The following is a 72,089-nucleotide window of genomic DNA, read 5'->3' on the forward strand; positions in this document are numbered from 1 at the left end:
GAGCCATAATTTCACCCACATTAACTTGCCCCGTATTGGTTGCCTCGGTAGCAGTTGTCGCTGCCGCTGCGTTAGTAGTTGTTCCTTCCCCTATGCCATTGGACTCAGCGCTTCTCAAATTATACCTTCCAGCCATCACCTTCAAGTTATACACACAAGAAGAATTCGTTCATGAAAACTTAGAATAAATTCAACCACCAACCTAAACCAGCTAACCCATGTTTCCACAATCCGAGGATCACCTAAACTCTCACAAGTCTTAGGGTAACCTAGAGCTCTGATACCGAACTGTCACGCCCAAAAATTCGGACAATTAAATATTAAATTAGGAATAAACCCCAATAATATTCCATCATCCAAATCTTAGGGGTGAAACAAAAACTAAACGCCAACCAAAACATCTACCATAATTTTATAACTATCAAATACCTCCAACATTAAAGTAGCAACAACTAGCCAAAACAACTTAAATAAAGTACGGTTACAAACCATGCCAAATTATTCTAATACTAAAGTCATAAAAAAAATAATAAATACATGAACTACTAACAACCCTAAGCTCAAGAAAACAAAAGAAATCCAAGAGATATGCCCAAAAACTATAGTTACTTCTCGTCACCATCGTAGCCTTAACTAATCCTGCAAAGGAAGCTCAGCTGCGCTCAAACAGAATGCACCTGAGTTGCCAAGAGACAAAACAGGTCAGTATACAGGTATACTGGTATGAGTATAATATTTAACATCCACGTGTCCACCAGATACAGACAAAAATACATTTAATTCTTATCACGGGACAAGACAAGTAGTTCATACCGCACTAAGACGAATGGGTAGTTTCCCGAGATACGATGGCATTTAGTTTTTTGTCCGTACACAACGAAATATGAATTGATTATAAAATAGACAAAATAGAAATAAAAATATGGTGGGTCAGCCCTGCATAAAAAAAGTTAGTAAGACCCACCATCCTGCAAAACAAATAAAGTTAGTATAATTTAATCATAAGTAACTTGTTAAAAAAAATATAAAATTACACCGTTTCATACTTAAATAATTCGAATTGATCAAAACTCAAAGAACAAAAGTTGTACAGAATCAAATTTCCTAAAAAACAGCGCGAATGAATTTAACAGAAACTGAACAGGTTAAAAGAAAAACTTGATATAAAAATCTAGATGGAATTCAATCGAAAAATCTGAAGCTGAAAATGAACAAAAACTGCCCTAAGATGATTTTTTTTCGAAAAATTTCAAAACACAAAAAAGTGTGCAGAATAATGTTTTACTTCAGTTTACACGAAACCAACAAAAATGAGCTCGTTTCGTGGGTTAAAACAGCCTCTAAAATCTGCCTTGCTAAAATGAATCAAACCGACAATAATCAAAATCATCCGATTATAAGTTCTAATCGATCTTTTTAATAAAAAGTTAAAACACAAAAGTTGTCTAGAATCACGTATACATGCTTCTGTTCAAATTTCATAATTTATCAAGATCGTTTACTATTTTTTTTACATGTTCATATCAGTACCATTCACACTATACTAATAAATTCATAGTTAAATTCTTTGTACCTTAACTCCACCACTTCGGCTCCCCCCTTTCGGTCTACACATATATCCCATGTGCCTCTCGTATACCTAACACCGCTCCGAAGCCAAACTTGCACGGGGATATCGTCCCGAGTTTGACTCATACTCCCCGGATGGTTAGCATATACGTACGTGCGCAAATCAAAGCACTTGTCTACTCATGAGAACGAGGTAACAATATATATATACACAACATCTCACACATGAGAATAAACATAACAATGCCGAGCCTAAGGCATTTAAATAAATCTCATAATTCTCACATTTTTTTTTATACATTCTTTCTCACCATCACTCAGATAAAACAACAATTCATGGAGTCATGGTGGAGTATAAAGAATTTATCTATGGGTTCCTAATTAATTTTAAATTTCATATAACCATGAGTTTGATTACAATAATAAAATAAATCCATATAAAAACCCTAAATTTGACATGCCCAACTAATCAAAATAATCAAAATCAATCAATCAACTAAGAACTCTAAACTTTACATACACAACTAAACAAAATAATTAAAATCAATCAATCATCTATAAACCCTAAATCTTACATTTACAACTAATCAAAATAATTAAAATTAATCTATCATCTTTATGTAAAAACAAAATCAAACTAACATCAAACAAATAAAAATAAATAAATAGATAAAAATAACGAATTAAACATAAATCAAGAGAAGTGGATTTTATACTCATAATATTATTTTGAAGATCAAAAAAATATTTAAAGAACTAAAAGAGCCACCAAAACAATGCCCTAATCCTTTTATTTTTCCTCTCCTGTATCTCTCCCCGTTGCTCTATCTTTGCTCTCAAAATTTCCCAAAGCATAAAGCCCTCTTTCTTGATTCTTGATTAATATACTCTCTCTCTCTCTCTCTCTCGCCTCTCAAACAGCTGCTGCCCTCTTACAAATTTACTATTCTTTTTTTTTTTTTTTTTGTTGAAAACCTAATCACTTATTATAGTATTATATAACCTAATCCTATTCTAACCCTAATAAATTGTTATAATATATATAAATATAAGATTAAATATATATATATATATATAACAATTTTTTTTATAACAAATATAAATATATAAATATATGGATTAATTAAATAACACATTTAATTAATTAGATATCACATTAAATTTTTATGTGATCACACAATTAATAAAGTAAAAAAATAAAATAAGATAATAATAATAATAAATAATGACTTAAGAAAATTAGGGTCGCTATGGCAAGCATACGAATCATGGTAATATGGCAATCACACTTATGCAAGTATGCTAAAACATAAAACTCACCGAGTACTCCAAGCCAAAACAAAAACTAGTTAGAAAAATACATAATCCTAACTATACAAGATGACTAATGCAACACATGCAATAATATAACTAAATAGGCTCGGCTACTTAATCATAGTATTTGCAACACTTTGATAGCATGCTTTGAAATACGTATTCAAAGAAGTATTGAATTTGACAATGCAATTTGAATGATGCACCGAGCATCGGTGCATGCAAGACAGATGAATGGATGCAAGCATGCAAACATAAGGTATGCTAATCGAAAATGTCCCTAATCTAACCATCGAAAGCGATTAAATAAAATGGAGAAAGATGTGGGATTGAAAGACATACACGCACGTACACTTATTACAACATTAAGCTCTCACGAAGGAGGGTCCGAATGAATAAGCTAACTAGTTACACTAATTAAGCTAACCAATTATTACAAAACTCAAAACTAATTAACTAATTATTACAAACCGAATAAAATGAATTAATTAACTGAATAGTTAAAACACTTATATGAATGAATTAGCTACAACTAACTAATTAAGCAAAACAAGTAAATGGCTTCAATGGGTGAGGGATGCATGCATGCATGCTCGGCTTCTCCACCCGAAAATGCCACCGCCTTGCCATTGCAGCCTCTGTTTGCACATTTTTTGTCACTGAAAATTACACCAATTTCCAAAACACCTCTGCTCCATCTCAGGAACACACTAAAGCAACTTTCTTCATTGATGGCCGGTCGGCTACCAAACCATCAACCAAGCATTTTTCATGCATGATGGTTAAGGAACCAAGCTTGTACAGGCTTAATGAGTGCAAAACAAGATTCAACAAGACCACTACCCTATCATGCATGATCAAGGGTGATGGTGACCTAGGAAAATGACACATTTCAACACTATTGAGTATGAAATGTCCCATTTGCCTTGTGTTCAAATTAACGTCCGATTCGAACACATGCAATGCAAAACAAAAGATGCTTATCTTGCACACTTTAACTTGTCCATTTTGTTTACTCATTTTAAATTACCAATCCATTCTTGAATTGATTAGTCCATTGGTGAGTGTCTTCTAAAGCGAAAGAAATGTCAACCAAGGGGTAGTTCAAGGCATGAGGGAAGCTTCATGTCGTTGGTAATGAACCCTCAAAAGAGGATTAAACCATTAAGCATGAGCCTCAACCTCAACCTCAAGCTTAAACAACCCTAAGGTTGAAACAACACTCAAACAAATGAAAAAGTGAAGCAAAGAGGGAGGTTGCAGAAATGTTAAGTGCTAGAATTAGGCATGAAAAAACATTAAAACATGCAAGCAAGACACACAAATGATGCTCAAAGCCTAGAAACACTAAGTTAGTGCATGGATTTACATTACAACTATGCAATACAAAGCTTAAATGACCCAAACAGCCTAAAACAGAGCTAAAGCAGGCCAAAACAGTGGCAAAAACATGTTGGACCAAAGCTAAGTTAAGCTAGAAAAACATACTAACTCACAAAGCTAACTAGGCATGCCAACAAGACACAAGGAAGGGAGGCTAACCCCTCCAATTATGGACTTCAAAAGTTGGTTTTTACCGTTGGAAAACCTCTGAATTTCAGAGGTTGAAATGCCCAAAAAAATTGTTTGAAAGTGATGAAAAGATGGCACAAAAGCTTAACAAGCAAAGAGACAAGAAGGGTGGATAACCCCCTAACTCAAATCGGGCTCAAACCACCACTGTTAGGTCTCAAAAACAGAGGTTTTTTCAGTTCAAAACCAACTCCAAAATAGTACAAAATGATGGCAAAACAAATATGAAAAAACAAGCTTAAAAGGTAAAGGTTATACCTCTTGAAGGGAAGAGTGATTCTAGGCCACAATTCAAGCCAAAACCCACTTAAGGAGTTTCAAGAGAGTTTCAAGCAACCTTAGCCCAAAGATGAACCACTTTGGTTAAGGGTTGATAGGTTAAAGTTTGAAGTATGCAAGCTTCTAAACACAAAAGCTCAAGAGAGAGAGAAGTCTAGAGAGAGAGAATTGTAGAAAGAGAGACTTGTAGAGAGAGAGGCTCCCAAATATTTCTCACCTTGAAAACAATAGAGAAGCCCTGTATATATAGAAATATGAGAGCTCAAGTCGAAAATATCAACAAAACAGATAGCTGGAGCTTGTGGGAGACAGTTGGAGGAAAATATCTACAAAATCTGCCTTCTGGACACCTGTGGTCGACTGGCTACCATTGGTCGCCGACGGACATCACTGGTGGATGTCGTCCATCACTGGTGGTCGACAAAATGCACTTCTGGCCGACACATGGCCAACAAGTTTCACTGGTAGCCGACAAGCAAAAACTAGTTCCTAGCCCCGACTTCAAACAGGCATATTTCCTTCATATGGACTCTTTTTCAGGTCATTCTTGGGTCTAAATTGTATCCCCAAAAGTCTTCTTTCCAATGGTGGCAGCCTCACATCAAAATTCCAAGTGTGTAAAAAGATATGCCTCTTTTAGTGAAGACTACTTAGTTTCAGTTCTAACAGGAAAGATGCCCAACTTCAACTAGCCATATCTCCCTCATTCGGACTCGACTTTAGGGAATTCTTCAGTGAAAAATGAAGCCCCGGAAGTCCATTTTCCAACGGTGGTGGCCTCATAGCTGAAATCCAAGTGTACACAAGGATAGACCTGATTTAGCGAGGGCTGCTTGATTCTCTCTCTCTACGGTTCATGCCCAACTTCTTCCCCAACTTGGTTTCCTCCCTCTCCTCCAATTTTCTTCAACTCCAAACCGCTAAATAAGGTGTTTTGAAAGATTTTTCAAAGAGTTCACCTCTCTTTCATGCATTTTCACTTTGTCCTTGCTCAATTTATTGAAAAGCGCAACATTTAACGAAATACGAGCCTCGGAACATCGTAGAAACTTTTTCAAAAATATTTTGAAAGAATGGGTTTTAAGGTCTAAAAATCATTTTGTCAAAATATTTTTGGTCCAAAATGGGGTATGAGGTTGGGATTTGAAGCTCCTCTTGCCGAAGAAATCGAACCTTTGCACAATATAGCCTTCATCCTCGAGCAATCAACCTATGGTGCCTAAGTCTTAAGGGCGGTCAAAAATGGGGTGTCTATAATTTCCCACATGCCAAGCAAAAAATAACATAAAACACATACAACACTGTGGAGGAAAATTTGTAATCACCCACAACAATGGCTTTAAGAGAAAGATTCCACGTCGGGTTGAAGGAGACGACATGATGCACCAAAAATTAAACAAAATAAAGGAAAAAAAATAGTACCTGAAGTTGGCCCTGTCGACGATCGGTGCTATCGCCGGAAAACCAGTTTATGCAGATCGGTCCTCTCCATGATCAATGTTGTCGCCGAAATACGAGTTCGTGCAGATCGGTGCTGTCGCCGTAGATGTGCACTCCGATGGTGTTGGGGTATGGCATGCTTCGCTATTCTTCTCCGCCGTTTAGCGTCGTCGAGTCGCCTCTTTAGCTTTGTCCTCTATTGGTTCCCTAAGTCAAAAGAGTGTGTTGTGGGTGGGTTGAAATGTTACTAGTTCATTCACAACTTTAGGCCTAAGGGTAGTTTGGTAAATTCACCCTGCTAGGAGTTGTTTGTAGCCTTGTAATTGTGTTTTGTCTAGTAGTGGCCATTTTAGCCAATTTTGGACGGATGTGGCTATTTTAGCCCATAACTTGATTACCAAACAGAGGCGTAATGAATTACTAGTTTGATCATGATTCTAATGGTCCACTAACGTGGCAGGAAATGAGGGGAAAAAAAAAATACATGCATCACATCCTCAGTGGGTGAGGCCCACTACTAGCTCATTAGAGCTGTGATTAGAGCTATTATAGAGCTCTAAAACATTTTCCTAATCAGTTATATATTTTAATATTCTTTTAAAAATAATTTATAATTTATATTTATTATTTTAATTTGAATAATTTAATTTTAATTTCCATCAAAATTTACGTTAAGTTTTTTGACATGTACACATTAAGAGGCTAATAAGTGTTTTAAAATTATAAATTTTAACCTATAACTTGAACGGAAAAATCAAATTAAAACTAGATATAAAGTGTATGACCAAATTATTTAATTTAAAACAATAAAGACTAAAATGAAATTTGAAATTAAATTATAAAAATTAGAAGTGTAATTTATTATTTTTTAGGACAAATTATAAATGCATCCCCTAAGGTTTCTTTATAATACAAATTGTCCCATGTGATTTGAAAAATTACAAATACTCTATTGTCATAATTTTTTTTTATTTAACATAGTTAATTAAAAAAATAAAATCTGTAACTGCTCTCCTATATAATAATAAAATTATCTGAATTATTAATTAAAATAAATTTTTAACATCATTAAAAATAATTAATTAACTTGATAATTTATTAATAAAAAAGTCCATTCGTTATGAAATTAGAAACAACCGGAGAAATAGTGTTTATATATGGTGAAATATTAAATCAACGAGAGTTTTAAAAAATAATTACAAATTAATGATAACTTTTATAAATATTAATAATTAAAATCATAAATTTTCCATAAATTTATGATTATCTTTTGAAAAGAGCACTGATTTATAATTTCCCCTTTAAAAAAAATCATTAATCAAAACAATTTTCATAAATTTAAATAGTAAACACAAATATTTGTGTAATAAATAAAAATCTATCAAAATAAAATACCACTTCATCAATCATCAATATTATATTTTTAGACCTCTTTTATTCTCTTAATCAAATGAAGACGGACTCTTTATTTATTCTTTATGACAAATTCTCTCTCTATATTTAAAACAAATATATTATAACTCAATTTCACTTTGTTATTTTCTTAAAATTTGGCCTTCCTCTATGTTCTATCAAAAGAAAATTGTTAATATATATCTCTCTTTATTTAAGTCTTTTTCGAATAAAATAAAAGGAACATCTACTTTTTTTCTGTCATTATAGATCAAAGACAAATTTGTATCCCTCTCTTTTCATGCAAATTAAAATAAAAGTAACTTATTTCATTGTATCCCTTTCCATCATCTCCTTTTGTTGTGAAAAATAATTATTCTTCTTCACTTGGTTATCAAAATTATGACATATTCATTTCAATATATATTGGGTTTTTATTTTCAAAAAAATAAAATAAAAATGAAATCTTATATGATTTTATTTATTAATTATCATAATTGTTTTGATTGCGAATGTTAAGAATATGGAGTTATTGTTAAGAAAACATTAGAATTAAAATAAATAAATAAAAATTTGACTGTGAATGCTATGAATTTTAAATAAAAAGTATAGTATAAAAATTGTCAGTGATGGTTGTGTGGTGGTAGTAGCAGCAGTGATCGTGGTAGTTGTGTGGTCATGGTAGTGAAATGATGGTGGTATTGTGGCTGACAATAATTGTTTGGGAAAGTAAGTTAAAAGTTAGTTTTTTGACATTTTTTAATTTTTTTTGAAAAAAACATATAAAAAAATAGAAAAGTGATGTGATCCAAAAGAGATTAAAAAAGTAAAAATTTGATTTTAACCTCTTCCCAAAAGAGGCTACTAGTAGTGCTAGTAATAGTGGTGGAGGTGGTGATCGTAGTGGCGGTGGTGGTAAGGTCATAGGGTGCACCGTGATATTGATGCATAAATAATTAGTTAGCATTACGTAAGTTTTTATTACTTAAAATTTTCTTTAATTTTTAGTTTACATTTTAAGAATTACTTAAATTTTTAAGTGATATTAATTATAATTAATTGATTATTACTTAATTCATTTAAATTTAAATGCTAAATTAAATTATCAAATACCACCTTAGTAATACTGGAGGTGTAAGTAAGATGATGGTGGTAATAAGGAGGAGGAGGTGGCTGCGAAAATGCGCCGGACCCCCAGTAAACCCCACCCCCACCGACCTCCACTGTCACGTGGCACTGCGAGATTGGAAGGAAAGAAAAAAAAAAAAAAAAAAAAACTGGCCAATAGGAGCGCGCCACGTCACTGGGGTCGACCCCAGTGTGAGTGTGTAGCAGCGTTGATAATTGTTTAGGTAAAGTAAAACTTTAATTTGAAAAATATGTTTTATCTTTCAAAACTAAAAAATTGATTGTCCAAATAAATTTATTTTCCATTGCGGTGGTGGTGAGATCATAGGGTGCGCATTGGTATTGATGCATAAACAATTAGTTAACATAAGTAAGTTTTTGTTACTTGATTTTTTTAAAAAATTTTAATCTACATTTAAGAATTATTTAAATTTTTTTGTGATATTGTAATTGTCAAATGAACTTAATTAATTATTACTTTATTTATTTAATTTTAAATGCTAAATTGGATTATCAAATACTACCTTAGTAATGGTGGAGGTGTTAGTAAAACGATGGTGGTAATAAGAAGGTGGAGGTAATTGTTTAGGTAAAATAAAACTTCAATTTGAAAAATATTTTTTATCTTTCGTAAGTAAAAAATTAATTGTCTAAATAAATTTATTTTTCATTGTTCATAAGAAATGTTTTTGGTTGATTTTCATTTTAGTTGTACCAAATACAAGTAGATAAAAATAAAAAATAAAGGATAAATAAAAAAAGAAATTAAAAAAAAAACCAGGGTTTGAACATTGTAACAAAATAAAACTAAACCTTTTAATTTTATTAATTTAAACTTTAAATTTTTTATTTGCTTCTAATATAAACTATTTGTTTATTTTCATTAAGTAAAATTAATATAAAAAAATATATATATTTTAGTCATTAAACTTAATAAAAAATATATTTTATACATTTTATATATACCTCCTTTGAGTTTAATGATTAAAATATATTTTTTTTGCCAATTTTACTTAATAAAAATAGGGGAATGGTTTAAATTGAAAAGAAATCAATATATTAGAGTTTACATTAATAAAATAAAAAATTTATGATTTATTTTATTACAAGACTCAAACATTGATTTTTTTTTTTAATTGTCCCAAAAATAAAAGAGGGAAAATCAAATTTGTCCACAAAAAGTTGGGTCATGGTAAAATCACTCACTTCCACTTGCCTTGGGATGCACTGAATCTAAACACATGCTTACAAAATCATTTGAGGCTAACATGACATGCCCGTTTAATATTAGAAAAATGCTTGGGAGCACTAATTAGTGCTCCCACTAATTAGGTGGTAGTGGGTCCCGTTATTAATGATGTGATATTTTGGTTTTGGAGTTATATTTTTTTTTTTTTTACTTTTTTAATGCATTAGTGTTATTAGTGATGGTGTTTTTAGTGGGATGAATCATTGTTGTTAATATTATTTTTGTGCACAAACTTGATAAATTTAACAATTGCGTAATGAATTTGCCATTAAAATGGACAGCTTAGTTTCAATTTACTTTAGGCTAATTAAGGCCAAGTTTGGCATGTTTAAGAAAAGTTAAAAAGTTACTTAAAAAGTCAAAAAGTTAATACTATTCACCAAAAATCAACAATTACGGCTGCACAACTCCCAATTCTAATTTTTTCCTACAAATCAATTTTTACAATTTTTTATTACATATTTTTCCATAAAAAGTTAAAATGTTAACCCAAACATCTATATTTTCTTCTCAATTTTTTAATCTAAAAAAAAAATTCACTCATTTAAAACACCCGAAACAACTCCTAACATGATATGCCCACTCAATTGTATTTTTGTGCACAAACTTGCTAAATTTAACACTTGCGTGATGAACTTGACATTAAAATGGACAGGCTTGTGTCAATAATAGTTTATCAACACTAGGCAATCTTATCCGTATCAAACACACCTGTCAAATTTGATTTGATATTTATGTATGAAGAATAAAATTTAACTTTGACATTCTTAGCTCTCGTTTAAGAATAAATTATTTTAATAATTTTTTAATTTTTTATAAAAAAATAAAAGTTACGTTTGATAGAATTTTATAAATATAATTTGAGAGTATTAGTTGTATTTTAAGTTTGCGAGTGGTGGAATTATGATTTGAGTGTAGAAAATTTGTTTGGTTATGATTTTTAAAGAGAGTGCTGAATTGAGTTTTGAATTGAGTGTGTAATTGAGTTTTGAAAGTTTGATTTGACATATGAAGTAAGAAAATTTGTTTGGTTATGAGTTTTGGAAAGAGTTTTCAAAACTTAATTCAAATTGTTATAACTCATAACAAACACACTACTTTGACACTATTAAAATTTCTAATCAATAATCATAACCAAACTCTTTTTAAAATTCAATTAAAAAAAATTATTATTAACAGAAAATAACATTAATCAATTTTTTAATTGAAAATACTATAAAGGAAATAATTTTTTTTTCAAAATAAATATTCAAAAAATTTAAATCATAAATATTTAAATAATTTAAATAATCTAAAAAATTTAATAAGTAAAAAATTAAAATAAATATTCAAAAAATTTAAATAATTTAAAATGTTAATATTTTAAATTTAAAAACAACTCTACACTCAAATCGTAACCAAACGCATAAAACAAAATTCAATTAAAAAATTATTTTTGAAAACTCATAACCAAACACATAATTCGAAATTTCATACTACTTTCACAACTCTACACTCAAATCGTAACCAAATATATAACAAAAAAATTAAAATATTTAAAAATATTTTTATAAAATAGAGTTTGAATTTATTTTTATAAAATATTTTAAAATTTAAAAAATTAAAATCGTAATATTTTGAAATTAAAATATTTAAAAATATTCAAAAAAATTAAAAAAAAATTAACATATTTAAATATTTAAAATATTTAAAAAATTAAAATATTGATTTGAATTGAGTTTTGAAAAAAATTTTAAATCATGTGTTTGGTTATGAGTTTTGAAAAGTAATGATTATGTTTTGAATTGAGTTTTGAAAAATTGGTGTATAATTATGATTTTAAAGTTCAAACCAAACAATACACTCAAATCAATTGGTGAAACTATAATTTGAAACCCTAATCAAATGGAGCCAAAGAGATTGATATGATAATTTATAGTGACTTTTTAACTTTTTAACTAAAACATATAATTGCAAAACGAGGCCAAGAGTCAATTTCATGTAAATCACACTTATATTAGGGAAGTTTGGTTTTAATAAAGATATTCTTCTATGATTGGTTTGATTAACATAATTAATAGTGAAATGATTAATAATCTCGCGAGTTAATATAAAATTAGTTATTCAATTAAATTGGTGAGATAATCATTTATTATGTATTTATTTTGTTTTTTTTCTTTCATACTTGAATTTATAATTCCAATCCCTCTCAATATTAAAAATTTGTCAATTTTATCAGATTAAATGTACGTTGTACATGTAATTCCGTTAATAAAATTTATAATTAAATATTAAATTGTGAGTCCATAAACTAACAATCTTAATCATATACTATAATTCTACTAATCAAACATGCCCTTAATCCTTTGAAAATTATGATACCCGTCTGTTAGAATTTATTGGTTCTCTCCCTTAACAGAAAAATTAAAATGACTTTAATGTCCTTATTTGTTATTATGTTTGACATGTGAGATTGTGAGTATTTTAGTTACAAAAAGATAAATTGGTTTGGGAAGTAAGTTGGTTCTTTAGTTTTTTTATTTTTTTAGCAATTTTAGCCTATGGCTAAAAAGCCTGATTTGGGAAGCACTTTTGTTTTTTTTTATTTTTTTGTGAGAGAAAGAATGCAATGATTATGGGTTGAATGTGATTTTTGTCTTATTGGGACTAAAAAGCCTATTTTATTTTTTTTTGTGACTATTTAAGCCCCAAACCCACTTCCCAAATAATTCCAAAATATGTTAAAAAATCAATAAAATAAGATGTCACATCCAACAACAAAAAAAAGGGAATATTTATGTGCCTAAGGTGCAGCAGTGCTGCGCCCTTTGTGGGAGGTTGTCCTGAGTGTTTTTCGATAATCTGAACCGTTTATATTATAGGGTTTGTCAAGAATATTATTCATGTAAAAAATTAAATTAATCGGATATTCATAACCCCATGATTAGGTCCTAATTGTTTTTTAAAATTTATGAAAGTTATGTTAACTGTTAATTTTTATAAAAACAAATGTGTTTTGGTTATAGGGCTATAAATATCCAATCAACTTGATTTTTTGTATGGATGATCTACTCGACGACCCTACAATATAACAGTTCAAATCATTAAAAAACACTCGGGACAACCTCCCACAAAGGGCTCAGTAGTAACTGTTGTGTTTAGCACAACAGTGCCCCCTTCTCCTCCAAATCATAATAATTTGATTTTTTCTCTCAAAAAAATCAAAAAGTTCATCTCAAACAAACCTTTTTAACCCAGACTAATAGCTAAAAAATTTAAAAACTAAAAAACTAATCCACTTCCCAAATGAAGACTTAGAAATAACGATTTTTCTCCGCTTGGGCCTGCTTTGAGAAGTTAAAAGTTAATTTTTTATTTTATTTTTTTGATTTTTTAAAAAAACATATACAAAAAATTAAAAAACAGGACACTCCATTCACAGTCCATCCCTCCTCCACCATCGACAACGTGATACTAAGCTTATCTAAATAGTCTAAATATTATGAAAAAAAAAATGAGAGAAGTTCGAGGTGGTTTGGGATAGGGATGGCAATTTGAAACCGGCCCGACGGGGATCCCCGACCCCGACTCCGATTTTAGCGGTTTTTCCCCGAAAAATACCCCCGACGGAGAGGGGACGGTATTTGAAAATCAATCCCCGATCTGTTCGGGGCCGGGGACGGTGATCAGTGTTCAAGCCCCGCCCCGGCCCGACCCCGGCCCCGATCCCCGATCCCGATCCCCGCCCCGGTTCCCCGATATGAAATTACTAATATACCCCCGTTTATATATATAATATATGTGTATTGTGTTAGGGCTTGGACACAAACTGTTTCTCTCATCTCTCTCTCTCTCTCTCTCTCTCATACACAGTGCCTCTCCTTCGCTTCTCTCTACTCTCTCTCACTCTCGCAGATACACAGTGCCTCCTCAGTGCCTCCATCACTGTCTGCGATGCCATGCCTCCACGATGCTTCTCTCTACTCTCGCACCTCTCCACCGTCACAGATCGTGGCCATCGTCGCAATCGCAGTCACCACTCTCTCTTTCTCAGATCTGTGTTGATCTCACAGATACACAGATCACAGATCTCAGATCTCATATCTGGGTTGATCTCCGTCATTGCCGCTGATCTTTGCCGAGCTCCTCCGTATCTGGGTTGGATCTAGGGTTTACATATATGTATATTATATATATATGACTATATAGATCTGTTTATACAAATATATCTGATTATATATATATATATATATATATATATATATATCTATGATGATAAATTTATTGGTTCTGTGTAGATGATATATATATGATTATATATATCTATATATATATCTGTTGATCTCCGTTATTGGTTCTGTGTAGATGATAAATTTATTTATGATGTTCATTGTTCATTATTTACAGATTTTTATAGATAAAAAAAAATCGGGGATTTTTCAGGGTCGGGGATCCCCGATCCCCGATCGGGGGCGGGGATGGGACCGGGCTATGAGTCCCCGTCGGGGATCGGGGCCGGGACCGGGGAAAATTCGAGCATCGGGGATCGGGGACGGGGAGTGTGATCCCCGGCCCCGCCCCGCCCCGTTGCCATTCCTAGTTTGGGATGATTTAAATAATTATATTTTTTGATTTTTTTATGAAATATGGGTCGGGTATGGATTGGTTTGAAGTGATGTGGTAGAGAGGTGATGTGATTTAAATAAGATAATGTGACTTAAATAGAATAGTGACTTTTTGACTTTTTTAGAATATCCCAAACAAGGCATTAAATACTTCCTTAAAAGGTAAATTTAAAAATTAAAAAAAAATTGATAAATAATTCATTTCTATAAGTATTAGTAGTAGGTTTAATGATTGATTTAGGCCTCGTTTGGAAATATATTTTTTTAGTAATTTTTTGATTTTTTGAATAAATATGATATAAAAAAAATTAGTATGCTTAGAATGAGTTTTTAACTTTTTACGAAAAGATGTACAAAAAATGAAAAATAAAAAATCTTTAATTTTTTGATAAAATTTGTTAATTTTGTAACTTTTTTAATAACTTTTTAATTTTTTAACTAAAAAAGTTAGGCCTAGTTTGGGAAGAGTAAATAAGTACACTTTTTGACTATTTATGAAACGGCCATGCTACAGACCCCCAGTGGGGTGACCCCCACTGACGACCCCCAGTGACGTGTCGCACTAGGGTTGGCCGAAAATCCAAAAAAAAAAAAAAAAAAAAAACAGTTTTTTTTGTCCAATAGGAGCTGACCCCAGCACCCCCAGCTGGGGGTCTCAGTCATTTTTCTTTATGAAATATGGGTTGAATTTAGGTTAGGTTTAAAGTAATGTGTTAAAAAAGTAATATAACTTAAATAAGATGATATGACTCAAATAAAATAGTAACTTTTTAATTTTTTACTTTCTTTCAATCATGCCAAACTTGACCATACTTTTCAAACGAAGGGCTTATTCCGTCTATAAAAACGTGTTAGTAAAAGTTTTGTTAAAAATGATAAATTATTAGTTTGTAGGTGGTTTCTTTTCATTTCCACTCTTGCATTGTTATACGCTCATATACCATCACACCATCACCACTGTCAGCTGACATTGACAGGAATAGTAGCAGTAATGATAATGATTTAGACAAACAAATAGATTTGAACAGATAAATTGACAGACGAATGACACCTAAATAGATGAAAATAAAATATAAATAAATAAATAATATTTGAACAAATAATAATTTATATACATCAATTAATATATCAATGAATGAAGTGATATAATTTTAAAAAATTTAAGTCTTTATAATTTTTATAATATATAAAATCATAATTTTAAAATAATAATAATTAATATACTAATTGGTGCTTGGTTGTGTTTTTTAAAAATACTTTTCAGAAAATTTTACTTTCTTGTTTTCTATATTTTTTTATTTTTACTGAATTTTTTTAATATTTTAAGTAATTTTTTTTTATTTTTTAGACATACCTAACATAAATATACTTAAAAAGTAAAAAATTTATGAAAAAAATCTTTTAAAAATTCACTAAATATCACAAATATAAAAAAAATACGAGAATTCAGTACATTTTTTTATATTTTTATGTATTTATTAAATTTTTAAAATATTTTTTCACAAATTTTTTACTTTTTAAATACATCTAAGTAAGGTGTATCTAAAAAAGTAAAAAAATATGTTTAAAATTTTAAAAATATTCACTAAAAATAAAAAAATAAAAAAATAAAAAAACTGAATTTTTAAAAAACTTAATTCAAAAAACTCAAAACAAATACACTGATTAATTTTCATATTATTGCTGTCTTTATGACATCAGAAATTAGACGAAGATATCAAGCACGTCAAAAGTCTAGGCATGTCGTTATCAAAAAAAGAAAAAAAAAAAAAGGTCTAGGCATGGATTTCAAATCCTAATTATATCAATTTTGTAAACTTTTTTTATATTAATTTTTTGTTTTTGTTTAGGGATTGTTTGAAAAGTATTAAATTAGCATGTATTTTAATTTTTAATAGTGATTAAGAACACTAATAGTGGCAACTTAAAAAAACCAAAACAAAGGTGAAAACATCCAATTATACAGTGGAGCCTACAAGTTAGAGCTTTTCTAAAGTTTATAATTTAGAGATGTGAAACATTTTTCTTTAATTTTTTATGAAAAAAATTGTAAAATACGAATAAATTGAAATGATTGATAGAAATATAATATGATTTAAATAAAAAATGATATGACTCAATTAAAATAATGATAACTTAAATAAAATAATATGTTAAAATAATACGTACGATTTTGACAAATGCCAAATAAACTCTTAAGCTTATTTTGGCAATTGGGTTAAAGTCAAAAAGTTAGGGGTTGTTTAGGGTGTTTTAAATAAGTGTACTTTTTATCTTTTTTAACTAAGAAACTGAGGAAAAAAATATGGATGTTTGGGTTAACTTTTTGACTTTTTACGGAAAAATATATATTAAAAAATTGTATAAATTATTGTGTAGGAGAAAATTAGAATTGAGAGTTGTGCAGTCATAATTTTTGACTTTTGGTGAATAGTGTTAACTTTTTAACTTTTTGTGTAATTTTTTGACTTTTTAGCTTTTTATGGACTTGCCAAACTTGACCTTAATTTTTTAAATTTTTTTAGATTATCTCTTTACTTTTTTACATATTTAAAAAAATAAAAAAATTAATTTTAATCCACAATTTCCTGCTACCTATGTTGGTGTTTGGGAAGTTACTATTTTAGTAGGTTATTTTAGTTTTTGGCTATTTTAGGGTTCGTTTGGGAAGTGGGTTGACTTTTTAAATTTTTGACTTTTTTAACTATTTTAGCCTAAGGTTAAAAAATCTCATTTGGGAAGAGTTTGACTTTTTTGTAAGAAAAAAAATGTAATGATTATAGGTTAGATGTAATGTTTTATTTTTTGTGGCTAAAAAACCTATTTTGTTTTTGTGACTATTTTAGCCAAAAAAAGCCCAAGGTTTGGCTTCCCAAATGAAGCCTTAATACGCTAAAATTTTTATGTTTAAGAAAATAGTTTAAAAAAAATTTGTAATTAGATATGTTATTTGTGAAAGAAAAATAAAATGATTATAAATTTGATTTGATATTTGATTTTATTAATTATTTTAACATATTTTATTTATTTATTTATTTATTTATTTTTGTGAATTTTAACTAAATAGAGGCTAAAATCGATTTGCCAAACACCCCCTATAAAAACGTCCCCTCCGGAACAGAACAGACGTGAGATCACGGCCAAACACTGCCATCTAGAGAGAGAAAAGCTTTGCAGTTGCAGAGATGGTGGAAGGGAGAGACATAGACGATCTGCCGAAGAACGAAGCGAACTACACAGCATTAACACCTCTGTGGTTTCTGGACAGAGCAGCTCTGGTTCATCCCAACCGTAAATCTCTTATCCATGGATCTGTGCACTACACGTGGCTCCAGACCTACCAGCGTTGCCGTCGATTCGCATGCGCTCTTTCTAACCACTCTATCACCTACGGGAAAACGGTAATTTCAATTCTTCATTTCTTAACTCAGTGAGTTTGAATCATCCTGTTTTAGCCACTGTTTGGTTCCTGAGGAAAAAAAAATGTGAAGAGGAAAGGAAAGAGTTATGTAGATTGTGTGTTTCGTGTTGTTTGTTTTTCAATGACAATTTTTTAGCTCGATGAATCGGTTCACTCGAGTGTTCATTTTTGGTCAAAATTGGAAAAATCAAATTATAGATTAGGACTGTTCATTGGCGGTCAAAATTATTGATAAAAAATGATTGGAATCACTAAAAAAGATATATTAGGGGAGGACTAATGAGCTGACTCCTCCACTGATGTGATGGTGTCTATGTTGTTATTTTTTTTTTCAATAATGATACATTTTATTAATTTGGGAGCACTAATAGGCCACTAATGAGGTGGAAATTTTAAAAAAAAAAGAAAAAAAAAAGACTTAAGGCCAAATCATCACATTAATCAATGGAACCCATTCTCTATAACTTGCTCCCAATTTAGAACTTCCAAATATTTTTCTTTTTTTTTTTTAAAGCTGGTTAGAGCTATTAGTGGTCTGATTTTTAGAGCTGCCAATTAGCTCTGATTATTGATAGAGCTATTAGTGGTCTGATTTTTAGAGCTGCCAATTAGCTCTGATTATTGATTAGGACTGGTTTAACATATATTTTTTCAGTCCTGCTAGAGGCCTCGAATGCCTCAAATCATATTTTGTTTTGTTTTTTGTTTTTTTGTTTTTTTTTTTTTTTCTTCTTCTTCTCGTCAAGGGTGGTTGTGGCTAAGCGTGTGCCAAAAAAATATCCAGCACCAACTTAGCACATAAGAGCATCTCCAACGGTGAACCTAATGTTTCACCAAATTTGAGTAAAAAAATGGTCATTTCCTCAATTTGATACTTCATGCTCCAACGGTTCATCAAATCTCGTATCAAATCCTGTGGGTCAACCGGTTGGTCGACCGGTAAGTATAAATATATATATATATATATATATATATTTTTTTTGCAGCTTTAAATGGAGGTGTGGTTTTGTGGTTTACATGGATTTCACTATCAGCACGTAGCATGCGGCTTGCATTCCTGAAGAATTCATGCACAAGATATCTATGCATCCTATATATTGCATAAAACGGGTAATGAAAACATACAAAATAAGGGAACCCGGAAAAAAATTAAAATCAATTCATCCAAAGACTCTTCAGTACCCAATTCATCAATTGTGTTTGCTGGTGAGTGACCGGTTGGTCAACCGGCCGGTCAACCGATAAGATAATTTTTTTTTTTTTTTTTAATCTGTTTGAACCTTTTTTACCGGTTTGAACCTACCTTTTTTTAAAGGAAACCGGTCGACCGGTTGGTTGACCAGTGTATCTCTTTCAACGGTCAGTAACAGTGATTTGGTAAAATCTATATCTTGTTCTCAGTTTGATGCTTTTTTTGCTGAATTCTCATTTTGATATCAATTTGGTGCAACGGTTGGAGCATAAAAAAGAGCCTTTTTCATCAAAATTTAAATCTGATGCCAACTTTGGTTCACCGTTGGAGATGGTCTAAGGTGAGTGAACTGGGTTAGCCCTCGTTTGGAAAGAAAAAGTTTGAGACTTTTTGGTTAAAATAGCTAAAAAAGAGAATTTGAGACTTTTAAGTCTAGGTTAAAATAGTCAAAACAAAATTAAAAAATCAACTCACATCCCAAACGAATCCTTAGATTGGTTGAGTGATAAAATTGACTGATCAGTTAGATTGTTGGTTAAAATTTGTTAATTTTATACAATTTTATACGAGTTCATATTATATTTTTATTTCAAACCAGGAAGACTTGGAAGAAATTTTAATTTAAAATAAAAATATAATATAGACTCATATAAAACTATATAGAATTAACAAATTTTAATCAGCAGTCTAACTGATCAGTCAATTTTATCATCCAACCAATCCAATCCAACTCATTCACCTTATCAAACCACACAGGCTAAGTTGGTGTGGAATGTCTAGTTTTTTAGCACATCCCCTACATATAACCACCTTTGCAAAAAAAATAAATAAATAACAATTTCGAGGCATTCGAGCTTCGAAATTTCGACGCCTCAAGCATTTAGGGATGTCTTTATATAAAAAGAATTAAAACTTTTAGATATACTGCTATTTTAAAAAATCTTAATACTTAAGAGACCAAAAGAAAAAATAAAAATTGCAGATTAGATTGAATGGTGTCAGTAATTTTTTTTTTTTTTTAAATTTATATATATATATATATATAGAAAGGTGACTTTTTTAGCCAAAAAGAGCTGATTTTACAGTTTTTAGATTGTCAAGAGACATGTTTATTAAAACCCACCGACTAACCATTGAAACTAGTTTGTTCTTAATTAAACTCATGATATTCCAATCATAATATGGATATCAAATAGCATTAATATGACACACACAGATGTCTGAGTAAAATGGCTCTTCCATAGGCACTATGATATGATAATATGGATATCTCAATGAACTTAGAAAAAGAAAATAACAAAAGAAGAGAAAAACAGCAAAGCTAAATGTATAGAAGCAGTGGCCTATCCCCCCTGCCCTGCTGCAATATGGATGTCTTTTTTAATGCATATGTGATGTCGAGATGATGGATCAACCATTGTCTTCTTTCTCATTTTCCAACTTCTCGTTTAATTGCAAATAGAGATGATATTGTAAACCCTATAGAATGCATGATCAAATTACCTGAATTCTTCTGAGTATCTCTTCAATGGTAGAAACATGTGAGAAATAGTATTGCCACTATTATAGCATGATTTTCATTTTATTTTCAGTGTAATTGGCATTTTGCAGCTTACTTTCTATACTTCTAACCTATGTTGGCAGGTGGCAGTAGTTGCTCCAAACATCCCAGCCCTCTATGAAGCTCATTTTGGCGTTCCTATGGCTGGAGCTGTTCTAAACACTGTCAACGTTCGTCTAAATGCACCAACCATTTCTTTTCTCTTACAACATTCATCAGCTGCCGTTGTAATGGTGGACCAAGAGTTTTTCCCTTTGGCAGAGGAAGCTTTGAAAATTTGGGCAGACAAAATGAAAAGCAATTTTCAGCCTCCACTTTTGGTTGTCATTGCTGATGAAAGCTGTGATCCAAAGTCACTCAAATATGCTTTAGGAAGAGGGGCAATTGAATATGAGAAGTTCCTCGAAACTGGTGATCCTGAGTTTGCTTGGAAGCCTCCACAGGATGAATGGTATAGCATTGCTTTGGGGTATACTTCTGGCACAACAGCCAGCCCTAAAGGGGTTGTGTTGCACCACCGAGGAGCATATCTCATGTCTTTGAGCGGTGCTCTAATATGGGGGATGACTGAAGGAGCTGTATATCTATGGACTCTTCCCATGTTCCATTGCAATGGTTGGTGTTTCCCTTGGACACTTGCGGCTCTTTGTGGGACAAGCATATGCCTTCGACAGGTAACTCTTGAGCTTTTTAATTGATGATGACCATATAAAAATAATTATGTGTATCCTGCTAATACAACTTCTGATATGCCCCCTTTGATCCTGATCTAGCTAAAAGGGAAAAGAAAAAATTGAATGAAATTGGAAATGGTCCAATCATAGTCTCATAGATTAGATGCAGTCAGATCTAACCCGAGATTTTAATCTGTGTTGCTTGAGTATGTGTGGAAGATACAAAAAATGTTGTGTGGATACAAATGTAAGACGAACCTGTAACCAGGCTTGTGGTAGGTGACAACTTAACCTTAAAAGAATTTGTCTTTTGGACTACAATTACGTTCTAGGTCTGGCAAACTAAGATATAATTTTGTTTCTAACTGTATTTTGAATTATAGAATGACATTTTTCTCTATGCTATAGTTCTTGGTTCATCCTTACCATTACTGACTCCGGACATTGAGCTTGGCCATGCTCATTGCATTTTTGCAGGTCACAGCTAAGGCAGTTTATTCAGCCATAGCCAAATATGGGGTGACCCATTTCTGTGCCGCACCTGTTGTGCTCAACACAATAGTAAATGCTTCACCAGATGATACCATCCTCCCCCTGCCTCATGTTGTCCACGTGATGACGGCCGGTGCTGCCCCACCCCCTTCTGTCCTATCTGCAATGACTGAACGCGGCTTCCGTGTCACCCATACTTATGGCCTCTCAGAAACCTATGGCCCCTCCACCATATGCGCATGGAAGCCCGAATGGGATGCATTGCCCCTGGAAACTCAAGCCCGACTAAATGCCCGCCAAGGCGTCCGATATATTGCCTTGGAGGGTCTTGATGTAGTCAACACCCAAGATATGATGTCGGTTCCTGCCGATGGAACTACTGTTGGAGAGATTGTGATGCGCGGTAACCTAGTGATGAAGGGCTACTTGAAGAATCCTAAAGCAAATGCCGAGACTTTTGCAAATGGTTGGTTTCACTCGGGGGATCTTGGCGTAAAGCACCCAGATGGGTATATAGAGATTAAAGATCGATCAAAGGATATTATCATATCTGGAGGCGAAAACATCAGTAGTGTGGAGATTGAAAATATGCTATACACACATCCGGCAGTTTTGGAGGCATCGGTGGTGGCGAGGCCGGACAAGCGGTGGGGAGAAACACCTTGCGCTTTCGTGACATTGAAGCCAGGATTCGATAAATCCAATGAACAGAAATTGGCAGAAGATATAATGAAGTTCTGTCGCTCAAAGCTGCCGGCATATTGGGTTCCGAAATCAGTCGTGTTTGGACCGTTGCCGAAGACGGCAACTGGTAAGGTACAGAAGCATCTGCTGAGGGCTAAGGCAAAGGAGATGGGATCTGTCAGTGTCAGCAGGTTATAAGGGAGCGGAAAGAGTTTTAAGGTTGGGTCCTGCTACTAAGAATCATACACTAATATGTGACTAATAAGAGGAGGCATCTTCATAATGCTCTGTTAATTCCTTTTTCTGCAACTATATGAGGCCTTCTGTTATTGTCTAAAATGGATTGGATTAATTTAGTGTTACGTATTAAACTTGTCTTTTGGGGCACATAATGAAGCTTTTCTAGTGCATTTTTTTTTTTTTTGATGGCCGAGTGTCTGGGCTAGTTTACACGTACCTCGACTAATTCCAAAATCCACACAAAGTGTCCCTCCAAGTGATCGGGGCAAATATCAGGCAGAGCCTGTAGGTGTGGCCTTAAAAGAGTTGATAGCACCTAGTGTGTTTGACATGATCATTACGTAATCCTACTAGACCTCATTGCAAGAATGTAGGGGGGTTTGCCATGATCATATTTTTTTTTTTGATAACACCTATCATTACGTAATCCTACTAGATCTCATTGCAAGAATGTAGGGGGGTTTGCCATGATCATTACCTAATCCTACTAAACCTCATTGCAAGAATGAATGGGGGTTTGGTTTGGGTTAGTATTAAATTCAAAACAATTGAATGAGTTTGTGATTTTTTGAACTAGAACTACATATTAATTATTCGTTAAAATTGAACCAAATCAACCCGAAGTAACTTGGGTTGATTTTTTGAATTGGTTCCACCTATTATTGAAAATAAATTAATAATTCATTTGAACTTTTATAAATATGCTCATTATTATATAACAAAATTAAAGAAGAAAAAACATGGCCTCAAAAAACATATACATTATTGTAGTTTGAGATTATTAAAGGAGAAAAATGTTCTATCAGAGATTTACATTCATCTGTGCGAATGGGGGAACATAGTATTCAAATGGGTGATATTAAGCATTCCATTTCTCTCCAAACAACATTAGACAACATAAAGTCTTAGTGAACATCATGGATTGATTATTTATCATTATACCCCAGTGTCACAATGGCATTTAATCTTGTTTTCAATAAAAATATATTTGGCAAGTGTAAAAAAATCAAGTTTATTGCTCACTACAAATTATTCAAAAAATGAAAATGAAACAAAATAATTAGGATGTGGTAATCTTGGTACATTAGAACTTTGGACTTCAATACATGAGGTTTGATTGAGTTTGAACTTGCAGGTAGGTTTGCTCTGTATGTTATTTGTTATTTGTGCTCTCAAAAGATGAAGAGATCCCTTGTATTACCCACGGTTGTGCATCTACTTTCTTTTTTCTTTTCTTTTTCTTTTTTTTTTCTTTTTCTCTTTTTGAAAAAAAAAAAAAAAAAAAAAAAAAAAACTAGTTTAGCGAATTGTTATCTCAAAATTCTTTTTGAAATTTTTTTATGCAAACAATCTGCCTTTTTGGAAACATCAAAAAAAATATCTGGAAAAGGAAGGGAAAAAACAAAAATTCAAAAAAAAAAAAAAAAAAAGGAAGGAAGAAAATAAGAAAAGGAAAGAAGAAGAAGAAGAGATAAATGGGGCAGAGATGCAACAGTACGCATAGATGTGGGGATAATTTTATTTTTACTTTTATATAAATACTTAAAAAAATAAATTTGAAAAAGATAGTCAATATAAATATTATACATTAAGTAAAAAAATGTGGGTAGCAATTATGTTTGCATAAATTTACTATAGTTTTAATTTCAAATTATAAAAAAACTTTTTAGTACCAAATAGAATTTTCTTAACAAAAAGGAAAGTTATAAAATCTTGTCACAAATTTTCAAATGTATATTATTAAACATTCTATTCTACTTGTTTGTTTGCTTGTCTTGGGAGTTTTGATCTTTGATCTTTGATCTTTGCTCCACATTGATCATATTGTTTTCTTTATTTTTCTTCTTCTTGCTTGATTTTCGCATGATACTTATTTTATAGTGCATCTTTGAGTGTATTAGTGAAAATATTATACACTTAAAATGTACAAAATTATAATATATAGAAAAAAAAATAATTGTCCAAAAAAACTACTTTAAGAAAAAATAAAAAAATAAAAACAAAAATAAAATTGTTTGAAATAGAAAATGATTTATTTATTTATTAATTAATTTTTAAAAATAAACTTTTAAAGAAAATAAAGAAAGCTATATAAAAAAATACAGAAACCAAACATAAAATATAATACAAAAAATAAATGAATCTAGGATTTTCGTGAAGTGAGACTCACAAATAAATTTTGTAAAATCTTGTTTATCCATATACTTTTTTTGTATGTTTTTTTGTACTTTTAATCCAAAAAATGACATCGAAATAGTTTGCATTTCTTGCATTAGGTTTATTTAATAGCTTTAGCAAACATGGATGTAATAAATTTCATAACACAAAACATAAACAATTGTGAGACAAAGTATCTAAAAAAAAATAAAAGCAACGTTCAATGATGATGTAGAAGCACACTTGACATTTTAAGTGGAGGTATAACCAGATAAATCGCTATAGAAGAGAAAGACAACATTTATTTTTCATTACAACAATTTTATAACTCAATATATAATTTTAAGAGAAAATTAGTCTAAGGTCCCTCTCCCATTTTTAGTAATGGAAGAGATCCATAATATTATTTTTTTATATCTAAGGTCCCTAAACCCCTCACCCATCAATCACAGAGAAATTTGATATATCTCACGCTCTCTATCTCTTTCTCCCGCTACTCCTCTCTCTCTCTCGTCGATCCCAAATACGAGATCACTCCATTCTTGTCCTGATCATACAACTCGAAGGCATCTTTCAGCCCTGCCATACCGCCATCGTCTCTAGCGACTTCGACGGTGTTGCTGCCGCCCTTGCAGAAACTGGTGAACTCTTTGAGACTGATGAAGTCGTTGAGGTCGGTGTCGAGCTCCTCCATCATCCGCTTCACTTCGTCCTTCGATGTGTTGGATTGGAGAGCTTTCATGATTGATACGAGCTCCGTCGTCGAGATCTTGTCATCGCCGTTTGCGTCGAAGTGATTGAACACCTTCTTCACCTCTTTCTTGTCCTACAGGTACATTGATTGCTTTAGGCCTGAGTTAGGGTTAGGATGGGAATGGATTGATATCGACGAAGGAATTGCATGCTATGTTGAAGAGCTTAGGAGAGAAGTGCTCGTGGAGAGATTGTTTGAAGATGATTAAGTCTGTTGAATTTCTCTGAGAAGTCTAGTCTAGAGAAATTTGGATTCCCAGAATTTTTCTAGAGTTGTGGTTATCTTTTTTTCTTTTTTCTTTGAGTTGTTGTTGACTCAAGTGAAATCATAGGTGGCTAGTTTGCAAGTGTTGTATCTGCTTGTTGTCCAGCTTACTCTAGAAGGGTCAAATCAAGTCATTGATGGGTGGAGTTGATACTCTTATTGCCCATGCTACCTCCAGTTAATCATTCGTCTTGTTGTGCATTTATGTTAATACTATCAAAGTGCTGTTGCTTCTATGGCTTTCATGGTGTTACTACAACTGCTTATTTGATGTAGAAGGAAGATGATGATGATGAAGGCTATCAAAGAATTTCTCTGGAGTGGTTAAATTTTCTCTAGATCAAGTAAGAATGAAGTAGAGAAATTTTGAATTCCTCTGGAATGTTTTGAATTTTCTCTGGATCGGTAACAAGCAGAGAAATTTTGAAGCCTTGTGAATGCACTCTACAATAAATTACAGATTTATAGTCCAGAGAAATTCTCAATAATAATGAAGACTTGTGAACCAGAATTTCTTTGTGAAGTCTAGAGAAAATTCGACAAGAGAAATTCTCTGTGAACCAGAGAATTTTTTTGTGAAGTTCAGAGAAAATTCGTCCAGAGAAATTCTTTGGATCAATGTTGAGTGTCCTTTATGCTATAAAATCTTAATATCAGAGGCCTTAAAAAAAAAATCTCCATTTAATGTCTCTCACTCTTCCATATGTCCAATTCTCTATCAGTATTAGAATAAATGCATGAACCAAAAAAATGAAAACATTTGAGAAGACAAAGAGATGTGATTTAAGACCTTTCAATTGTTGAATTCTATTAATTAATAGTTATTAGGTTTCAATGGTTGGACTTTTAGTATTTGTTAGTCATTAAAGCTGAATTCTTTGATTTCATCTATATTCACTTGATAATTTGAGAGTAGACACATGTCAAGCCTTTTCACAAATACTTGACACATTTTTTGAATATTTTTAATGAAATGCACAGTGTAATTTTTTTTTTTTTTTTGTACAATTGCAACATGTTATTTTTTAATAAGAATTTATATTTTCTTTATATATTTTTTTTAATATACAAATTATTTTTTATAGTGGAATTTTTTTTCCGCAATTGAAACCTGTTATTTTTTAATAAGAATTTATATTTGTTTTAGATATTTTTTTAATATAGAAATTATTTTTTTTAGATTTTAATAAAATACACAGTGTAATTTTTTTTTCCTAATTGCAACTTGTTATTTTTTAATAAGAATTTATATTTGTTTTAGATATTTTTTTAATATACAAAATATTTTTTCCCGATTTTAATACAATGCACAGTGTAATTTTATTTTTATTTTTTTTTCCGCAATTGCAACTGTTATTTTTTAATAAGAATTTATATTTGTTTTAAATATTTTTTTAATATACAAATTATTATTTTTTTTTAGATTTTAATGAAATGCAGAGTGTAATTTTTTTTTTTTTTTTTTTTTGCAATTGCAACCTGTTATTTTTTAATAAGAATTTATATTGGTTTTAAATATTTTTTTAATATACAAATTATTTTTTTTAGATTTTAATGAAATGCAAAGTGTAATTTTTTTCTCTTTTTTTCGCAATTGCAACCTGTTATTTTTTAATAAGAATTTATATTTGTTTTAAATATTTTTTAATATACAAATTATTTTTTACAGTGTAATTTTTTTTCTCTTTTTTTTTCATAATTGCAACTTGTTATTTTTTAATAAGAATTTATATTTATTTTAGATATTTATTTAGTATACAATTTTTTTTTAAATTTTTTTTATAAAAATAATTTAACAATCTCATTACTAACCATAATATATAGAAAAAGTTAAAAATGATGCGATAATAGATATGAGAGAAATCAAAAAAGCTTGTGAGTTAAAAAAAGTCAATAAATGTTAAAAGTTTTTTTTTTAAATTAAATAATTAAAAAATTAAGATTGAAATATTGAAACTACCACAAGGTTTGTGAATTAAAAATCTCATTTTTCTTATTCTTATATAATATATACAGATAGATTGGAGTGATCAATGTTTAGCTATTTCCACTGTCAATGTTAACGGTATTCAAAAAATGAAAATAAAACAAAATAAGTACAATTTAATCTTGGTAGGACGTTATAATCTTGATGCATTAGGCATCTAAATACATGAGGTTTGAACTTGTAGGTAGGTTTGCTCTGTATGTTATTTGTGTTCTCAAAGGATCCTTGTATACTCAAATGATTGTGGTTTCAATTTTTTTTTTTTTTTGAAAATACAAAAAACTAGTTTGGCGAATTGTCTACTGAAAATTCTTTTTGAAATTTTTTTATGCAAACAATCCACCTTTTATGAAAAATAAAAGATAAAAAATGTCCACAAAAAAAAGGGGGAAAAAAAAAAAAAGAGGGAGGAGATAAAAGGTGCAGAATTGCAACAGTTTGCATAGATGTGGAAATATATAAAGCAGCACACCAGGCTACATTTATGTTCTTCCATCTTCCAAATATGCACATAAGCTTTACATACATTAGGGAGGATACAATGTTCCTCTTCTGGTCTAACTATTTCCACTGCTGATGTTATCGGCATTCTCTCTCTCTCCTTCCTTCTTAGACTACGGTTTTCAGCAGTGGCATATAATCAGCATATATCAGTTATGAATCTCCCCCAACTCATAAATTGTCATCCAGAAAAGTCGACAGCAACAGCCCCCGGACAAACTCACACTTTCTAGCTTTCTCTTCTTGATCCTTCACCGATAATGGAGATTGTTGGATGCTTTTTCTGTCATGGTAAATTGGTTATAGATAAGCTTAACAAATAAATGCATCTATTATTCATATACAAAAACCAGGTGGATCAAAACAGAATGACACACTCAGCTGAAAATTATCTAAACCTGAAAACAAGATAAAATTACAGACAATCAGTTGGACAGAAAATATTAGCGAAGGATAGATGGGGAAAAAACAAAATTAAAAAAAAAAAGCATAGAGCAAGATCACCTCCTAGCACAAAAACTACTAGGAAAGTTTCTTATACTCGATCTAGGCAATTTGTCTTAACTGGTATTCAAAAATACTTCGGCAACTAAAGTCATTGGTAACTACTCTCAAATAAAAATACCTGAGGTACAACATACCAACTTCTTTTGATTAGCAAAGAACTGGTGGGAAAAACAAAAGAACAGCATAGATCAAGAACACAAAAACTGGTTTGGCAAATGCATCAAGGGAGTTGATTGGAATGGGTTCCACCATGTTGATTTCTGTAGTGAACAACAAAGAGGCAGGATCACCGCCTAGCCTATAAGATATAAGGCCCCCTCACAACTAGTAAAGTTTCTTTTACTTGAGCTAGGCAATGCTTCTGAACTGGTATTCCAAAATACTTCGGCAGCTTTTAAGTGATCGATAACTACTTCTACAACTGTTCACTACACAAATTATGACTGTTTATGGACTAACACGCCATGCACAGAAGGATTAGATTAAACTCGCATAAATTACTATTAGTCTGCTTTTCTTTCAAAAGTTAATGACTCTACTTGAGGACCAAAGTCCAACCAAGGCTTACTTCACAAAGTACTCAATCCAGAACCTCCCTTCGAATTCTGTAAACCTGTCCCAGGGATATTAACATATGTTTATTAAACAGATCATGGGAAATTTAGTGTGGCCTCCCATAAGGTCCTAGGGATATCCAACCAAGTTATCCCAAAGATGTGCCCTTCTAGAGGTAGCATGCGGATTTGGACTTCTTTGACCCAACTGTGGTTGTGTGTTTGTGTCTTGTATTTCTGTCATGATCAAAAGAAAGAGAAAAGATGAAGCTTCTGTGCAGGTAAGTTCAAAGAAGTCTGGCAAGAATATTGTAAACTTGTTCCATGAATGATATTAACATATGCTTATTAAACATGTCATGGGAAATTCAGAATTGAACAGCTGATTACTCCTTTGATATCTACGAGGGAGAAGGGCATCAAAGTCAATATCACTACTACAAAAGATAAAAATATACCCTCATTGCCAGTGATCCAACAAGTTCTATGATCTCAAACCAAAAGCTGAAATGTTCGCATGTCACTAATTATATTCATGACTAACACTTTATTGCAGCAAGTTTTAGTTTTCTCATCAATTTGCTGCACATTGAGAAACATGAACAGAATTAATAAAAAATTAACACCAATTCTCATACCTCTGTGAGGAATCCTTGCTTGAGCTTTCCTTTACTGAGCTTGCTTCCACAGAAGAACGAGGTTTTACACTTGCAAGCTCATCAACCATAGGAAGATTGTACATAAACGAGGACAACAATGGATCGGGCTCTGTATTGGATGACGAAACCAAAAACTGAGACCCCCATTGAAGATTTCCTTCGCGCAGTTCTTTTCTCAATATAGAAAATGTTGAATTAGATCCACATTTGCGAAATCTCCTCTTCCGCTGCACGTAACCTCAAGTCAAGGAAAAGCATAAACTTCATGAAACCATTTACAGAATCCAATGCTTAAAATACCAAAAAAAAAATGCATGTGTAAAGCACTGTACATAAACCAGATTATATAGCCTGAATTTTTTTAGAACATGAAATGCCCTGAGACTAATCTAAGGCGTTGAAAATATGGTTTTCTTTAATCCTACTTGAATAAAAAGGATATCTTTAAAAGACTTCCATGTTGCATGGTAATATGGCCAACCAAATCCATCCCTACTTTTTTTGCACAAACTGGGCATACCTGCATATATTGACATTTCTATTAGCATTAATAGCGGAAACATGCAAGTTCTGTAGCTCAACATGCACAAATCCTTTCCTATTAAATAACAAACATGACAAAAATATATATATATATATATATATATTCTATCCATAAAAAACATCTTACTCAATCCAAAACACCCACATTACTATTTCTCACTAGCAATAACTCTCTCTCTCTCTCTCTCTCTCTCTCTCTCTCTTAATAACTTCTATACAAAAATTTTCCTACTAAGGATTCTTGTTGGAAACTTCTATAAAAAGGAAAATGCTAATATCCGCCCAATGGGTGGTCATTAGTCTCAATACACGTGTAAAAAGTGAAAAGTATATAGAAAGATGTAAAAGTATATGAAAATATGTATAGCTTGCATTGAGGTGAGATTATGACTATTTTTGCATTATACACACCTTAACAACAGTCCATTAGGCAGTTTCTTAGCATGACCATTTATAAAATACCAAACTAATTTACTTTTCCAGAATTTGCACGGTAGAAGCCAAGAGTTCCAACTTTCAGGCTTTCCATTATCCATCAGTGATCAAAATCCTAATGACCCAAGGGCAATACTGATTAATGGGTGCTTAAAAATGCTTCCACAGAAGCATTGAGGACTAACACATAATAAAATTAGAATGTACTAAACTCGCATATAATTATTTTTACCAACAATTGTAACCGTAAATATCTAATCTTTTTCGAGGAACCAAATGTGGTTCTGCATTTTGTAACTGACAATTTTTTGGAGTCATGATCAATCGACAATATCTTTTTACGATGCTTGCATTAAAATGGTCCAGATGCTTCTTTTGTATAGATGTATGCATATGAATGTCTGAAAGATACTCAACAAATTATCAAGTTATGGGTGCTGCCCATTAACCGAAAAAACAGGATGCCAACTTCTCTAATTGAATCTTGCAAAGCAGTATTTTCGAAGGAAACGATTATGTAATTACTTAAATGTCTCTAAAAAAAACCTATACCTTCATTTGGTAATTATGAGGGGACATAACACCCTTGTTAATTCATCTCTTTATCATGGTTTAACGTTTTTTACTTTGCTTATCAAAAAGGATATGATACAATACTTGGCAACAAAATAATAGCTCTTTATAAGTAATTATGCTTCACCAAACAGAGAATACGAACATGTAAACTCATGAAAGAAACTCACAACTAGAAAGAGTAAAACCAAAGTAAATTTTAGAAAATAAAATAAAATAAAACTCAATTTTTCTTCTTCTTTTGACTAAGCCCCAAACAAAAGAACAACATATTTGACCTCAAAATCACTTAAAAAATATGTAAGTGTCAATTCACAGATAAAGTTATTTATTTCCACCAAAATTTAAAAATAAAAAATAAAAAATCATTACCCCATTCTTCGCTGCAACAGCATGATCTTCATCGATATGACAGCAAAGACCGACCATATCAAAATCTTCAGCACAAAACGGACAAAGAAACTCCGATCGCGACTCCTCATCACCATCAATGGCTTCTCTTTCGTTATACAGATCTGCATATCAGATAAACCCAATTTCACACACTGAAAAAATAAAATAAAAAACCCAAGTCCCCCCATTTACAGGTTCCAAGTGTATAAAATTAAAGATATTGCAACTTTTTTAAATTTTTTTTTTTTTTTTACGATTTTCTCGGGAAACAAACGGAAAGTGAGTGGCATTGAAACTGACCAGATCGAGAATGGTAGCGCCTAGAAACAGCAGCAGCGAGACGAGTAATCGACGAATCGGAGTCCATTTTCGATTGCGATTTCGATTCCAAAGAAAGATCGAGAATTTGTTAAATAAACCCACTTAGATTTTGCCTTGAAATACGGAGATTTTTTCAGAGTTGAGACCTGTCTCGTACATACATACACATCTAGGGAGATGGAAGAAAAAGAGGTGTGCCGAAAGTTCGAAGAAATGGAGAGAGAAAGAGAGAGAAACAGTCTGTACCAACCTCCACTGCACCCACGGACACGGTGTTCAGACCATATACACCCGCACCGTGACACAGTGGCAAATGGTTGTTTAATTCTTTATTATTCAACGATGGGATCTTTTGGAACACATAAAAAAAACTAATTTTTTAATTTTTTTTAATTAAAAAAGTCAATTTTTTTTATTTAAAAAAACTCAATTTTTTTGTCAAAAAAGTCATTAATAAAAGAGTTAAAAAGCCAAATTTTTATCAATTTTTCAAAATATTAAAAAATTAACTTTTTTAACTTCTTTCTAAAATGTCCCAATGTTACAATTTAAATTCTGACTCGTTTAAATTGTTAAAATTTATGTATGTCAATCATTTACGTAGTTGTTTGATCGGCCATTTGAGAGGATGTTGTTGACACACTAAACAATAAAAATGATAATTGTAATTGACAAAAGTAATGGTGATTGTTTGAATAGTCATCCAACCACGTTCACATCATTCAAGCAAAATCAGGCTACTTCTATTTCAATCGACTAAGCTTTTTTTCTTATTTATTAGGCTTATGGACATGAATAATATGAAAATGTATCTTTTTCACTGCTTAAACTATAAAAATAAATAGGTAGGTTCCTTAAATTATTAAGAAATATCATTTTATTTGTTAAATTATAAAATTATACAAATGTACTTTCAAAATTATTGATGTGTTTCATTTTAGCCTATTCTAATAAGAGTCTAATTGGTACGTTATTTTTATATTTAGGGGGTTTATTTGTATTTTTTTTTATAATTTAGTGAGTAAAAAGATATTTTTCGATAGTTTTGAAAATTTATTTATAAGTTTTTATAATTTAAAGGATTAAAGTGATATTTTTTTAATAATTTAAGAATCTCCACGGAAATAACCTTTATTATTATTATTCTTTTAATTAATTTCACTTTATTTACTTGGGGTTAGACTAAGTACTCAGGACATTTTTTTTTAGTAATAGAAAAAATAGTTATATTAACATTGTACGAGTACGAAATAATCTTCTCGTATAATTCTGTTGATTAAGTTTGTACTCCTCCAAATGTCGTCACTTTACTACCTAAAAACACAAACGTGAGCTAGCCGGCGGGTGTAGGCTAGATACCTCTCCGACGCCTAAGTCAGCAAATAGACAATGGACAAAAGCTCTGTGTATTTGAGAGTAGAAATTGTGATACATGTACATAGGTCCTACTATAAGCTTTTATAGATTGTGCCTGGTACAATCCTAGTAGGACTCCAATTCTCTTTATAAGAGTCCTCCTAGGAATCACACTCCCAAAGATAATGCCTATCCTGATAACTCCTTACTCACTACCAACCAAGTGAGAGAACTCAAACCTCTTGCCTCAGCTCGGTAGTACACTCAACCAAGCTAGCCTAGCCTTGCTCTACGCTAGACAGAACCAAGATGGCATTCGACTGAGATAAACTTCAATCCGGTATGTTACAAATATACCCTGGTCCGAGTTGCTGTTTACATCTAGCCAAACTGCTCCAGTCCTTGGATTGATTTCTGTACACCTCAAGACCAAGTTATAAAAGATCTTCGCTCGGCCGCAAGCGCGCCCCTACGAACTGAGGAGTCTACTTAGCTTGGCCTAATACTTAAACCAAATGGACCTAGCTTGGCCCAGTTTATGCATATAAATTACCCTCTCAATTGCCCTTTAATTCCATTTGCAAAGCATAACTGGGATTATTACCTTCAAGCCGTGCTAAGATATCACCCAAAGTGAAATACTTCAGCTAGCCGAGCTAAGAAACCCACTCAGTTTTCCCATCTTTGATATAGCACAGCCCGCTTTCCCATGCTGCTGACACCACGTCCTTACTGGGACACGTGGTTCCCCTTGATTGCCTTTACCGCTGTGACAGTCGTTAATCATAACTCCAAAATTTGAACAGTCCCGTCCATTTTGTCTCGACTATATAGCTTCATTTTTTTGAAAGGCCACTACTGTTCATCTTCCCTTTTGCAAACCCTCGTTTTCCTAAGCTTCCAATCCTCAACCCCTAATCTTCCTACGCTCAAGACTGGGCCTACGCATCTCCTGCTTTCTTTAACACTGTCAGCGTTTGTTTCATTAGATTGGATTCAAATTTCATTCCCAAATCGGTAAGTTCTTCATCCTTGTAACTATTTCTGCTTATTTCTAAGGATGGTGTCTCACTTACCAAATATGTGTTTATAAACACTATGGTCCGAACCAATATTGAGAACCTTGAAACACCATGAGTAAACCTGGAAACACACTGATTGGGACTAAGAACTAGTCTAGAACTGTGCTTTTTTTTATCCAAAATCGTGCTATGACCGAACTAGGCAACTGTTTGCAACCTTTAGGCCTGCACTTGACCGAACTAGAAATGCATTGATCAATAACCGAGCTAAAAACCGTGCGCTAGTCCTGTTTCATGGCCAAACTGGGAATGGTCTGTAACCTAGTTGTAGCCGAGCTAGGCTTATTTTGCTTTGTCTATTTTACTTAGCCCGGTCCATTAACTGGGCATAACACTTGTTATTTTCACTTTGCAAACTTGACTAAGTTGGCCGGGCACATCCTTGCACTTTGTCCCAGGGTGATTTTGCTCAACCGAGCCATCCAAAGTCACTTCAGCGTCGGGGCTAGGCAGCCGTGTTCATTTTAACATAACAATCTTTTAAGTTTAATGGGTAAATATCGATTCTTGGTGAGCTCACCCGGTGCCATAATCGAGTTTCGAAAGGAATACAACATCCCTGACAGCGTACATATCGAGTTAGCCGCACCAGACACCACGCCTGGGGCAAGCCGGGCTTTGTCCCTTTTACCCTTATATCGATTGTAGAAGCCGGGCTTCAGTTCCTTGTACATCCCCTCATCTGCGAATTTCTTAGGCAAACTAGATTGTGTCTTACCCAACTATCCACAAACACTTACAGAATAATAAATGGCATCGTCGAGTTAAACAGCCGGCTCGGCCTCAACCTCAGATTGGCCGAGCTATTTCATCAATACTCGCTCAACCAAAATGATGACGGTTGGGTTTACTACCTTAGAGTAAGAAGAGGTCGAGAAAAAATTATCAAAAACACACCAGACAAAGATTTAAACAAAAATGATTTCCTCTGGGTTTCTGGCCATTTTGAAGATCAGGAAACCTAGATACCGGGCTACAACATAAACTGGAATAAAGGAACAGTTGGTACGAGCATCCCGATTTAATTTCCTTTGCTATTTCAACAACCACCGTGCTAACCATTTGCGTTTTTTTGTTTCTTTTGCAGATTTGAACCAGCTTAAATCAAATTAGGCCTACGTCAATCAAGACGCCCTTAGTGCCGCATTTCGATATCGCCACCGAGATTGAACCGAGCTACTAAATTTCGAACTGACCTATCGGTACAGTGGAAGAAGAAAAACTAAGGTTACTGACTTCCTTCTTGAACCTTCACCTGAACAAGACCCCAACCTGCCCCAAATCAACCTTATACCACTTACTGAAGAGCAAGAGATAATGAAAAAGCGAGCTGTTCATGCCCTCATCACTGACAGGCTACGACCATGAATCAAAAAGCCCAGACCGAGCTGCCTTCATCTGGTCAGGTGCGCGAGACCGTGGTCGCCCTTCCTTCCGCCAGAGCTTCGTCATCTCGCCCCAGTAAGAGGCCCGTACTTCGGCTAACAAATCACCAAGACTAGAGGATGAGGAAGAAACCGAGCAGCTTCAGGCCGCGCTCCCTCAACATTCTCCCGTTGGACACCGTACTACCTCTTCTCCTACTTCAGCGTAGACACCAGCAGTATCCTTTAGGAGCCGAGTTGTGACTACGTCGGATTCTGTATGTGCTGAAAAAGACCACCTTATGGATTTCAATTTAGCTAAGAATGTCTGTCTCCCAGTCGACATGGAGCACCACGCCCATCTGACCGAGCTGAAAGCCATTCAGTCCGCCAACAAATCGCTAATTCTGGTAACCCTGAATTCTAGGTTAGTCTTCTTTCTTTCTTGTCACTCGGTTTGTAAAATTTTTTGGTTATGATGTACAGGCCGTGCAAAAGAACCAAATTGTCCATTAGTGCATGCTGGAATTACGAAAAATGACCAAGGTGACCATTGCAGATGGCAAAGCCAAGGAAGCCGAGCTGAAAGAGCTCCAAACAAATTTGCCAAACTGAGTGTCGACCGCGATCGCTTGGCTGAGCTTGTTAGTACTGTTGAGGAGGAAAAACAAAAAGCTCTGGTTGAGCAGAAGGACCGCTACCTTCGGGAGCTTGTTAAATTAGAGAAGAAGAAAGATGGCGAGATAAAGGCTCTTCGAAAACAAATGGAAGATGCCAAAGAGCATTGTTTTAAAGAGAGTGAGGAGGTTTACGTCAAACAATGCGATGCCACAAAATATATTTTCTTTAAGAGTGGTTGGAAAGCCGCGGTAGAGAAGCTTGGTCACGCACTAGATGCTAACATTTTTTTGAATCCCCATCCACATTACATACCGAGCTACATGGTGGACTACGCAAACACAATCCAACAGAAGCTTCTGCAAGAGGGGAAGGAGGAAGAAGAGACCCCTGATCCGGTAAATGCTCCACTTGCTGGCACTAATCTCGGTCATCAGCCTTCTCTGCCTGGCATGGTTGATGTGGAGCCCTAGACCGAACTACCCCAAGAGGCAGTTGCTCAAACCGACCTACCCAATGGTGAGGTCTGGGTTGACCTAGACATTGACCTTGATGATTTGTTTGCTTGACACATTCTTTGTTTTTGTCACGTTTTTTCCTTTTGTTTTGATGAAATGTAACCGGACTACACGCCCCACCTTTTGTACTCAATTTCTGATGAATGAAAGAAAATTTTCTTTTTTAACGTCTTCTTGTTTGGTTACATCACTTTTTTCTCTTTGCAGTGTATCAGTTTTACTGCCTCTCTAGCTGGCTTTTGTTGGTCAAATTTGCCAACCTTCTTGAGCCTAGAGCCTTATCTCGACTGAAGAACGAACTAAGTGTTGGTTAAACCTGCCAACTTTCCTGAGTTTAGGTCCTTACCTCGGCTAAGGAAGAAAAATTTGTTGGTCAAACCTGCCAACTTTCTTGAGCTTAGATCCTTATCTCGGCTGAAGAACGAACTAAGTGTTGGTCAAACCTGCCAACTTTCCTGAGCCTAGATCCTTATCTTGGCTAAAGAAGAAAATTTTGTTGGTCAATCCTGCTAACCTTCTTGAGCCTAGATCCTTATCTCGACTAAAGAGTGCAAAGTGTTGGTCAAACCTGCCAACCTCTTTGAGGTGCCCCCAGTCGGGCTATGTATACGAACAATTTTATACAAACAGGGGAAATAATTTATATCAAAAAAATGCCTACTTGTTTTATTGAAAAAGAAAAACTACAAGTGTTTTAGGAAAGAGCTAAAAATAGAATATTTTGAGATTGGCCGTGTTCCATGGCCTTGGAATAGCTCTGCCATCCGCATCTTCTAGGTGATATGTCCCTTTACCAGCCATATCGACCGCTTTGTATGGTCCCTCCCAATTAGGGTCTAATTTTCCATCTCCCGGCACCAAAGTGTTTCCTATTGCTTTGCGCAGTACCCAATCTCCAATATTGAATTGCCTTGGGTGCACTGCTTTGTTGTATTTCTTGGACAATTCCTGTTGATACGAGGCAATATACACCAATGCCCATTCTCTTTTTTCTTCTGCCAGGTTGAGTTCCAGGGATATGGCCTCTCCATTCGAGTCTAGATCAAAATGTTCGTTTCTGATAATAGGGAAGCCAATTTTTAGTGGGATTATTGCCTCCATGCCATAGGCCAAAAAAAGGTGTTTCGCCAGTTGACTGCCGATGTGTAGTCCGATATGCCCATAAAACGTAGGGAAGTTCCTCAGCCCATTTGCCTTTTGCTTTTTCCAACTCCTTTTTCTGACCATCTAGGACTACTTTGTTGGAAGCCTCAGCCTGGCCATTGGCCTGGGGGTATGTCGACGTAGAGTTGTATAATTCTATTTTGTATTCTTTGCAAAAACCTCCTAAAAATCTTGCCATCAAACTGGGTTCCATTGTCAGATATCAAGGCCTTCGTGATGCCAAACCGGTCAATGATGTTCTACCAGACAAACTTTTTGACGTCTTTTTCTTTTATGGATGCAAGCACTTCAGCTTCCACCCACTTCGTGAAGAAGTTTGTCGTTGCGAGAAAGAACTTTCTGCTACCTGGTGCAGTTGGGAGTGGTCCCACTATATCCAGGCCCCACATTGCAAAGGGCCACGGGCTAGTCAAAGGTAGAAGCTCTCTGGCTGGTTGATGTATTTGATGTGCGAACTTCTGATATTTCTCACACTTCTTGACATTTTTCTCTGAATTTGCTTGCATGTATGGCCACCAATACCATTGTAAAATTGCTCGGTAGGCCAGCGATCTTCCTCCTTGGTGGCTTCTGTAAACGCCTTCGTGTATTTCGAACAAAAATGTCTTGACCTTACTGGGATTAACACACTTTAAGTAAGGTCTTGTGAAGGATTTTTTATACAATGCTGGTAATGGGAAGAGCCAAAATCGCTGTGACTTTGTTCTAATTTTGTTGGTTTCTTTCTTTTCTTCAGGTAAGATGCCATATTTTAAAAACACTATGACGTGATCCATCCAGGAAGGGCCTAGCTCTGCACAACATGCTTCGATTGCTTCGGGCTCTTCAAGACTTGGTCTGGGTAGGAAGTCAATCAACAATGGATGTGGGATAGATGTATCTGCTATTGACGCGAAATCGGCCAACTCATCTGCTTTACTATTTTTCTCTCGACCGATTTGTTCTATTCGAACTACTTCAAACTTCATGATCTCCTTTCTGACCAACTCTTGGTACTTAGCTATTCTCTCATCCTTTGCTTCGTCGTCACCCAAAATCTGATTGACTACCGGTTGGGAGTCACTGTACACTATCAGCTCGGTGGGCTTCATACGAAGTGCTAATTTCAAACCTGCTAATAACGCTTCATACTCTGCCTCGTTGTTGGATGCTGGGAAGCTAAGGTTGCCTGCTTATTCAATTTTCAGGCCATCCAGTGAGATGAGGACTATGCCTAGCCCTGCACCGTGCCTGTTGGATACTCCGTCGACGAAGAGTTTCCACATCTCTCCAATGAAAAGCCTCCTACAAATGGAGGGATCTGATGATGTCTTGGGATCAGGGGCGTTGCTGATGCCTTTTTCTAGGTTAATGTTTGCCGTTGGGCTTTGATCCTCACTATCTGACTGTCTCAAGACTTTACTTTTGGCTGAGTCCTTGCTGGTAGTGCTGCAGTCTATTCCTTCTTCCATTTCTTTAGGGCTGAGTTGGCTTGCTGTGCAGTTGAGTGTCCTGCGTTGGGGGCTGCGCTACTCCTGCGGCACTTTCCCCCATTCTTTTGGTTGCTTCAGTCAAATCGATTGGGTAAACATAATGACTTCTTGGTGCGAACTCAGCCACAAAGTCTGCCAAAGTATGGGCCTTTATTGCAGTTCTTGGTTTAAACTTAATGTTGAACTGTAACAACCCAGATTTTTAATTATTCTGTTGAATTTATACTAATATTATTTAATCACAGTTAGGAAAAATATATAATTTATTATATGTTATTATGTGTAATTTTATAAAATAATATAATTATTAAAAATTTAGGGATCAAAGTATAAATAAATAATTAAGTTAAGTTTGGATAAGAATGAATTAATGATAAGAGAATGGGACTAAGACACGTGGCAGCCTTGGCTTGGTGCCCACGACTCCTTTCTATATATAAGGAAAGAATGTGCTCAGAAGGTAAGCAAGAAAGGAAGAAAGGAAAAGAAAAGAAAGAAAAGAAGGGAGAGAAAGAAAGGAAGAAAAAAGAGAAAAAAATAATGGAACTTGAAAGGGTCTTTGGTGATGGAAAGAAAGAGTGAGGTATTAAAGTTAAAGTGAGCAATATTATATCTTGAGTCACCATAATGTATTTTACGTATGTTTTAACTTACCATAGTTTATTTTATACAAGTGATGTTTTATAAATTATATTAAGTTATATTAATATTTCAGTTATGTGAATTATTTTCTAAACCCTATTTGTTAAAAGGAAACCCATGGATATATTTGTTTATATTTTAAAGAATATTTGACTATAACCTTATAAACAATTATGGTTTGTAAGTACCACCACGGGAATTCCACGTCTTGGGGGACTTAAATAACCAATGACTCCTGTTTGACCACTTTGTGGTCCCCTGTTTGTCATGGATCCATTGACCCCTGTTCTGATTGTCACTTCAGTGACTCTTGTTCTGTTCTATTCCGTATCGTGGTTATAGTTATTTATGTAATTTTTGTATTATATGTCAAATGATCAGTTACGTGGTTTAATTTCTAAACCCTATTTGTTAAAAGGAAACCCATGGATATGTTTGTTTTGTTCTTAAAGAATATTTGGCTATAACCTTATAAAAAATTATATTTTGTAAGTACCACCACGGGAGTCCCACGCCTTAGGGGACTTAAATAACTATTGGCCCCTGTGTAGACACCCCATTTTTGACCGACCTTAAGACTCAGGCGTCACCAGTTGAGCGCTCGGTGATATTGCATATCGTACTCATCCAGAAGTTTCAGAGTCCTGGCTGCAAGCCTTGTCTCCGGACTTCCGGACTCTTTTGTGCCTTGTCTCGGTTTGCGAACCAAGCTCTATTTTCTCTGTTTTCTCTTCCCAAAGGGAGAGAGAGGTCTCGTTGATCATCTCTCAGTGGCCGTAGGCTACGTTTCGTGGTCGTAGGCCATTTTTCCCATTTTGGAGCCCGGTTTCCGATTTTTCGGAGCCGACGGCCGTGTGCCTCGATTCGAGACCGCATAACCACCTCCGTTTGCTCCGTTTTTTGGCACACATCTTATTTACTCGCTTTTGAGGAACACTGTGGCCCGAGAGACCAACTTCGTGGTCGAACGCCACCTCCGGTGTTTAAACAGCCCATTTTTGGGGCCCCCGGGTCGCGCGTTTCGGTCCCCGAACCTTCGTTTTGCATCCGTTTTGGTTCATTTTTGGTGAAGACCTTATTTTCATAGTTAGGAAGCTTGTAGGAGGGTGGGAGGCCAGCAATTGTTCTGAAAAGCCAGCTTTATTTCTTCATCGCTCTCCGACGCCCGTTTTCCTTACTTGAAAGCCAATGTTGACCACCCCGGGGCCACTTTATTGAACCCTAAACCCCATATTTGTGTTGTACACACCTGGGAGGCCACCAATATTTGGTGGCCGACCAGTAATTGTTCCTGAACCTTTTGAACCCCTCTAAAAAATGGTCTTTTCTTTCTCCTGGTTCACTTTTTCTGGGTTTTGACTACATAGTTGTGTTGTGCACATATGGGAGGCCACCTTTTTGAGATGGCCGACCAGCAATTGTCCTTGACCCTTTTGACCCTTGGTCGGCTGGCCATAGGGGGTGGCCGGCCGGCCCCCTGAACCTTCTGAACCTGGCCGGCCATGACCCTCTCACCTGGTTCCTTACAGCTGTACCCTCTGTTTCCTCCCAGATCCTGTATCCGAGGGAGGGTCTTTTAGGGGGGAAATTTGAATTTGATTTTCCCCCTTTTTCTCCACTCCTCTCCTCTATTAAACCAGCCCCTCAGCTCCTTGTTTGAGGGTTACAAAAATTGGTTTTGAGCTCTTGCATTCAATCTCTCTCTCTCTCTACCCCAAGCATCAAAACCCCTTAAGTCCTACACCATTTACCCTACACCTCATAGCACAAGGCCTCCATCCTTCATTCCAGCACTTTGGGACTGTTTTGGAGAGGTTAAAGGCTCAGAAATTTGGTCCAAGAGCTGCTGGTTCATTGGTCTTCAAGGGTAAGTCTTCTTTTCCTCTTTTCTTGCCTTGTTTTGCATGCTATCTAAGCCATACTTGCAAGCTTTTTTGGGCTCCGGCCCAAACTGTAAATAGTCATATTTTGAGCCCCTTTTCATGTTTAATCAAGGACCTCCTGCTATTTGAGGCCTCCTACTACCACTTGCCTCTTTATCTCTCTTTTAGGCCAATTTTTGTATAGTATTTTAGGCTTATTTTTGAGTTGTTTTGGACTTGGTAATAAACTGTAAAATAACTTTTTTTGAGCCCCTCTTCAACATTGTTGAAGGGCTCTCCTCGGTTTGAGGTCTCCCGCTATCACTTGCCTCTTTATCTCTCTTTTAGGCCAATTTTTGCATAGTATTTTAGGCTTATTTGTGAGCTGTTTTGGAATTTTCCATAAACTGTGAAATATCTTTTTTTGAGCCCCTCTTCAACATTGTTGAAGGGCTCTCCTCTGTTTGAGAACTCTCCTCTGTTTGAGAACAGCAGCTACCACTTGTCTCTTTACCCATCTTTTAGCCCTTTTCTTGCATGATAGTTTGGCCTTATTTGTGATTATTTTCGTGGCTTGATGTAAACTGTAAAGTGCCTTGTTTTGAGCCCCTCTTCAACTTTGTTGAAGGGCTTTTTCCATTTGGGGTCAGCTTTTGTCCCTTATGTTTAATCTCTCTTTTAGGGCCATTTTTGCATGATAGATTAGCCCTATTTGTGTTCATTTTTGAGGCTTGTTATAAACTAGAAATATTCATGTTTTGGGACTGTCTTGCATCTTTCTTCATGCTTCATGATCAAATAATGCATGCTTTGTATAGCTGTAAGTCATTCCATGTGCCTAGTTTCGAATTTTGGGGTTCGTTCCATGCATCGGGTGCCATGTTTCCATGTTTCGGGGCTGTTTTGTATCATATTCCAGCGCTGAAATTTGCATGTTTGCATATCATGTTCCATGCCTTGCCATGCTTTGGGTAGAGTGACATTTGATGCCTTAGGCTTGGTCCTCGGTTCGCGTGCATGTGTGCACGCATTTCGAGTGTCTCATTTTCATCTAATGGTTACTAATGTGAGTGTGGCTAAGGTCCACTCATATTGGTGTAAGTCCATTGTGCATTATGTATGCCATTCCATTTCATAGCATTGTGTATGCTAGGTTGTATGTTAGCGCATTGTGTATGCCATGTTACCTCTGCATCATGTATGCCATTTCATAGCATTGTGTATGCTAGGTTGCATGTTAGAATTGCATTCATGCATGTCATGCATATTGCATTGCATTTGGGATAGGAGTTAGCCCGGGCACGGGAAACGAGGGACGTTTCATACTTCGAGTGACGGAACGTGTCTCAATTCCCAGTCACCGACACTCCGGATAATCCATGATGGAGTTTAGGTCTTGTTGTGTTTATATGTGCATTCATTTCATATTGAGTCGTGCAATTCGACTCCTCGGCCATTATGCATCGATATGCGTGATTGGTGGTACAAGGATCGAGGACTACACTCCCTGAAGAGTAGTCATGCATACATATGTGAAAATACTTTGCCATGCCCTTTTGTTGCTCTCTGTTGCAGCAAATCAGAAATCGACAGCCTTTCAGAGCTTGACACGCATTCCAAGAACAATTACAAACAGAGGCAAACCGGGACATCGCGAGGGATTCTCCGCACAAGGCAACCCGAGCATGCATCATTCATCATCCGGAGCAGATTTGAGGCAGTCCCTGGCTTACATGCCAATTTATTGCTTTCCCAATTTAATTTGTTAATTAATTAGGGTTTTGTACATATTTGGGCTGTAATTATTCATTTGGGACTGTATATTATTTATTCGAACCCTCTACGCGAGGGCAATGTTGTAATAAGTGTGCGTGTGTGTGATGTATGTCTTCCAACCCCACGTCTTTCTCCCTTTTATTTACCAGCTTATGATGGTTAGATTAGGACATGTTTCAATTAGTATACAGTATGATAGCATGTTTACATTAATTCATCTGTCTTGCATGCACCGGGCTCGGCGCATCATACTAACTGCATTGCATTTTCAATTCCAAGTTGAATACATGTTAGCTGTAGCATTTCATATGTCATGTTTAGAATAGCCGAGCCTGCTATAGTTGCACTTTTGCATGTGTTGCATTAGGCATTTCTGTATAATTAGGATCATGCATGGATTTCTAATTAGCTTCTGTTTTGGCTTGGAGTACTCGGTAAGTTTTATGCTTTAGCATCCTTCCATGCGTGTGAGTGACTGCCATGATAGCATGCTTACCATGAGGCTAATTGCTTATGTGATATACCTGCCTGAATGCCTGTGGGTGAAGGTTGGATTATTTGGATTGGAACAACTCATTGACTGTGAATTTTAAGCCCACTAGATAGTGGCAAAATCATGTTTTCTAAACCCACCCGAGGGTGGCAAATCCACGTCTTAGCCTATTTGCGGGTAGCACCATCAAACCACTTTAAAAAATAAACATGAAATGTTTTGTTCCAATTCAAACGATCCAGTGTATACTTGTATGCTGTGCGCATCACATAGTAAATCTAGGCTAATAACCGGAACAAGAACGCATAAAGTTTTCAAAAATAGATATCATGGTTAGTAGAGGCCGATCTTTGATCGGGTGAGCGGGGGTGCTCACGAAGTGACCTTCCCCAATCGTACCCAAGTTCCCGAGCCGAGGCAACTTTGGTGATGACGGACACGTGGCCTTAGGCAACGAGTCAGGGTTTCCAAAATTTCCCCAAAATAAAACATTTAGGTGGCGACTCTGTATCTGGCAAAGCAGTCCATGTTTGGCACTTCTTTCAAAATCTGTTTTCTCAAAACGATTTGCCAGATTTGGACTCTTTGGTTCAGATTTAGAACCGTGACAATTAGAGAGTCCTGAACTGTGGTGACCCCAATATGAACAGAACAGGGGAGGGGGACTCGCCCTCCAGCGGCGTTCGGGGACGTCTACAATTTTTGGCGACTCTGCTGGGGATTTAGAGAACTTGACTCGAACTCATGATATCTTGTTTTGACTACACTTGTGTGTTTCTTTGCATTGCATGTGCATTGGTGCGCCTAGGACACCGTGTTTGCCATCTGCTATTCCTGAACGGTTTGCTGGAGGCTTGTCTTGTCAAGGCATGACTATAAGGCTAACCGATGATGGGCTCTGCCAGTATGGGAACACAAACCCCGGTTTTACCGGGGCACCCTTTTCGACCATTCGACCTAGTGCATATTCGGAAACCATAGTGACCATTCCAAACTAGGACAGGTTGCTTACCCGATATAGGTTGTTTGAAACCGCTGCGTGCGTAGTGAAACCCTAGCTCCTGACAAAATAGGACAAGGAAACCCTCCCCCAACATAGGGGTGTTTTGGCTCTCAATTATCTGTTATGTGCTGTCAGAATGTGTCTCTACAGGGGTTGCATGTATCAGTTTGAGAGTTTGGGGCATCAGGCCTGCGGGCATCAGTCAGTGTTTGAGAATCAGTTATCTGCGGATACCGGATTCAGTTTTCGGGGACAGTGATTCAGGGATAGTGATCAGTGATTGAGGACAGTGTGTGTTCAGTTTACCGACCGTGTCTTTTTATGCCCGGCTGTGTGTTGTGCATTTACTTTAAGCTGTTATGTTGTCCGTTTATCTGTTTATTTATTTCCTTATTGCTTTATTTATCTTTTTACTAGGGCAGTTTTAGCACAATTGCATCCGACCAAGTAGATATTCCGCAAGCACCCTGGACAAGAGGTCACCGACTCAATCGATCCGAGGATCTGGTTGATCGACAACCAGTGTTTCACTCTCTACCCCCAGTTATCAGAAGGAGGCCAAGAAAACGCAGTGTATCCGAGCAGAGGTTGCCAGAGCAGTGGATTACCCCATCAGTAGACAGTCAGATTGAGATCCCGATTGTTGCTATAGAAATAGACCTGCCAATCGTTCAGACAAATTAGGGCAGTATGGCGGTATCGACAGGAGTTGAGGAAATGATGCGTCAGATGCAAGAGACCATGAGAGCCATGCAGCAAGACGCTGTTCGCCGGGATGAGTTTGCCAAACAACAGGCTGAGATCATGGCCCAGCAAGCAGAATTAATTGCCAGGCTGCAACAACAAAACGGAGCATCTGCTTCACACCCGGTTCCTCCCCCACCAGGAATCCCAGCACCCGAGGAGGCACCAAATGTCCAGGCAGATACGGACATACCAACGGGGCTAGCTTCACCCCCAATTCTACCCCAGCTATCTAAGGCACCTATGCCCGTCAATCAACCGGACTCTCCCTTCGAGTTCGAGGTAGACCATACAGCACTGAAATTGAGCAAGCTCGAGAAGCTATTCAAAAAATCCCAGGGAGTAAAGGCTATCCCGGATATCGAGGACGGATATACCGACGTGGCTGTAACGTTGCCGGATAGATTCAAAATGCCGCAGATCGATCGCTTCGATAGATTTAGTGATCCCATGGTCCACCTCCGGCTATTCTCAGATATATTACGGCCAATGGGCCTCACCAGACCCTAGAAGCTTTCGCTATTCGGCCGGATCCTGTCAGGCGTGGCCACTATTTGGTATGCGAAGTTGGAGGATGATGTCAAACGAAGTTGGGATGAAATGGCCGAGGCCTTTGTTGCGCAATACTCTTACAACACCCAAATTGAGATTACAACTCGTGATCTCGAAACAACAAGGCAGGAGCACAAAGAGAGTTTCTCGGATTTCGTGACCTGGTGGAGGGCGAAGGCCTCGATGATGACTTTAAGGCCCACCGACAAGGACCAGATCAGGATGATTGAGCGCAATCTCCAGCCAAAATTGATGTAAAAGATGATTGTACTCCCCTTTCCCACCTTTTCTGACCTGCATGAGATGGGGGTACAAATTGAAGATGCAATGAAGCAGGGTCTGATTGACCAAGATAAGGAACAGCCCAGAAGAACCTTTAACCGCAACAACAATACAGGCCCGAGTGGCGCTGCAACTACAAGGACTTCGGAAGTCAGCATGGTCACCACCATCCCCCCTCCCCTTCCAAGACCTATGGCAGCCACACCTTTCTCCGGTGCATCCGAAAGTAACACCCAAAACACCAAGTACCCACCCAGAGGCCAAAGAAACTTCACCCCATTGTATATGCCCCTGTCCAAGGCTCTAGGGGTATTAATCAGGAAAGGGCATCTAAAGCCCCTGGAACCGAGGCCGTTGCCAAATCCACTCCCCCCCACTTACAACCCAGCCAAATATTGCGCATATCACCAACAACACGGTCATGACACCGACCAATGTTTCAGATTGCGTCACGAGATTCAAGATCTCGTTGACAAACAGGTGATTTTGCTACCAGAAAGACCCAATGTCACAACCAACCCACTCCCTACATACAACCAAGCTCCACCTCGCAAAAGAATCAACTTTATCCAGACTGGGGTCGTGTCTTACGATCCTAGCATCTATATCACCCCGTCCCATCTCCCTAAGCCGGAGGTGTTCCTCCCTAACTGCACTGACTTTTTGTGCATGTTAGACATCTCCAGAACCCAACCCGAGCCAATGGTGGTGACTGTCGAAGACAGAACGGAGGAGGTTTTAGAGGAGGAGGGAATTACTGAATCAGGGTTTGAGCAGTCTGGGAACTTTGCTGGGGAAGCCTACGATCCGAGTGATTACATCTTATCAGTGGGCCAGGTTGAGCCAAGTGTAGAATTACCAGAAAGGGCAGAGTTGTGTGTGATCCAGGGGGATAGATTTGAGCAGAGGGCAGATGACGTGGCGGCTATAGAAGAGGACTTTGCCAACCTACAGTTTTTCAATGACCAAGAATCAGGGGGCGCGACAGTCAACTAGTTTGATTATGAGGAATCGACAGAGGTTACCGGATGGCTGGATGATCAACCGGATATTGTGGAAGAGTCCCAACCAGAACAGGGCCCGGCAAGGGCAAGAGTATCAATTGTGGCCGGAGGGGCCGGAAGTCAGAATACATTGCCGGAGAGCACCGATATGAAGAATTTCGCTCGGGACTTGAGCATTGTGGATGCATAGAAAGTTGAATAACAAACTACACTAACGCAGTCAGAGCAAGAAAAGTTTTGGGATCCTGAGAGAATCAGGAAGGAAAAAGCCCATGAAGGGGCCGAGGGTGCTGTGGGCACAAGAACAGAAGATGCTGCGGGCATGTGGACTGAAGATACTGCGAGTACGATCATACCGAGGCCGGACAGGTGTCTGTCGGCCGCCGATAGAATGTGGTGGGAAGACGATGATTTATGTCTCGTTCACACAGATAAAGATTGGGGGAGTAACCAGCCAGATGATACCTGGTATATCGGCGAGGTCGATCATATGACAAGAAGTGGGCGGTATTTCAAACCCCCGCACCTAGACCAGCCAGAAGCATCCGGAAAGGATAAGGAAGCTGAGAGACAGAAAGAAAAGCAAATCGAAGAAGAGGCTGTACTGAAGCAGTTAAAGAAGATGCAAGTAGACATCTCCATCTGGGGACTGCTTATGGCATCACGAGTACACAGGCAGGCTGTCCTTTCAGCCATGGACAAGGCCAAGCTTTCTATAGACACCATGCCAGAGCAGCTAGTTGGATTGGTTTTTCCGGGAGGAAGTTCCCCGATGTTGACCTTTTCTGACAAAGAACTACCACCTGAAGGCGCAAATCACAACAAACCTCTCTACATCTCGGTGGAATGTAGAGGCAAATGGGTACCGGTGGTTCTTGTCGACACGGGATCCGCTATTAACGTATGCCCGTCAAGGACGGCATATGCAATCGGGTTGAAGCTCGCGGACTTCGTACCAACTACTCAAGTGATCAGAGCCTATGATAATACAAGTAGGGAGGTGATGGGGACTGTCAAAATTCAGACCCAGGTTGGTCCAGGACAATACAACATTGAATTCCATGTCTTGGATGTTCCCGCAACCTTTAACCTACTTTTGGGGCGACCATGGTTGCACCAGGTCAAGGAAGTCTCTTCCACCTTGCATCAGATGTTGAAGTACCCTCACGGGAAAGGGGTAGCTATTATTTTTGGGAATTCGTCAATCCATTCGCCGCCGGAAGTGTCTACGCTAGTCTTGGAAATTGAACATGGCACGGAGGATTTGTTCTTATCAGGGTTTACTTTGGCTGAGGCCCGAATTGAGCAGAACATCATGGCTGTTAATGAGGGAGTGTATGTCAGTGCTCAATCTGTATACCTCATGAACAAGCTTCAATACATCCCCGGGATGGGATTGGGGAAGAGCGGCCGGAAGGGCGCCGCAGCATTGGCCGAAGTGCAGCACAATTCGCATACCTTTGGCTTGGGTTATCTGCCCACCAAAGAGGACTGGGTGAGGAAGGGTAAAGAAATGGCTGGGAGAGCCAGAGCAAAGAAGGCAGGGAAGCTTTTTGAGTTAATGCATCGACCCATTCAGGGTACCCTGAATGGACGCTTCATCCGGGAGGGGGAGGACTTTCCATTTTGTGGCTTTCCAGAGTCGTGGCTGAACGCGGAGAGGAAGCGCGTGCCGGGGTTTGAAATTTTCTTTGACATGCAGTTATCCGGGGATGACATTGCCGAAGAGCAGACAGACCCATCAGCTGAGGTTGAACAGAGTAAGAAAGTGCAGTCTGAGGACACCGAACTTGAAATGGGGGTAGCACTGGCATGTCTACTTTCAGATCCTCCGATCGACCAGGAGTGCTTGGGGGATAACTTTTCGGTATGCGTGATTGGGAATGGAACGACTGCGAGCCCACCAGCAACTATTTTGGATGCATCTATCGCACCCTTTCTCATTTGGCAATATGAAGAGGGATTTTTGTCCAGCAGCACCGGGTTAGGTAGTGAGCCGGAATCTGATTCCACCGAGTCTTGTGAGTCGGAATCAGGTTCCAGCTCGACTGAGTCTGAGTCTGGTAATCCTGGGGATGATAACCCGGATGCCACAGTCTTGTCCAGGTCGTCTTTTTCTTTCTCTTTTAAGTCTGTTGTAACTGAAGAATTGGACGATTCAGATGTGCTTAATGAGAGTCAAGTAGCTGTGGTTTCTGAGTACTTTTCTGTGCCCTTGATTTATTGCATTAACTCAGACTTTCAAAATTTTGATGAAAACGACGAGGACGAAGTTCCTCCGGTTTTGCAACGCTTAATTGAACAAGAGCAAGAAAGATTTGTTAACCCCCTAGTCGACGAAATCACTACAGTAAATATTGGTACTAAGGAGGACCCGCGGCTGGTTCAGATCGGGTCCACGTTGTCTTCAGAGGAACGCGAGCGCTTAAAGATTTCAAAGATGTTTTCGCGTGGTCCTACGAAGACATGCCTGGAATCAATCCTGAGATTGTACAGCACCGGATCCCTCTTGACCCCGAGGCTCGACCCGTCAAACAGAAACTCAGAAGGATCCGCCCGGATTGGGCTCTCAAGATTACGGAAGAGGTCACCAAGCAAATCGACGCAGGCTTCCTGCTGGTATATGAATACCCGACTTGGTTGGCCAACATCGTCCCAGTGCCGAAGAAGGATGGCAGGATCCGAGTATGCGTGGATTTCAGGGATTTGAACAGAGCTAGTCCGAAGGATGACTTTCCCTTGCCGCATATTGACGAGTTGGTGGATTTCACAGCGGGGCATGCTTTGCTTTCGTTCATGGATGGCTTCTCAGGTTACAATCAGATAGTGCTACAGAGTGATCCGTGAGAAATGGAAATTGACTCTGTTATTGAAATTAGAATTGAACCTGTATAGAATTCAATCTGTTATTAAAATTAAAATTAAAATTGAATCTATGATGAATCTGTATAGAATTTAATGTGTTTGATTGGATGATTCATGATGAAGTTTGATATCTTATAAATGTTTTTATTTTATTTCATGGGCTTGAATTGAATGAAGTTTGACAACAATTTTTTTTTTTTAAATTGCATTTTGGTTTTGGTTGGATGAATGTAAGTTAATGAATTTTTATTTTTATTTTTTATTTTTTTGCATTTTGGATGAATGTAAGTTAATGAATAATTACTTCCTTTTTTTGGGGGGGCAGTTAGGAATGATGAATGTTGGATGAATGCAAGTTAATGATGAATGTAGGATTAATGCAAGTTAATGATGAATGTAGATTTTGAATGATTTGTTTAGGTTACGAATTGAGATGAATGCAAGTTAATGATAAATGTAGATTTTGAATGATTTGTTTAGGTTACGAATTGATTTTGTTGTGTTTTTTATTTTATAAGTTTTTGTGGGTGTTGATTTTTGACCACACTGCCAAATAGGTATCCAGCAGCAGAGCACCGACAGAATAGATTAAGTCCGAACAATCTGTCACAGAAAGATAAGACTTTGGCGGTGGTTCATCCACCTGGGAGCACTCCAACGACCAAATCAGTATTCAATTATCTCTCAAATATAGCAAACAGTGCTCAACTCACTATCCAGGATACAAAAAGCGTACCTTAGACCCACAAGGGTGCCTTTCTTTTATAACTTGCACTAACCTAGTCCTATAGAAGCCTAGCTTCTCTTGGACTCTAGCTCAATACTCATCATAGACTCTCCAATAGATAAAGATAAACTTCCTAGGAGCTTTATCCTTATCCCAACTGATGTCCTTCTCCATTCTAGGACTCTTGTTTTTTATCTGTTCATCCCGGACTCCGGTATCTCCGCAGATAACCTCGGTCTAGCCAAAATCATCTCGGTGCCATGATTTGGACACGTGGCACCTCGGCTGGCACTTCGGTGCCACCTTGGCCATGTGTTGTTATTCACAAAAATATGCCCCCATAGTTTTAATTAATTAATTATTAATGTTAGAGCATTTTAGAAAATAGGAGGAAAAATGTCTAAAAGAAATATTGACAAAATGGGCAAAAAAAAAAAAGGGTTTAAAAACAAATTTTCGAAAAAAAGTCATATCCACAAACCCTATCCGCACAAACCGCAAACCGCATTGCGGACGGTTGCGGGTTGACTTTTTTCCAAACCGCATAGATGCGGGCGGGTTCAAACCGAACCGTAAACCGTTCCAAACCGAACCGCTGACACCCCTAGTGCTACATACACCAATTAATATACATACTAGTGTACCAATTAGTATTATACTATTATTACTGACCCAACCTATTATACAAATTACAAATACTCACAATCTCTAAAATTATATCACATCATCAGTTATTATATTAATTAGTACATATATTGATACATATAGCATTATTCATTTGCCAATCACGAAAATATTCAATAGTAAACGGATTCAATTAATAAGTGACTAAAAATAGAAACTTATTAATTTAACGAGTAACTAAAACTAAAAATTTATCAAAATCAAGGCAAATTAATATTTTATTAACTAGGCACTTGTTAACATTAGCTAATTACAAATAATACATTCTTTGAAACTGGTTTAAAATACCAATTATCTTATATAATTTTAAAAATTTTAAATATTCTATTCTCAAAAAAAATTATTTAACATAATTAACGAAAAAAATAATATTTTTAATTGCTCGTGTATAACAATAAAATTACCTTAATTATTAATTAAAATATATTTTTAATATTTTTAAAAATTGTTAATTAATTTAATAATTTATTAATAAAATGAATCATAAAATGCATTTAGAAACTTAAAGGAGTGCGATGCAATTTTCAAAATTACAGAAAATAATTTGTATTTTAAATAAATTTTAAGACAACTTTATTGAAACTAATACACTTTTTAATATTTTTATTTATTTTTAAGATATATTTTATACACTTTCCAACGTTAATATAAGCAAATTTTTTATCTTTTTATTTTTTTGAGTCACATCACCTCTTTACTTTTGTGCATATATTTTCGTAAAAAATTAAAAAATATACTTATTTAAATCATCATAAACAACTATATAAACAAATAAAGCCTCTGTTTGGGAAGTGGGTTGGCTTTTTAACTTTTTGGTTTTTTTGGCTATTTGAGCCTAGGCTCAAAAACTTGGTTTGGGAAGAGCTTTTTTTCTTTTTGACTTTTTTGACTTTTTTTGTGAGAGAATAGTGTAATGATTATGAATTGGATGTGATGTTTTGTTTGTTGTGGCTCAAATAGCCTATTCTGTCTCTTGTGGCTCAAAGAGCCAAAAGAGTCAAAATGAGCTCTTTCCAAACGACACCAAAATAAGTTGTACATAATCAATGTTATGTGTAGGAATGATAAACGAACCAAAAAACTCTAACTCAACTCGTGTTCGGCTTATTAAAATCTCGTTTGAACTCGATTCGTTAAATAAATAAGTTAAATTAAACATATTCGAGAACTCGTTAAGATTTCAAACTAAGGCCTAGTTTGGGAAGACTAAATAAGTGCACTTTTTGACTTTTTTTGTATTATGTGTAGAAAAAGTAGAGAGGAGATGTTGATTGATGTGACCCAAAAAAGATAAAAAGATGAAATAAGTGCACTTTTTTGACAGTAGCCAAACTAGGCCTAAGTTTAAATAATCAATTATTTGTTCAATTCGGTTCAATAAGTTGAAAATCATATAAAATATTAAATTACTTAAACGTGACTCATTAAACGCTCATTTCAGATTGACCAAAAATCTAACGAATTAAATTTAAATAAATTTTAAAATTTATTAAAATTATTAAATTAAGCTTGATTTGGGATAACGTACAAAAATTAAAAGTAAAAAAATTACTAAAAAAGTTTAAAAATTCATATTATTTGGAAAAAACTTGTAGGAGAAGTTTAAAGGGTAAAATATTTTATCTCTTGAATTTAATTATTCAAAAGTTAAACAGTCAACGAAGGTGTAATGGTCATTTTAATTTTATTATAATATTTTATTACATATTTTTTTGTAAAAATTTAAAAAAATATTCAAAATATACATATATTTTTAACTAAAAAAATCAAAAAATTTAATTATGTAGCAAATACAAACAACCCCGTTAACTGTTCGGTTCGTGTAGTTAGCTATCACCCTAGTCACGTGACCTTGACAAACTGACTGGTGGATTGCGTCACTGGTGGGGACAAAAGTTGTCCCGGAAAAAAAAAAATAATTACGGTGTGCTTGGTTTGAAATTTTAGATTAAGGCTAGGTTTGACATAACCTATATAATTCATCTTTTTATCTTTTTATCTTTTTTTCATTACATCACCTCTCTACTTTTTTGTATATTTTTTTGTAAAAAGACAAAAAGTACACTTTTTTAGGACACTCCAAACCAACCCTAAATTTTTTAAGTAAGTTTTTTTCTTTTCGTGTTTTTTATTTTTTATTTTTAGTGATTATTTTTAAAATTTTAAATATATATTTTTTACTTTTTAAAATATATCTTACTTATATGTATCTAAAAAATAAAAATTTATGAAAAAATATTTTAAAAAATTAATAAATACATAAAAATATAAAAAAATTATTGAATTTTCGTATTTATTTTGTATTTTTAGTATTTAGTGAATTTTTAAAAAGTTTTTTTCATAATTTTTTTACTTTTTAGGTATATTTATGTTAGATATGTCTAAAAAGTAAAAAAAATTACTTAAAATATTAAAAAAATTCAGTAAAAACAAAAAAATAAGAAAAATAAGAAAATAGAATTTTCTGAAAAGTGTTTTTGAAAAACTCTAACGAAGCAAAGTGAACTCTGTTTAATTTTAATTTCAGAATTTACTTTTCAAAAAATTTTAAGTTGTGTTTGATACAGCTTTGTGATCATAATTTCAACTCTCTATTTGTATGCATTGTTTGGATAAAATTTTAAAAATATGATTTCACCACACATTTCAAAACATATTTCTTTTTCTTGTTTAGCTACTCTCTCTTTCGTCTTCTCCATTATGAAAAATAGAGAATTTTTGAATTTTGGATCTACCAAGTCGTCGTCCCGGACGTCCGTCCGGTTGATTGGAACGGTGTAACTCTGTTTGGTTATGTTTTCAAAATGTGATTCTACACTGAGTTTTGAATATGGTGTTTGGAACGTGTTTTGAAACACGTTTCCAAAACTCTGTAGAGAAGTCTGTACCAGCCGCGCTTTTCAGAATTTTTTTTTTTGCAAATTTTGCTTAATCGATTGTCCGGCCGGTTGACTCTTTTTTTTTTTTTTTTTGCAATTGATATGTTAATTTTTATATAATCGAAAAAAACATTTTTTAAAATTTTTAAAATTTTTTATGTGTTTTAAAATAATTTTGAGTTGTATGTTTAGTTATGAGTTGTAAATTTTTGTATCAAATATCAAATGTTACATCAACAATTCTCCACCCAAATCAAAACTTTTTTTAAAACTCTTTACCAAATAAATTTTCTACACTCAAATCATAATTCCAAACCTCACAAACTCAAAATATAACTCATACTCTCAAATAATAATTACAAAACTCTGCCAAACGCAACCTCTAATTTTTTTTTTGCAATTGTCAATCTCCAATAGTTACCTGTTATTTAGAAGAAAAAAAAAATTATATTTTTTTAATATTTTTTAAATATAGAAATTATTTTTTTAAAACTAAAATGGCAATTTTTTTTTTGAATTGAATGTTAAAAAGAGTTTGATTATGAGTTTTGAATAGAATTTTTAATAGAGTTTTAAATTGTGTGTTTGGTTATTAGTTATAAGTTTTTTAATTAAGTTTTGAAAAGTCATTTTAAAACTTATAGTCAAATAATTTTTCTTATTTCATATGTCACATCAAAAATTTAAAACTCTTTTCAAAATTTATAACCAAACAAAATTTTCAAATCATAATTTTAAAACTTACAAACTCAAAATATAACTCTATTCTCAAATCATAATTCTAAAACTCTACCAAACGTTACCCTACTTTTTCATTTTTTTTTGTTTTTCACTGTATTTTTTTAATATTTTAAGTAATTTTTTAATTTTTAGATACACCTAACATAAATACGCTTAAAAATATAATATTTGTGATTTTTTTTAAAAAAATTCACTAAATACAAAAAATATGAAAATTTAATATATTTTTCATATTTATATATATATATATATATATTAATTTAAAAAAAAAATTCACAAATATTTTACTATTTAGATATATCTACATAAAATATATTTAAAGAAATAAAAAAATTAATTAAAATTTTAAAAATATTTACTAAAAATAAAATAAATATGAAAATCAAAATTTTAATTTTTAAAAAATAAAATTTTAAAAATTAAAATCAAACGCACAGATTAATTAATCTTACATCACTTATTCCCGTGGAGCAATTTGAAAACTTGGTAAAAAGCATTCTCTCAAAAAAAATTTAAAAAAAAAAATTTTTTTATTATAGAAAAGTCACAAAGAAAATTAAAAAATTAAAAAATATCAACTTGTGAAAACACCTATGATGTTGAAGGAAAATTGTTTTGGAGTTCTAATTTTTTAGTTTTAAAAGTAATTCTAATGAGTTGGTAGTGAAGTCTACTCACACTGATGTGATATTTTGATCTTAATTTATTTTTATTTTATTTTTTTATTTATTATCATGTCATTAGTATTTTATTAAAATATCAAAATTAATGGCGTGAGTCATTGTCGGAGGTTGAAGATCAACCAATTACTTCTCGTTACAGTCACAATCCGATTGGACGTGTAAAGTACAGAGCACGTGGACCCTAGCTACGTACTAATTTTTCCTTGAAAAATGCTTGGGAGCACTAATTAGTGTTCCCACTAATTAGGTGGCAGTGGGTCCCGCCATTAATGATGTGATGTTTTGGTCTTGGAGTTGTATTTTTTTTATTTATTTTTTATTTTTTTAATATATTAGTGCTATTAGTGGTGATATTTTTAGTGGGATGAATCATTGTTGTTTTTCCTTCGCACATGTCAAACTATGATTTCATTGGCCAGTTATTTCACATATGTACAAAAAGATTCTTCTGAAAACAGTACAAGACAACAAATGCCTTGGTTAACTCAGCATGAACAACTAACGTCGTTTCATTTATGGAAAAATCGGGGTTTCATGACCCTAAAATGATGTTAATTTATTTATTTTTAGTTTTAGGAGTTAAGACTTTAGGTTTTAAGTTCAAAATTTTTTAGGTTAATTTTTTAGGTGTAGGGCATTTGATTAGGATGTTAATCTCAAGTTGTTGCTACCATAACACTTGATGTGAGCCCAATGTTCCTTCGCTGTTCGAGTTCTGACTTAAGCGGAGCTTGTCTTAGGGGGTCGGGGCAAGTTCCCAAGTTATAGTCTTCTATCTCGGAACGGACAACAGAACACCTTGGTGATCTCTACAAAGGGCGCTGTCCTAAACCTGCGGGAGAATGGAAAGATTTTCCTGTAACAAAAAAATAAAAAAATAAAAAAAATGATGTGAATCTATATATTTTTATTTTTTAAATTAATCACAAATGAATAAGGATTGTAAAATTATGTTATTGAGAGTTTGTAACATTATTATTTCATTTATATTAAATTATTTGAATAAATATTTAAAAAATAATAATGCTATAGACCTTAAAAAACACAGCCTCACTTATCTGTGATTGGTTCAGAAATGAAAAGAAAAAAAAAAAAAAATACATGATTAATCCACGTCATTTTAAGAGTCATATAAGAGTTCCTAGTATTTTTTGTTTAAAAAATACTAAGGACCCAACATTTCTATTAAAGCCTTGTTTGTCATAACTTAAAAAAGTCATAAAGTCACTATCATATTTAAGTCACATCATCTTATTTGAGTCACATCACCTCTCTATCACATCACTTCAAACCTAATTCATATCAAACCTATATTTCATAAAAAGTCAAAAAGTGCAGGTCTTGTTTGTAACTTAAAAAAGTCAAAAAGTCACTATCCTATTTAAGTTACATTATCTTATTTAAATCACATCATCTCTCTATCACATCACTTCAAATTCAACTTATACCCAACCCATATTTTATAAAAAAAAGTCAAAAAATATACTTATTTAGATAATTCTAAACCACCTCTTATTTAGATCATCCCAAACCATCTCTAAATATGTAAGACTCATAGCAAGTGAATCTCAAGTACATCTCATATCCACATTTAATAAAAATATTGATAAAATATTTAAATCTCTAACATGTTTAGTAAGTGGGACGTCTTAGTTCAATTATGAGGTCTTGTTTGGGAACATACTATTTTAGTAATTTTTTAATTTTTTTGTTAAAATATGAGGTAAAAAGAACTAGTATATTTGGGATGACTTTTTGACTTTTTACAAAAAAATATGTAAAAAGTAGAGAGAAAATGAAATCTTTAACTTTTTGTACAGATTATACACTTTTTAGCGTTTTTAATAATTTTTTGATTTTTTAATTAAAATGTTAACTTGCCAAATGAGTTAGAGTAATCTTTAATTGTTAATTTGAATATTTTTTGGTTAATTAGGCTTGGGCTATGACCCATCCCACTGAGTCAGCAGATAGGAGGGCTGTGTGTGGTCCAGTGGGAGAGAGGTTTTGTAAAAACTTCATAAATTTTTTTGGCTGATCGGGCTTGGGCTATGACCCAGCTTACTAAAGTCAGCAGATAATAGGGCTGTGTGTGGCCCACAGGGAGAGAGGTTTTGTAACAAACTTTAGCCCAGGCCATTTTGCTCTGTTGATGGAATGGAAGGTGCCCTTTCTTTTGTGGATTTTACGTCCTCATAATTTTAAGGGAGAACTTACTGATAAGTTTCATGTACAAAGTTCAAGACCCAGCTGATCCTCAAACAAAATACTTGTACCAATTAGTCTTATACATTTTTAATTATTATCAAAAGATCCTATTTTTTTTTTTTTTAAAATTTACAGACACTGTTACATCTTACTACTGTCGGACTTCCGTCAAACGGTCGTCGGAGACTCATCGGAATGTTCAACATCATCGGGAAGTTGTCGGAGTTTTGTCGAAAATTCACCGGAGTGTTAAGAATGTTAATGGAAGTCGCCGGAATGTTCAGAACGTTCACTGGACGTTAAGAACATCACTGGAGACTTGCCGGAATATCTAGAATATTACTCGGAAAAAAAAGAATAAATGGAGAAATTAGAGCGAAAAAACATAGTAAAATGTGCTAAATATTGATAAACTAAAATAAAAAAAATAAAACGACAAAAAACAACAACAATGGAAAAAACATATGCTATTTTTAATTTTTGTAAAATTTAAGCAAATAATCTCTAATATTAATCAAACTGAAAAATAAGTTTTGAAGCTGTAAAATGTTACAGTTTCAAAGCAAACATATATTAAGCATTTAACCTTATTAATCAAACTGAAAAACATGTTATGAAACTGTAAAATTTTACAGTTCTAAAGAATGTTATGAAACTGTAAAATTTTACAGTTTTATAGCATGATTCATTCTAGCACCAAAAAGATTTCAAACTGCAAAATTTTACAGTTTCCACCACCTGTAACTAAAACTCGAAAACTACTTGTTCAGAATTTGAAAATTTTCTCTATTAGAACAGAAAAAGAGAAGTGTATAGCAGAGAAAATATAAAAAAAAATAAGAGATCGAAGGAGATAGACAAATATAGAGAGATGATTGTACTCCGGCAACTATTTTTTGTTTAGATCTAGTTGGATTTGATGTAGATCCACTCAGATCTGATGTACTAAGATCTAAGTAGATTTACTCACATTCTTCATCTTCTTCGTTGGAAACATATCTTCTTTACCGTCAGTGAGGTAAGGAGTCGGCGGTCGGTGGTTGGTGGTAGCCAGGGAATCCCAATCGATGGTAGTCGTTGGTCATCGGTAACTATATATCAGAAAGAGAAAGAGAAAGATAAAGAGAAGGTTCAAGATATAGTTACCTGTCAACGATCGTTGGAAATCACAAAGAGAAGAACAAAGGAAGAGAAGAAGAATAACGTTATTGGACTTTTGGGTACAAATAAAAAGTTTTGGAATTAAATAGATTACACGTTTTTCAAAGGAGACTTCTTGGTAATTTTTCCTAATTTTAATTTGAATCATATATATTTTTAATTCTATTGCAAGATAATCTTTCTTCATTTGCCAGTAAAATTCAAAAGAAATTATAGTAATGTAGAGAGACTATATCAATGAAATTCAAAAAAAATTATAGCAATGTAGAGAGACTAGTTTTGCTTGCCTCCGGCTGTCAAATCCACCACCACCATTCCATTGCCTTGGCTTGTTGGGGTTGAGGTTTGCTTTTTATTTTTATTTTTATTTTTGGTCTTTTTCTTGTTTTTTTATGTTTGGTTGTGTGAGTAGGTGTTCATCAGTGGCCTGATTGTAACTTATCCTCTAGGTGGTTATGATCTATGCTTTTATTTATGGATTATTTTATTGTTAAACTCTTATGATCGATGTCTATTTTGTAATATAGACTTTTAAAATATTCATTGTTTCTCTTTAGTGCTTCATTCGATGATTTTTACTTTGCTTGGCATGAGTTTTATTTTGTTAGATGGACTTTTTTATAAGTGTCATTTGACTTATCCTAATGAAAAATTTTAATGTTAAAAAAAAAAAAAAAATGATGAGAAAGGGAGAGAGCTTGTTTATGACAATAGTAGTTTTGAACATCATGTCTATCTTTGAGATGATTATTCACAGGTCCTATTTAGTATATTTATTTATCCATAAATTTGGAGTGTTTTACTTTTTAAATGCCTTTTGCGTTTGAAGAATGACCTGGTAACGATATTGAATAATTTATTAAAATGATAAGTAAATAATTGAATCATTTTGGCTTTTATTTATAAATTTTGATTTATTTGTATTATTTTTTTATTGTGATAAATTTATTACTTAAAAATAAATTTATATGAATATCCATGTAATACCCAATATTAGAATTAAGACCACTGATCATGTTTGACTCGATTAATTGAATTAGTTTATTATTACACTCTTACCAAACTTATGTTTTGTTTTTCACCAAAAGTGAAGATTTGGCGAGAAATGCATTGAGTTTAATAAAAGTTTTCAAAAATATCAAAATTATTCTTATGAAAAAATATAACTGACTAATATGAAATGTTATTTTGCTAAAATAAAATACAACACTTTTCTTTCTTTTATATTATTTACTCTTTTTTTTTTTCTTTTTTTTCTTTTTTATTCATCTAAATATAATGATGAGAAATGATAATCATTTTATTTTTTTATTTAACTGAAAAACCACAATTACTTCTGTTTTTTCATCTCACCTTAAGCATCCAAAGGGAGTGTTAATGAAAGTTCTTGCATTTCGAAAGTCAGACATTCAACTTCGTGACATGTGAGTCTTTTTCTCATATGCATATTTTATAATTCTGTTTTGGTTGAGTTAGTGAACCCACCCTATTTTACTTTATTTAAAATTTATCTGAACCATTCAAACTCTTCACTGGTGTAGTTTTGATTATTGATTATGTGTTAAATTTAAATTTTTATAATTAAATGTCTAGTTTAAATCATCACGAGTATTTATAATTTATCTCTATTAATTGATAAAATAAAAAACAAATAAATAAAAATATGTTCAGTTATGATTTTCTTACGCTGTATTTAGTTAAGAGATTTGGGGAGGGATTTAAAAAATGAAAGGGAAAATGTATGTAAAATTAGGTAAAATGTAGATATATTTTATTTATACTTCACATACTTTTTCTCTTTCATTTTTCAAATTCCTCCTCAAATCTTCCAATTCAAAATAACGTTAAAGACCTGTTTTTAGATAGCTATTGTCCTAGAAATGGAATTGGTCCAGAATTATAAAATGTGATTGAAACTCAATGAGTGATTTGTGAGGTATATGTATAAAATGAATATAAATTATATATTGATATTTTATGGTAAAATCTTGAGTAAATAGCGTTGCTGCATGATTGATTTGTTAATTGCTTTATTATTTATTTATTTTTAGAATAAAGTTATTATTGAATGATTCTTGGTAAATGCTATTTTTTTTTTATTTTTTTTTTGGTTATTGAAAAAGTAAAAAATCAATTGTTACAAATTTTAAAGAAGCCAAAATTTTTTGACTTCTAATGTAACTAACAAGGCACAACCAAATGCAACCTCAATACCGTTCAAAAAAATAAAAACATAAAAAAAATTGCAACCACGATTAAAAAAAAAAAAACACAATCACCTTACATAAAAAACAATAAATAAAATGATTATGCATTTTGTGAGGATAATTTGTATGGAAAATTGGGTCGAGCTGGGTAAATGGATCGTTTCGGGCTGCAATACGAAGGGCTGAGTAAAAGGGCCAGAGTTAGACCGGCCTAGGGGAATCTTGAAAGTTACACCGGTCCCGAGGTAAGCTCGGTTATCGCACAAAGTTAACTCGGTCATAGTCTTGCGTAGGTATCTCGGTTGCCATAGGCGTGGATAGCTCGGCCGCACTATTTGGAACCAAGGCATGATGAAGAGAAAGCAAGCCTCAGGGAAACCGAGGTACAAACTGCGGAGTAAAAGACCAGGCTAGTTGAATCTTGGCCATGTGGTAGCTAGCGTAGCATGGTCATTTTACTTCGGTCGTGGTAGCTCGGCCATGGAAGAACCATCTCACTTGGTTTAAGCAGTGAGGGGGGTGTTAGAGGATAAGGATTATCCTTCAGGAGGTTAAATCCTAGGAGGACTCTGCATGGAGAAGTAAAAGTCCTACTAGGATTGTGCCACACGAAACCTATAAAGCTCACAAATATCACATTTGGAGAGGTAACACACAACTTTGCCTTCTGAATACACAGCTTTTGTCTATTTGTCAAGCTTACTGACTTAGGCATCGGAGAGGTTTCCGGCACACACCCGTCGGCTAGCTCACGTTTGTGTTTTCAGGTGATAAGGCGACGACGTACAGAGGAGTGCAGACTTGATCAACAGGATTATACGAGAGGGTTTATTTCTATCCCATACAATTGGCGCCGTCTGTGGGAAGAATAGACATGACGAAACCTCTTGATCAAGCTTTACCTCTTTAGGAATAATGACACACATTGAAGAATTGCCATAATCCGCCATCGACGGGCAAACTCCAGATGGGGGTGCAAGGCGTGAAGGATTACCTTCTATCCCTCTCATGGCGGACTTGGAGTCCCAACGACATAACACCAGGAGGGATACTAGGACGAGGCGGACTAACAGCCCCTGTCACTCTCGTTCGCAAAGTCCTGACAGGCAAAGGCGAAGGATTGATCCTCAAGCTCTGGAAGACCGCGTGAAGAAGCAAGATGAATTAATAAGAAAGATGGCGGCGGACATGGAGGTCTTGAAGCGCCAGATGAAGAGAAAAGAAGTGGCGACAGGAGAGGGGCGTAAAAACAAGACGCCACCTCGCCACTCAGAAAATCGTAGTAGGAATACCACATCCTCGCAAGGAGAGAGCAGAAGCCTCATGACAGGCGATACTCAATCCAGGTCTTCCAGAACTCGTCACTCCAGGTCAGAGAGGACGAGATCTGAAAGATCATACACTGAAGGAAGCACGTATTGGCCCTCACATACGCACCAAACCAGATCTAGATAGACGGAGTTACCCAGATCATCCGACTTACGAACCGTGCTCGAAGAAAAGGCATGATACAGGGAGGATGCCAGGGCACGGGATCCACATAGAGTTTCTGCCTTACAACGGTTGGCTCCTTGGACGCATGGAAGCGTCGAGGTTGGAATGCCAATACCGCGCCTTGCCTACGAACCAACGGACAAAGCATTAGCAAGGTTGCAGACTTCGCCGTTTGTTCCGGCAATTGAAAACGCGCCCCTACCATCAGGCTTCCTTCAGCCCAAATTCACTACATATGAAGGGAAGATGGACCCCTACTCGCACTTTCGCCACTTTCGCCAGGTCATGGCTGTATACAGGCGAAACGAGGCTTTAATGTGCATACTCTTCCCATCTAGCCTTGGCGACCTAGGCTTGACTTGGTTCGAGAAACTTCCAGAGGGCAACATAGCCTCCTGGGCGCAATTGACAGAGGCATTTGTCACAAGATTCAGAACAAACACTAAAACCCCGGTAGAGATTGACCAGTTACTCTCCATCGACATGGGCGACAAAGAGACCCTAAGATCCTACAATAGTCGCTACTGGGAGACATTCAACCAGATTGGGGACTGCCCCACCAATCTCGCCATTGCGCAGTATAAAAGAGGCCTTCCAGTCGGGAACAAACTAAGGGACTCGATCACCATGACGCCTCCCCTTACCATGGAAGCCTTGATGGAAAGAGTGCATCAGCACATCAAGGTGGAAGAGGATGGCGCACGTGCCAAAGCAAAATCTGGCGCGACCACAGTACCAGAAAAGAAGACCTCAGCAAAGGTCAATACAGTAGATCGACAGAACAGAAACGGACGTGGCAGGCGAGACAACGGAGAGGACCCAGATAAAAGATGGTTGAGGGTCAGCACGGCCATAACCACGGTATTCAAGAAACCGATCTACCGAATTCTAAGTGAAATAAGAGATGAGCCTTTCGTCAGATGGCCAGCCAAACTAGGGGAAGCGCAGAAGGACTATGACGAAAGGTCACGGTGCACCTTCCACAAAGAAAAGGGACACCGCACTGAAAATTGTACACCATTGAAACAGCATTTAGAGGAGTTGGTGGCAGCCGGTCACCTGGATAAATACATTGAAGGAGGAACGCAACCAGCCCCCCAGGACCATAATAACCCCCAACAGGATGCCAGTCGACACCCCACCTCACGGCATTATCAATGTGATACATGGGAGTCTTTGAACCTAAGCGTGTATGCGACCTCAGGGGATCAATCAAAAAGGCTGAGCACTTTAGAGAGGTGCTGAGTGCCCAACCTGCCATCAAGAAGGGGAAGACAGAGGCAACAAACGTCATGTCTTTTCGGATAAAGACATAGAACGGATATATTGCCCTCACAATGATGCCCTGGTCGTCACTCTCCAAGTCAAGGATTTTGACGTCAAGCGGATTCTGATTGACCAGGGTAGTTCATGTGAAATCATGTACTACGAAACATTTAAACAATTAAAGCTACAAGACAAAGACTTGGCACCTGCCGTATCTCCCCTAATTGGGTTCAACTCCATGCCAGAATGGCCCGTCGGCAAAATAATTCTTCCAGTCAGAGCAGGAAGCGTGACGAAACAAGTGGAGTTCTGGGTATTGAAGGTCCCCTCCACTTACAACATCATCCTGGGCAGAACATGGCTGCATGCCATGCGATCAGTGGCATCATCCTACCACCAAGTAATGCGATTCCCTAACGAAATCGGTGTAATTGAAGAGGTCTTTGGGAACCAAATTATGTCTAAGTAGTGCTTTGTCACGGTTAATGGCAGCCGCGCTGCCAAGGGATATGTTCATTCGGTGGAAAAACCTGAGAGTAACGAACTGTTCGCAGATGTTGGCAGAACAGCAGACCAAAAGGCGGTGGAAGAATTGGTAGAGGTAAAAATAGATGAAAAGAACCCGGATAAGTTCTTTTTGCTCGGTTCGTCGTTGTCCAGCACTGAGAGATTAGAGGTCTTGAAATTCTTAACCTCTAACATCGAAGTGTTCGCCTGGACGCCCTACGACATGCCAGGCATTGATCCAAACTTCATCTGTCACCAACTTAATGTCCACCCATCTGCCAGACCAATCATTCAACGCACCCGTAGATCGGCACTCCACCACGCTGAGATAGTGGCAGAAGAAGTAGGCAACCTGCTGGAGGTAGAAGCAATTAGAGAAGTGCACTACCCCAGATGGATCTCCAACACAATCGTAGTGCCAAAAAAGAATGACAGATGGCGTGTCTGCGTCGACTATAAAACAGTCAACAAGGCGTGCCCAAAAGACAACTTTCCTCTACTACGGATAGATCAACTGGTAGACCTAACGGCGGGGCATAACCAACTTAGCTTTCTGGATGCATACAGAGGCTACCACCAAATCACCATGCATGAACCAGACCATGAGGTCACATCCTTTACAACTCCGAGAGGACTATACTGTTACAAGGTCATGCCCTTTGGCCTGAAAAACGCAGGGGCAACATTCCAACGAATGGTCACCAAGATGTTTGAACCATTGTTAGGAAGAACGATGGAGGCTTACATCGACGACATGGTCGTCAAAAGCAAGGATGAAAATAACCATCTCAAGGACCTAAGAGAGATGTTTGAAATCCTAAAGAAGCACAAGTTGTGCCTCAATGCATCCAAGTGTGCATTCGGAGTAGGATCTGGCAAATTCCTGGGCTTCCTTGTGACCAACCGGGGTATAGAAGCAGACCTCTCCCAGTTCAAAGCAATCTAGGATTTGGAGAGACCAAACTCAGTAAAAGAAGTACAGCATCTCACCGGCATGGCAGCCGCGCTCAATCGGTTCATAAGCCGATCGTCAGACAGACTACGACCATTCTTTCAAGCTTTGAAAGCCAAGTTCAAATGGGACGAAGAATGCGACCAAGCTCTGGAAAGCCTGAAAGAATACATGTCCTCTCCACCATTGCTGGTCACCCCAATACCAGGAGAAGAACTCTTCCTATACCTTGCAGTCTCTCAACATGCAATTAGCGCAGTGTTGGTCCGTGCGGAAGGAATTCAACATCTGCCCATCTATTATGTCAGCAAGACATTGCTGGGAGCCGAAACAAGGTATTTGCCACTAGAAAAACTGGCATTAGCCTTGATGATGGCCTCCAGGAAATTAGCACACTACTTTCACGCCCACACCATAGTCGTCCTCATAGCTTTCCCACTAAAAGCTTTGTTTGAGAGGGCGAACTTTTCTGGGCGAATTTTGAAGTGGGCAGTAGAGCTGGGACAATTCGACGTCAAGTTCCAACCTAGAACCGCAGTAAAGGCCCAATCTTTGGCAGACTTCGTCGCAGAGTTTACTCCTGGAAGTCATCATATCTGCCCAGTCGACCTAACTAACACAACCGAACTAAGGATGGAAGTTGACGCCGGAATAGCGCAACCCCTAGCAGAAAGTACTCAGTCAGACTCCAAGGCAGACCAGACTAAAGACGGCAAGGAAGAAGCAAACCAAGCTACAACAAACCAAGACTCACCAACAAATAAAGACTTGGTTCAATCAGATAGCGAGGGGCAGACAGCAAGCATAGACCTTGAAGAAAACACCAGCAACATTCTTGACCCCACGACATCATCCGACCCCTCCATTTGCTGGAAGTTGTTCGTTGGTGAGATGTGGAAGCTCTTTGTGGATGGAGCATCCAACCGGCATGGTGCAGGACTTGGCATAGTCCTCATCTCACCAGACGACCTGGTTGTGGAGCAAGCAATCAACCTTGGCTTCCTAGCATCAAACAACGAAGCGGAATATGAAGCACTTCTAGCAGGACTCAAATTAGCATACCGCATGAAGGCCACCGAATTAATGGTCTACAGGGACTCACAGTTGGTGGTAAACCAAATTTCTGGCGACTATGAAGCAAAGGATGATTGGATGACCAAGTACCAAGAATTGGTCAGAACAGAGATCAAGAAATTTGAAGTAGTGAGGATAGAACAGATTGGTAGAGAGGAAAACAGCAGAGTAGACAAACTAGCAGGCTTTGCTTCAATGGCAGATACTTCCATCCCTCATCTGTTGCTCATCGACTTCTTACCAAGACCAAGCATTGAAGACCCCGAAGCAGAAGAAGTATGCTGCGCCGATCTAGGCCCCTCATGGATGGATCCCATCATACTATTCTTGAAAGATGGCGTCCTACCGGAAGAAAAGAAAGAAGCCAACAAAATTAGAGCAAAGTCACAGCGATTTTGGCTCTCTCCATCTTTGGCATTATACAAAAAGTCGTTCTCAGGACCCTATCTAAAGTGTGTCCACCCCAGCAAAGTGGAAGCATCCTTGTTCGAAATACATGAAGGGGTGTGAGGAAGCCACCAAGGAGGAAGATCGTTAGCTTACAGAGCCATTTCGCAAGGATACTGGTGGCCATACATGCAAGCTGACTCAGAGAAATATGTGAAGAAGTGCGAGAAATGCCAAAAATTCGCACACCAAATACATCAACCAGCTAGAGAACTCCTACCATTGACTAGCCCATGGCCTTTTGCAATGTGGGGCTTAGACATAGTAGGACTATTTCCAACCACACCCGGCAACAAGAAGTTCTTTCTCGCAGCAACAGACTACTTTACAAAGTGGGTGGAAGCAGAAGCATTGGCGTCAATCAAGGAAAAAGATGTGAAAAAGTTCATCTGGCAGAATATCATCACTCGGTTTGGCATACCAAAAGCCCTAATCTCAGACAATGGCACTCAATTCGACGGCAGAATCTTCAGAGGCTTTTGCGAAGAGTACAAGATAGAGTTCTATAATTTTACACCGGCATATCCCCAAGCAAATGGACAGGCAGAAGCTTCAAACAAGGTAGTTTTGGATGGGTTAAAGAAAAGGTTGGAGAAAGCCAAAGGCAAATGGGCGGAAGAGCTCCCTCATGTTTTATAGGCTTACCGCACCACACCTCGACGGTCAACAGGAGAAACACCATTCTCCTTAGCCTACGGTATGGAAGCGGTAATCTCACTAGAAGTTGGCTTTCCCACAATTCGAAGTGAAAATTTTGATCCGGACTTAAACGGCGAAGCCATAGCATTGGAGCTCGACCTTGCGGAAGAAAGAAGAGAAAGAGCACTGGTTCACATTGCCTCATATCAACAAGAGTTATCCAGGAAATACAACAAAACGGTGCATCCAAGACAATTCAAGATCGGAGATTGGGTACTACGCAAAGTGATGGGAAACACCTTGATAACAGGAGATGGCAAGTTAGGGCCAAATTGGGAAGGTCCTTACAAAGTGGTTGGGTTAGCAGGCAAAGGGGCATACCACCTAGAAGACAAGGACGGCAAAGCCATTCCAAGGCTATGGAACACTGCCAATCTCAAACCATTCTATTTTTAAGTTTTTTTTTACAAGTATGTGTAATTTTTCCTTTATCTCAATAAAACAAAGTCAATTCTTTTCAGCATAATTGTTTTTAATGAGATTGTATTAGTAAGTTAGGGACATCAAAAGTAAGGTTGGCTGGAAAAACCAATCTATAGGTTGGCTGGAAAAACCAACACCCCTCCTAAGCCCAGGATAAGGATCCAGGCTGCAGGACGTTTGGTCGGAATAACCAAACATTTTATTCTAAGTTGGCTGGAACAACTAACTTAGAGGTTGGCTGGATTAAACCAACACCCCTCCTAAGTCTAGGACAAGGATCCAGGCTGCAGGACGTTTGGTCGGAATAACCAAACATTTTATTCTAAGTTGGCCGGAACAACTAACTTAGAGGTTGGCTGGATTAAACCAACTTTTGTTACTCTTCAGCCAAAGTAAGGGTATGGCTGAAGAGTGGTTGGCTAGATTAAACCAACTCTTGTTACTCTTCAGCCGAAGTAAGGGTATGGCTGAAGAGTGGTTGGCTGGATTAAACCAACTCTTGTTACTCTTTAGCCAAAGCAAGGGTATAGCTGAAAAGTGGTTGGCTGGATTAAACCAACTCTTTTGTGACTCTTTAACCAAAGTAAGGGTATGGCCGAAGAGTGGTTGGCTGGATTAAACCAACTTTTGTTACTCTTCAACCGAAGTAAGGGTATGGTTGAAGGGTGGTTGGCTGGACTAAACCAACTCCTAGTACTCTTTAGCCGAAGTAAGTACAATCAGCTAAAGAATGGTTGGCTGGACTAAACCAACTTAGCGGTTGGCAGAATTAAACCAACACTTTGTACTCTTCAGCCGAAGTAATTATGTCGGCTAAAGAGTGGTTGGCTAGTAAGCGTAGTTAGATTGACCAGCTAAAACCAAAATAACAGTTGGAACAAGAAAAAATGATTTCCATTGATCTAGTTCAGAAAGATTACATGGGAGGGGCTCCTAGCCCGGTTACAAGTCAGAGCAAACAAAAGAAAAAGAAAAATTACAGAATCAGTTGAAAAGATTCTCCAGATCGGCGTCAACATCAATAGGAACACCGGTGTCAGAGGTTAAAGCAGTCTCAGTTTGAAGCCCGGTCTCTATCGGAAGCACGGTTTCGGTTGTGAAGTCTTCCGCCGTTAGCTCCAACCGAGCTGATTGATCATTTGTTTGCACGTTGACAGCCGGAGTTTCAGTTTGCTCATTTTCTTCATCATCAGACTCCTCAAGAAATTCCTTTTGGAGATCGGCAGCATACTCCGCCAATGAGTCCGGTATGAAATACTGTGGAGCATTGTAGACCTCGGTGTCAGGACCACTACCGAGCTGCTCCACAGCACCCCTCCAGCCACATTTGAAGAAAAGGTCCTTCGCAGCTGATTAAGGCCGAAATGTACATCATTGAGGCCGTTAATTAGAATCTCTTAACTTCACTTGCTGGTCAAACCGTATATTTTTATGTGTGTTGAGTGTCAATTAGGTTATACATCGTCGGAGCATAAAATGAGCAAAAAGACAGAATTTGGCAGAGTTGACTTTTCCCGCACGTGCGTTGACTTTTTCCGCACGTGCGTTGACTTTCCCGCACGTGCGTTGACTTTCCCGCACGTGCGTTGACTTTTTCTGGGAAAGTCAAACCGACGTTTTAAACCTGTTTGGACGAGATTGGAAGGATGAAAAGGAAGAAAAAAAGGCTGGATGAGGGTTCTGAAATTGTTTGGACCTAAAGAGGGAGGCTAGGGTTTGCAAAAGAGAAAGGAACAAAAAGCTTCAAGGATGTCTCCCATGGTGATTCCTTCTCCTTCTACTTCCTTCCACTCCTCCATGAGTGGCTAGTCTTCTTTTCTAGGGTTTTGATGAAACCCTAGCCATGTAATTATGTAGTTTTCTCTTTTGATTTTATATTATGTAAGGTTTGAACCATTGTATGGTGTTTTAGAAATTCTTTATATATGATCTTCATTATCTTTTCGAATATTTAACTTTCTGTGATTGTTGAATATTATCCATACATGAGTTTTCTATTCCTTCACATTCAAGGTATGGGACGAACCATGCTACGAGGAACGAGTCGTATCACTACCCTAGTTTAGAGTGAACGATTCGTATTACTTGAGATGGTTCGTGCTCGTACATTGAATGTGATGATCTTCTTGTTAAATGCTTTGAGCTTGTAGTTGTGAAGCATTAATTTGTTCAAACCATAGCATAATTAATTTCAATTGGAAACCCTAATTATGTGGTTAGTGGTGAATTCTCAACCCTAGGATTTTTCCCCAATTTAGTAAATCCAATTTCATTTATTATTGATAATTTAATTCCTTAGTTTAATTTATTTGTTATTAAATTAGGTTATGATCATTCAATCTTTTTATCAAAATTAATTTAGGAATTTAACAATTAAATTAGTTTAATTTCACAATAGTCCCTGTGGATCGATACCTGGACTTGCCATTATTCTGATAGAATTTGGTATAGTTTAGTATTTAATTTTGGTGTGTTCAACGACCCATCAAATTTTGGCGCCGTTGCCGGGGACTTCTGGCGAAATTAGTTAATTTAAAGTTACATTCTTATTTTAATTTTTAGTTTAGGATTTTATGCTTTTGGTGTTGCTAAGTGTGCAGAGTGTTTGAAATTGGAGCTATCATTGAAGTGTAAGCGGAGCGCAGCCGAGCTTAAATAAAAAAAAAAACCGCAGCACTAAA

The 72,089-nt window shown here is 35.8% G+C and overlaps 2 protein-coding genes across 4 annotated transcripts; one reads left to right on the plus strand and one right to left on the minus strand.

Annotated features, from left to right (window-relative positions):
* Positions 1-17,613: 17,613 nt before the first annotated feature.
* LOC114292547 (acetate--CoA ligase CCL3) lies at positions 17,614-22,958 on the plus strand. Its single transcript, XM_028236529.2, has 3 exons — positions 17,614-17,948; positions 20,805-21,395; positions 21,873-22,958. The coding sequence occupies exons 1-3, from the start codon at positions 17,733-17,735 to the stop codon at positions 22,767-22,769; spliced, it is 1,704 nt and encodes a 567-aa protein (XP_028092330.2). The 5' UTR covers positions 17,614-17,732; the 3' UTR covers positions 22,770-22,958.
* A 5,436-nt stretch (positions 22,959-28,394) lies between these two features.
* LOC114267499 (protein DEHYDRATION-INDUCED 19 homolog 4) lies at positions 28,395-33,030 on the minus strand. Of its 3 annotated transcripts, XM_082881592.1 has the most exons (6): positions 32,439-32,793; positions 32,118-32,260; positions 30,637-30,714; positions 30,174-30,427; positions 28,852-28,872; positions 28,583-28,757 (listed from the first exon to the last, which is right to left on the minus strand). In XM_082881592.1, the coding sequence occupies exons 1-5, from the start codon at positions 32,503-32,505 to the stop codon at positions 28,863-28,865; spliced, it is 552 nt and encodes a 183-aa protein (XP_082737718.1). In that variant the 5' UTR covers positions 32,506-32,793; the 3' UTR covers positions 28,583-28,757; positions 28,852-28,862. The 3 variants fall into 3 exon arrangements, with proteins under 3 accessions (XP_028064332.2, XP_028064333.2, XP_082737718.1); XM_028208531.2 differs by lacking the exon at positions 28,852-28,872 and having other exon boundaries at positions 28,395-28,757; positions 32,439-33,030; XM_028208532.2 differs by lacking the exons at positions 28,852-28,872; positions 30,637-30,714 and having other exon boundaries at positions 28,395-28,757; positions 30,174-30,421; positions 32,439-32,767.
* Positions 33,031-72,089: the final 39,059 nt, after the last annotated feature.

The sequence above is a fragment of the Camellia sinensis genome, chromosome 7, assembly GCF_055761805.1.
Source record: "Camellia sinensis isolate YWXY chromosome 7, ASM5576180v1, whole genome shotgun sequence".
NCBI classification, from domain to species: Eukaryota; Viridiplantae; Streptophyta; class Magnoliopsida; order Ericales; family Theaceae; genus Camellia; species Camellia sinensis.

What these genes read in the sequence shown, in the direction of transcription:
- LOC114292547 (XM_028236529.2), top strand. Translation starts at nt 17,733, where the DNA reads ATGGTGGAAGGGAGAGACATAGACGATCTGCCGAAGAACGAAGCGAAC. An exon ending in CTATCACCTACGGGAAAACG is followed by an intron (nt 17,949 to 20,804) that starts GTAATTTCAATT and finishes CTATGTTGGCAG; the next exon opens with GTGGCAGTAGTTGCTCCAAA. An exon ending in CAAGCATATGCCTTCGACAG is followed by an intron (nt 21,396 to 21,872) that starts GTAACTCTTGAG and finishes GCATTTTTGCAG; the next exon opens with GTCACAGCTAAGGCAGTTTA.
- LOC114267499 (XM_028208531.2), bottom strand. Translation starts at nt 32,505, where the DNA reads ATGGACTCCGATTCGTCGATTACTCGTCTCGCTGCTGCTGTTTCTAGG. An exon ending in CTGTTGCAGCGAAGAATGGG is followed by an intron (nt 30,715 to 32,117) that starts GTAATGATTTTT and finishes CAATATATGCAG; the next exon opens with GTATGCCCAGTTTGTGCAAA. An exon ending in AACATGGAAGTCTTTTAAAG is followed by an intron (nt 30,428 to 30,636) that starts ATATCCTTTTTA and finishes ACTTGAGGTTAC; the next exon opens with GTGCAGCGGAAGAGGAGATT.